Source organism: Cryptomeria japonica, chromosome 3, assembly GCF_030272615.1.
Source record: "Cryptomeria japonica chromosome 3, Sugi_1.0, whole genome shotgun sequence".
Taxonomy (NCBI): domain Eukaryota; kingdom Viridiplantae; phylum Streptophyta; class Pinopsida; order Cupressales; family Cupressaceae; genus Cryptomeria; species Cryptomeria japonica.
In genome coordinates, this window is record NC_081407.1 from 132512285 (window position 1) to 132584373 (window position 72089).

The window sequence follows — 72089 nt, forward strand, 5'->3', positions numbered from 1 at the left end:
CCGAAGCAAATAGGTCCAAGCAACCAGTAACAGAAGAAACCAATAACAAAACAAGCAATCAGTAACAAAAAATTGTCATGTAAATTAGTAGCGATAACTTGCCAGAAAATTATCCAAATGCTCCATGATTTAGGAATAAGAAAAATCTAACTCCACATGTTCCGGTGAGCCAATATGGGAAATACAAAAATAGATGTTGAAACTACCAAAATAGAAAGAAAAACAGAAAGAAGTATTTTTGGTTGATGCAAGATTGCCAAGAACTAGGGATGTTCCTGCACCAGTAATGATCTTTCCCACCAACTCACTACCAAACCTCTTCTCTTTTGTTTTAGGGTGTTTCTCAGTGTTTCAATCTTCCTCTTATCAGGGGTTAACTCCAACAAGGCTAGCTCAAGGGAATTCTTTTCTGGGGTCACAATAGGGATTTTATCCATGTTTTAACTGGACAAAAGGAGTTAGGCGCGTCCTGAGGTTTCTCAGAGGTCGAACTAGGGGTTTTTTATGGATTTTCTTGTAGCTTCCATCACTACTAGAGGTTGAAGCAATACAGCTCATGGTGGGGGTATGGTCCACTGCATATTTTTACATTATGTAAATTAAACCCTAGTGTAAAGGCAAGTTCACCCCATTTTGAATACAGGCACTAAGGGATGAAAACAAAAAGAATGACATATTGATTTTTACATGGTGTCTTATGTGGTTCAGAATGTGGAAATGGTAGCCATAGATAGTACGATAATGGCCTCTAAGGTAAAATATTTTATTACATGATAACTAACCATAGGGAAACGCTTGCGAAGGGTCGAATGATCATACCTGTTTTGAAATGCAACTGGTTTTTCACCTTTATTGAAGAATCTTTCCATGTAACCTATGTAATATCCCATGCTCTTCTTCTCAACTTTCTCTCCTTCATTCTGTAAGCTCGTCACCTCTGCAATGTACTCCGATGACACAGTAAAGGTAATTCTATACGAATCCAAGAACACTGAGAGGGGGGGTGAATCAGTATTCTGTCGGTTAGAGTATTTTTAGACTTATTATTAGATCCACTTATTAACCAATATGCATAAAAGAGAATAACAACAAGTAATAACAATGCAACCACAAGGAACAACACCATAACATAGATATTTATATGTGGAAAACCTCAAAAAGGAAAAACCATGGTGGGATTGGCGACCCACAATATCTATCCATTGGCCAAATGAATACATATTACAAGAGGGGCTTGCACATGCAGGAAGACACACTACCTAGAGCACAGTGCTCATAAAAAAGGAGCCTCACTGACTACAGATCCAAAATACTAAATTATAAACAAAAATTTAAACTCTAAAAGTGCATCTAGTATGCTAGATGAGTTCGGTTTAATCACTATCTATACCAGTTAACTCTATATCCTTCCTTACTAGTAACTTAGATCTCTTTCCAATCCTCTAGATAACCCAGACCGACTAGAGATCATTACATTCACATTTTGTTGATCAAGATCTAGCTCATTTAATATTGCATAACCTATCACATCTATCTATCCAAAATGACCTAACCGAACTTACTTATATACCCTTACATACACAAACATAAATGCCTTATGTCGGCTTACAATCATATTAAAAAGTAATTACATGTCCGCCTAGACAAAAATATAAATATTAATCTTTGTGACCATTGTCGCTATCCATTGCTGCTTCAACCTGGCGGATCAATCTCCTATGTCAGTCTCCAAATACCAGCTCCTAGTTTGTTAGTTTCCCTGAATGTCGGTTTCCTTTGCTTGTCGGTTTCCTTGAATGCCAAATGATAAAACTTTAATACTAGTGAGTACCGGTTAAGTATTCAACCCAAAATGATGTGTGTTGCCATCAATGACAACATCATGATCCCGGATGAGTGTCAATCGCCAACAATTTCCCCCTTTGGTATTGATGGCAATACTCATGTGAAAAATAGATCGTTGAAGTGTTTTTTCGGTTCTTGTCCTCAAACTCCCCAAAAATGATCTTAGAAGGCTGCTCCCCCTAAGTTATACATTACTTCTTATGTCCCTTAACATTTTTCACATCCAACCTCTCCCCCTTTGAAAACAATGCCAAAGTCGGGGCAAATAATAATGAATGAAAGAATGAAATCAAAACGTATTTACCGGATCTAGATGTACTTGAATATTTCTGGATAAGCACTCTACAAAAATCCTAAGTATCCCAGCCGGTTTTCAATGTTCCCAAAATTGATACAAACCCATTAAGAATGTATGCATGTAATTCTTCCTCTGTTAGGTTTTCCGGTGTTGTTTTATTCATTTGTTCTATATATTCCCACTTATTAAGTAACAAAGTGTTTAACCGGGGACTTACTAAGCCTCTCAATTCCCTAGCCTACCGAATTAACCAGTCCATATCCTTCTCCAAGGCTGATATCTCTGATTTTGTAAGCCAAATTTGACCACCAATAGCACTGGTCAATGACTGAGTGTCATCAAAATTGTTTGCAAGATGCTCCAACCAGACCTTACCCGCTTTTATTTTCACCTCCACATCTGTTGTTAATTTTGTTGTATTAGTGCAAGATCGGTAAATACTATTGCATTGATAAAGAGCTTCATCAATCCTTGTCAATTCTTTTGTTAGCTTAGCCTTATCTGATGTGATCATATTATCACACATGACCTTCCTAGTTGCATTGTATCTCTCCACCAACTGTCAGTTTGACACTTGTTGAAGAGTTTGGAACTCCTTTGCAATGTGTTCAGTTAAACCTTTAATCTTTCCAAAGGGGCTAGCTACCAGACTAGTGTATGTCAGAACTAGCTACTGCAAGACCGGTATAGCTTGCACTATAACATATTTCTCTTTTGATCCTTCCTTCAAAAGTCTCTATGTAGCTACCATCATCAATTCGGAGCTTCTCAACTGCTCAATGCTCATCTTCCCAAAATCTACTTGACCAGAAGCATTAAGTGCCAACAATGAATGACTATCCAAAATTTTATCGGTATCTTCAACCTATTGAATTACACCAGTGGCTTTGCCGCTTGGTGTGGTAGCCTGCTCTACTTTGACCTCTTTCATATGTACACTTATTGTCAGAGGTTCAATGTCCTCAACCTATTTATTAACTACCTCAACATCAATAACCTCTACATTTGGAATGATTTGTTCTAATGTGACCTGCTCAACCTATACAACTTCAATTGTCGGTAAACCTACCTCAACATTCTATACAATTGGTTCATCCAGAGGAATGTCCTTAGTTATTTTCTGTTCCAAAACCAGTGAGGCTTCACTTAATATACCCTTTCCCTTAGCATCAACTGGTATGTCTAGAATTTCAGACTTAGGAGGGACTTCTAGTGATGTAAATAAATCTGGTTTATCAATAAATAATTTCAACCATGCCTTATGGGTCTCCTTAACTATTTCATTTACTCTACCCACCATTAAGCTAACATGTCTGTGTCTACTCTGAAAAATTGTTTTATTTGCAAAATCAAGACACTGTTGCATCTCTTCTTCAGTAATAGCACCACAGGCAGTCCACAATTCCTGAACCTTAATATGCTTATCCTCCTCAATAGCAGACAATCTTCTAGCATCTAATTTATTATATAACTCTGCTAGAATTTGTTTTATATCTCTATAAGGGATTTCTTATATATATCTAGGCATAACAAAACTACTTCCTCAATCTCCTTTTGTTCCTTATCATCCATATGTACATAATAATGTTGTGTATTGCTCAAAATATTTTAATGTATGCCTGGAATGTGGTATCAACCTACAATAGGAGAAAAAAATTCAAACACACACATGAAACATTTCATTAGAGGTTAGGAATCCAAACAAAGCTAGTTAATGAATCTAAACTCTTTAAAATCATTCCATGTTCCTCTATCTCCAAGGATCTTCAAGATTCAAGGTGGCTCTTAGCTTGAAAGAGCACTTGATTCTTTAAGATGACAACCTAAAGAATGGGATTTAAATGATTCTAAGATCTAAATGGATGCAACTAAGACCCTAGTGATGATTTAGATATGAAACTCGATGATGATAGGATGCAAGATATTGATATGAAGCTTAAACTAGTATGAAAATGATACTAAGATGAAGCTAACATGATATGAGATTAACATGATATATCTAAGATTATAATGCTATCAAAATGATCTAAAATGCTATTCTACCAAAGAGAGATAATATGCTTAATGTTATGAGACTATAAGTTTGATGCACAAAAACTTGGATATATGAAAATGAGAGAATGAGAGCTCTATTTATAGAAAAAATAGGGCAATGGATGGTCAAGATTGGATAATCTTAACAAGGGATAGGATTGAAATTTATCAATCCATCTTCACAATTCTCACCAATGAAATGGTGACAATTGTCAACAAGAGGTTGCTTGAGAGGAGATGAAAGAAGCATTAAATGCTTGAGAAGACATGATGGTTACCTTAGGAGGTAAGGGTTAAGGTTATCACATGGATAAATATTTTACCCAAGGGATAAAATCTTGTGCAAGGGTTAAAGGGATAACCAAGGCTAAAGCCATGAATGCTTGATGAGACCCTTGGGTTAGATAGGGGTTGAGTTAGAGAGAAAGTCTCTAATCATGCAAGAAGGTTGAGTTAACCATTAATGGTTATGAAGACTTTGAAGGTTAACTTGTTGAAGACGTAAAGCCTTTAATGGTTATTGAAGACTTTGAGGGTTTGAGAAGTGACTTCCCTTTGCTTAGGGATGGGACAATATTTAGGAGATGGATTAGGCTAAATTAGAAGTGATTAGAAGAATCTAGAAGGGGGTTTAGAGAGGCAAGTGGGAGATGTAGGATTTTGCAAGTGGATGGAGGGGAATTTTATTTAAAATAAATTACTTTATTTCAAAAAAAATAGATGCAACTTGCATAAATACAAGTGGGGATTTTAAATTAAAAAATTAGATTTATTTATTTGCAATGAACATTTTAATTAAATGTAAATTTAATCAAAAAGGAGAAAGGGGAATTAATTAAATGAAGTGATTTATTAAATCAAAGGTTAGAAAAGGCTTAGGTGAACCTAATTAAATAAATTGAATAACTTATTTAATCAAACAAATGAATGCAGAGAAATTAATTAATAAAAGGGAATGAGGTTTAAAATGAATATTAAAATATTCATTTAGGAAAGTGGTCAAATTTATACGTCTACAATAGGTATCCTTGTTCTTCTTTCCTTAAGATATCAACATCAACCTATGTTGACATCTTCAGGGGGGGGCACCCGTACTGCTCCTTTGTACTATAATTCTCTCATGCATTGTACAGTAGGTCATTCTTGGAACCAGAGCGAAGCCTCTTAGAGCAAGATGTCATCACTTTTCTTGTATAGTGGGACATTCTTGGAACCAGAGGGAAACATCTTAGAGAAAGATGTCGTCACTTTTTGTATAGTGGGTCATTCTCGTAACTAAAGCACAGTCTCTTAGAGAGAGATGTCTTCCCTTCTTCTTTTCTTGCATAGTGGGACATTCTTGGAACCAGATGGAAACCTCTTAGTGAAAGATGTCGTCACTTATCTCTTGTACAGTGGGTCATTCTTGGAACCAGAGCACGGTCTCTAAGAGAGAGATGATGCCACTTTTCTTTTATGCAGGGTGATTATTCTTGGAACTAGAGCACGGTCTCTTAGAGCGAGATATCACACCTTTCTTGACACTTGTACTATACATTCTATACAGGTTGTAGCGTACTCAAGCATAGACTCCTATGAGGTGCTTTGAACCTCACTTGCACACATGCGCATGAGGTTGGGTGGAACTAACAGTGTTCTCACTCTCTCTCTTTATATGGATCACCTAGACAAGCTCTAGGGGCGAGATTTTCCATGTCCTTCTCTCCATGGATCACTTAGTTTTAGGGGTGAGACATCCATGGTTTATTTCTTCTTTGCCTTTCTTCTCATGGATCACAAAAGTGTGTATTCATGTTCTCTCTTTTCTTCCTCTCATGAACTAATAGTTTTACTATTGATAGTTCATGGATGATGTCATATTTTCTCTTTTATGTGATCGCTCGTGTTTATGTGATGGATTTGGTCTTTGTGTCATGATTAGTTATTGAGACATATGAGCTCTAGATCTCTTCGGCTAGTTAGTTTGTCATCTTGTGTCTTGTTCTTGTCATGTGTCTTTTTGTGCTTTGTCTTTGTTTTGTGTGCCTTGTGCCATTTTTTGTTTTGTGTTCTCTTGCATATGTTGGCATGAGTTGAGACCCTAAAATTGGGGGCTTTTTGCTCCTCAATATTAGTGGTCTTATACTCGTGGTTTTGCTCCACATCTCTCATTTTCATCTCTCTTTTCTTCTACTTTAATTGTAGTAGTGGCATAAGCCATACTCTTGCTAAATTGGGGGATAAATGTAGTGTCATAAAATTGTGACCCCTACAATTTTAACCAAATTTGGGGTCCTTGCCTCAATGACGACAACTCCTTCCCTAACCAAGACCTATTTCTACATTTCCAACCCTTCACCCTTCCTCCTTCATGTCCTGTGTCTGCTCTAGACCTTGTCTAAGCCCCAAAATAGGGCATGATAGTGGTGTGGCACTCCTCTCCCCCTAGGATAGGGGCATGGTGCCCCTTTCCTCACCCCTCAGGGTGACCCTATGTCAAGTCTTCCCAGTCTCCTATGCACAATTTTTCTTCAGAGTTTGCAATTCCTCTTTGTCAGCCTTCAATGGTTGAAAATTAATCCTTGGGGCATGTATAAAAAGGAATTCAATACCCTCATTCATGGAGGATGGATGGACAATGAAGACAGATAAAAATCATAATGAGAAGATACAATATTTCAAGGTCATCATCCAGCATTCAAGAATTCAAGCATTCAAGTCTTCTTCATTCATCAATTGGAGCAACATTCATTTGCAAGCATGTGTGTGTGTGTTAGGGTTTTATCATGTTACATGCCATTTCATATAACATTTGTGGTTACATTCAAGAAGCAAAGCGATCATCATCAATAAGTTGCAGATCTACAAGGTATACTTCTCCATTGTTTACATTCAAGCATTTGTAATTACTTTCTTTCTAGGTTGATTCCTCAACCAGGGTTTGACTAAGGAAAACCCCTATCCACAAGCCCCCTTTCTTCTCTAATATGTGTGTAGGTTGCAGGTGCACAACTATAATTGCAGGTTTGGGATTCATTTGCAAAGATGAAAGAACCATTTTCGTTTTGCGGATTTTGTTGCAGACCATGTACATTCTTGCCACGATCTCGATGAATTTTCTCCAAATTTGTAGGGCTGATTCATATCAGTCTAATTAGCTCAGATCCAAAGTTACAACATGATCCTGAATTGGTAGCTCCACATTTCATTCATTTTCTCTCTCTTTTCCACATAGTCAACAAGTCAACTTTCTCATTTACAAAAGAGGGCAAATCATACTTCAACCACTTGCAATCCACTCAGAATTCACATCCTTGTTTCCCTCAGATTTGGATCTAGCTGATTTAAGCCCCTCTTTTGAATGTAAAGTTCCTTCCAAGTGAAAATCATCCTAGTGGTTTCCTTTCACTCTCCTACTGGGGGAGTCACTAGGATCCAATTTTCCACTTTATAGGGCCCACTCCTTGAGTATATAGCCAAATTGTCTCGACCCCTCTATAGCCCATTTGGCTCATTCTTCTTCCTATTTTCTCCACCTCACTAGGGGTAAAACATGAGGGAGCATATACTCGCCTTCATTATTTTTTTGACTTCTTATCTGCACTGATGCCTCTTCATAATTCTTCTCACTGTAGTAGCTTCCTCTATTTTTTGAGCTAACAAAGATTTAATATTTGCAATACTCAAATTTTTTTATGATGAAATGCTATGGTTTTCATAGAGAATTGGGGGCATTGCTTGTTTTTGCTTGCTCAACCTTTGTAGCCTCTCAAGTATCCTTTTTTATTAGGTATTTACTATATTTAATGCACTACTTGTGTTTAATTAATTCATCTTTGTAGACTACTTTATTGCACCTAATTGCTTGAGGCAATCAGTTCACTAATGTGGGGACAAAATGTAGTGTCCTAAATTATGCCTAGTGTATTTAAGACACTTCTACATTGCACCTAGTGCACTTATGACAAGGCTCATGATCAAAATATCATTACTTTGACATCATTATGTCAAGAGAAAAAGTGCATCCAATTGCCCTAAGACCTCATTTAGGACCATTTTGGTGAGGATGGTAGCACATCGCGCAAATGTATGCATGTCACACTAACATACCATCATATTCCTAAATCTGGAATCGCATATCCCGCATCACACATTTTTGGACGTGTACCCCTTTTTTCTGAACTCATCTATAATGGCTCCTCACACCTATTCATTGAATAAAAAGCTCATTTTATTTTTCATTGCTCTCTCTCTCTCTCTCTAGATACTCTTGGAAAGAAAGCTCTCATACTTTGTCTCTCATTATGAATACTTGGAAACTATCTTCCAACAACAACACTATCTTAAGCTTCATCACTTTCCTATCTCAAGAGAGTGTTTTGGCTGGAACACTTTGTGTTCTCTTTTAGCTTTTATCTCTCATATCTTTAATATTGTATGTTTTTCATTATTGTATCTCTAAATGTATCTTTATCTAGTTGAATTTAGCTTATCACTTTTATCATTTATCTTGTATATATTGCAATAGGCGATTTTCTCCATTAAGAGATGCTTGTTTCTATTGCATCCATCATTTATCTTGCATCTCATGTAGTAGTGATTTTTCCTCCATTAAGTGGGGTTAGTTTCTATTACATCTATCTTTTTATCCAATCTATCTATTTGGTTGTCTATGGTGATAGGAACACCAAAATAGGGGTTTGACTAAGGCAAACCCCTATACAACCCCAAAAATTTCCACTCATCTCTATGTGCACAGGTGATGAATAGGTTATACATGGCCAAGAGTAAATTTTGGGGTGTTCTAGACACATGTGTGGGTCTCTATCCTTACAAATAATAGTGTAGTGTACAAATGTCCCCATGACATGCTATTGTCAAGTCCTATCGTATAATTTATTTTTGTTTCTACATTTCCATAATAGTTAGAACTTTATTAGTGTTTTATATGTACTCTAATATTCTATAATTTTGTAATTTAGTTTAGTGTTTATCCTATTGCTTTATTTTTATCCCCTAGCTCACCTTTAGTACCAATTTAAGTGAGGTAGAAATAGATAGTTTTTTCTCTAAGATTTGTCATCTTAGAGGTAAAAAATTCCCTCCTTGACACTTTGGTGAACTTGATATGAATGTCTCATGTCAGATCTTTTTCTTTTAAAATTTGATACATTTGACAAGTCATTTTCTAAAGATGATTTTGATATGTTAGATGAGGTCTTAGATGATTTCTTAGAAGCATCTCCTTCTAGCAAAGATGTAAAATATAGTTCATCTTCAAACTCCTTTTCATTGAAAAATGAAGAGTTCGTGAATGTCATTGTTGTCTCTATGGTTCCGTGAAAGCCTAAGAGACTATCCATTTATGTGACTATGGCTATCCGTTCTCCAAAGAAAGTCAAAGCCATTGGTGGGAAACCATTCAAGGGATATGCTCTTGATTTGTATACTAGGTTTATATAATCTAAATAGCCTTCGTACAATACAATTTCTCATACATATAATACAAGGAGAAATAAACAAAATCTTTATCAACCACAATCTTCTTTACCACCTTGTCAACCTAGTCTTCCTCAAGCACTTCCACCTATGGTGAAGTGCCCTAAGGACTATGATCTTGTTGAGCAACTATGAAATACAGTACCCTTATAATACACTATCTACCGCGATAGTTTAAGTGTGGTAGCGGCAGATCATTTGTTCTCTAAAATAGTTGTAATACAAATCCCTTATAATATAGGATCGCCTTCTAGGGAAACCAAAGCATACAAAATATCTACTGTTACATCTATGACCTATTGATAAAGGATCAATATTTACAATGATAAGTTATACATAAAATGTCATTTTATGAACTATCAAGCATTTTAGAAGCATTTCTGCAACACACATAATACTCTACAAGAAATAATTGATCATTTTGTATCCAACATTCTAAACACACTTAAACACTTATATATTTCTTAGGCATCTAAACACACCAATACATTTTTTAAGACTAGATCATAGGGAAAGGAGAAATTATTTTAGCTAGTGTGTGGTGATAATGATACTTATTTTGAAGAGGATATCTCAAAGGATAAAAAATTTAATTTGAATACCGTCTCCTCTCATAAAAAAATAAAAGGAAATGAATATGACTATGGGATAGAAGATGGTGCCATTGGGGATGATATGGAAGTAGAAAAATAAGAGAATGAAACTAAAGGTTAGGGGATAGGTATTGGAACTAAAAATGGCCATATCATTATAAAGTGGGATGGAAAAGTTAACATTGTGGAACCTAATTTTAATGCCTGTTTACCCAATATTTAAAAATCTACACAGTTTGTGCACAAGTAATTTATATAGTTAGTCTACGTGGCTTCTAACTCAAACTAGTTGGTGTACGTTTTTGTAACTATGAGATATACTACATCCTCATACAATTTGTTAACAAAATGGATTTTTATTGAGATTAATCACTCAAACATTAGGTTGGACAACATGCACATTCTTTTTGTGGCTAGAGTAGTGTAATTTAGGGATAAGATGAGACCATCCATTAAACATGTGATGCTAATTATAAAAGGATTAAATTTCAGGATTTGGCCAATTTAAAGTAAGTTGTGCTAAGTATGGAAGGTGATCTAAAAGTTTATGTGGTATATTTTTTAGGTCTTTCCCTATGACATTGTATTTACATGAACAAATTTTTATGTTGTGCATTATGCCTATCTTCAATACTATGATTTGTGATTTTTGAAGGAGAGTATGTCTATAATTGCTCTATTTGACTCCAAAGTTTTTGAGTTTAACTTTTTCAAACAAAGACTTTAAAGTGACAGAGTGGTCACTTTTCTAGTTGATCAATTAGGTTTCTATTTTGGTTTGATGTGCTAGAGGTTTGGGACTAGATAAAACTACAGTAGGTAACATATAGTTTGCTCTTTCTTTTGGAATAACATGTGGCCTTTTGGAACTAGCCTATTACTTTTTTGGTGGTGGTTTTCTTACGTGACCAACTTGTAATGTGATCATATTTTATTTGGTTAAAATATGAATGTATTTATAATTGTAACACATATATAGTTAATTTAGGCTCATTGCTATAATAGGAGTGTATGCATGGGTATCAACATTTATTAATGTGCAAGTTTGAGACTGATGCTATGTGATTTGCATACCAATCATTGTTTAGTTTCATTAGTAGATCATATAAGTGAGTGTTTTGAAGTTCGCTTAGATCAAAAGCAAGTCATGTGTTTAGTTTGAAGGTCTTCAATTCATATCTCTATATTCAAGTGTGATTGGTGCCTTACTTGTTAAGTTGGTACTTAGATCATGGAGTGGGAAATTGGTTTCTCCTATAGGTTGGTGCTTGCAAATGTAATTAGGTATTGGTGTCTCTAGTCGATTGGTGTATATGTTATATTGTAGGTAATCATTTATTTTATTAGGTTATATTTTGGCACTAGATCCAAGTAGTTATTTTCATGATAATGTTTTCCATTCTAAATTTCTAATACACATTTGAAATTAAAATATTTAAATTATTTAAAATAAATAAAAATTAATAATATTAAAAATCAGTAAAAATAAATATTATTTAATGATTACAAATTAAAATAATCTTTCTCATACACATGCCACCTTCATTAACTCATCTTTACTACATCCTTTTTCTATAAATATTTGTTTCAATAAAGAATCATTGCAAATGTTTTCTATTATTAGTATACCATTTTATCACTAAGCACAAGAAAGTCATATGTATGTAATCATATTATTAATTATAAATGATATTAAAAATTGAAAGCATGCCTTATTAATCATATATTTATTAAATACTTACCAATAAAATTCAATTAAAATCAATTATATAAAAATTCAATAAAAATAAATAATTTATAATGATTGCAAATTAAAAAAATCTTTGTCATACACATTTCAACTTGATTAGCTCATCTTTACTACATCCTTTGCTATAAATATTTGTTTCAATAAATAATCATTAGGGCTTCGGCCCTAGCTCACCCGATCGTGGATCGCAATTTAAGGTGTGGGTATGCTCTCCATGGTCTTTAGTTCGAGTCCCTGGTTGTGTTAACTTTGTGTGTGTTGCTACCTTGTGAGTGGGTCATACACACTAGGGTCATACACACTAGGGGATTAGTCTTGCTTCGGCGAGGACACCTCTAGATTCCACGATAGTGAATATAAAAAAAATAAAAAATAAATAATCATTACATATGTTTTCTATTATTAGTATACCATTTTATCACTAAGCACAATAAAGTCGTATGTATGTAATCATATTATTAAATATAAATGGATATTAGAAATTGAAAGCATGCCTTATTAATCATATAATTATTAAATACTTATCAATAATATTAAAAATTAGTAAAAAAAATGTTATTTAATGATTACAAATTAAATTAAGTTTTCTCATACACATTTCAACTTGATTAACTCATTTTACTACATCTTTTCTATAAATATTCATTTCAATAAAGAATCATTACATATGTTTTCTATTAATAGTCTACCATTTTATCACTAAGCACAAGAAAGCCATATCTATGTAATCATATTATTAATTATAAATAAATATTAAAAATTAGAAGCATGCCTTATCATATAATCATCAAATACTTATCTTACTTTCAATTTCAAGTTATAATGGAGATGTCATTATATAATAAAACAAACGTGACTGTCAAATTTGTTTCTTGTGCTCCATTTTTTTATTGAACCGGGCATCTTTTCTTATAGAAAATTCCCATACTTGTAGATGTGATAATATTTTATTTGGTTAAAATATCAATGTAATTATAAATGTAACACATATATAGTTAATTTAGGCTCATTGCTATGATAGAAGTGTATGCATGGGTATCAACATTTATTAATGTGCAAGTTTGAGACTGACACTATGTGAGTTGCATTCCAATCATTGTTTGGTTTCATTATTAGATCATATAAGGGAGTGTTTTGAAGGTTGCTCAGATAAAAAGCAAGTCGTGTGTTTAGTTTGAAGGTTTGCAATTCATATCTCTATATTCGAGTGCGATTGGTGCCTTACTTGTTAAGTTGGTACTTATATCATGCAGTAGGAAATTGGCTTCTCCTATAGGTTGGTGCTTGCAAATATAATTAGGTATTGGTGTCTCTAGTCAATTGGTGTATACGTTATATTGTAAGTAATCATTTATTTTATTAGGTTATATTTGGGCACTAGATCCAAGTAGTTATTTTCATGATAATTTTTTCCATTCTAAATTTCTAATACACATTTGAAATTAAAATATTTAAATTATTAAAAATCAATAAAAATTAATAATATTAAAATATAGTATAAATAAATATTATTTAATGATTACAAATTGAAATAATCTTTCTCATACACATGTCGGCTTCATTAACTCATCTTTACTACATCCGTTTTCTATAAACATTCATTTCAATAAAGAATCATTGCAAATGTTTTCTATTATTGGTATACCATTTTATCATTAAGCACAAGAAAGTCATATGTATGTAATCATATTATTAATTATAAATGGATATTAAAAATTGAAAGAATGCCTTATTAATCATATATTTATTAAATACTTACCAATAAAATTTAATTAAAATCAATTATATAAAAATTCAGTAAAAATAAATAATATTTAATGATTCCAAATTAAAAAATTCTTTCTCATACACATTTCAACTTGATCAACTTATCTTTACTGCATCCTTTTCTATAAATATTCATTTCAATAAATAATCATTGCATATGTTTTCTATTATTAGTATACCATTTTATCATTAAGCACAAGAAAGTCATATGTATGTAATCATATTATTAAATATCAATGGATATTAGAAATTGAAAGCATGCCTTATTAATCATATAATTATTAAATACTTATCAATAGAAATCAATAATATTAATAATTAGTAAAAATAAATATTATTTAATGATTACAAATTAAAATAATCTTTCCCATACACATTTCAACTTGATTAACTCATGTTTACTACATCTTTTCTATAAATATTTATTTCAATAAAAAATCATTACATATGTTTTCTATTATTAGTATACCATTTTATCATTAAGCACAAGAAAGTCATATCTATGTAATCATTTTATTAATTATAAATGGATATTAAAAATTAGAAGCATGCCTTATTAATCATATAATCATGAAATACTTAACAAATATAATGGAGATGCCGTTATACAATAAAACAAACGTGACTCTCAAACTTGTTTCTTGTGCCCCATTTTTTTATTGAGCCAGCCATCTTTTCTAATAGAAAATTCCCCTACTTTAAAAAACTATTGTTTTCTCACATTTGAAATTAAATTATTTTACTCTCAATCATTCCAGTCTATTAAAGTGAAAATTTTAAGTGTTATCTTAAAAATAAAGTTGGAGAGTGATTTTGTATAAAAGAGTGGCGACAAAGTTGTCGTACGCGGTCGTTTCAATCCCATTTCCTTGTTGATGCCTACTCAAGTTTGTCGCATACCTCTAATGAAATATCTAAACCACTCACTTTTTCTTTTGGGTTTATTCTTTGAATGGTGCAATGAATCTTATTCACATCAACATCTTTCTACTGCTTTTAGTGGAATCTGTACACACCATGACAACCACATAATAAAAACATTGACAACCACATAATAAAAACATTCTTATTGACAACCACATAATAACTTCAAGAAATAAAATAAATTTTATTTAGATTGGAACAAAAATACTCATCATCATTGACAGATTTTATTGTCAACATTCATTAAGGAATTTCGATATACAATTTTAAGTGAATATGAAAAAATGTAAAGCACGTTTAAAAAGTATGTACGTATTGTAGATAGAATTGCATAATATTTAATTTAAATTATAAATACATTTCAATAAAATAAATTATATTATCTAAAGAAATCCATGCATAAAAAATATTTATAGATTAAATTTGATTAAGTTACATTTCTAGAGAATTTGAATTTTGTTCAATGACACTATTATGAAATGCATCATTATCCTCACTAATTCAACTTTATTAATTAAACTAAAATACTTTAATTATTCAGAAAACAATAAATTAGTGAATCTAATGAACATTATTGATATGAGTTTCCCTAATTATAAACATTGGAAAGAACCTGAAGTAGACCTCTAAGTGTTTGGAACCTTTCATTAACTAGAGGCTACCTGAAGATACCTATGATTTTATCTTTTCTATTGTAGTACATAGTCTCAATCGGTCCTAGTTGAACACTATTTTAATGATGTTGAATTTCAACTTTTTTAATCTTTCTATGAAACATTGCATTCTATGCAATTTGTACAACACTCTTCTTATCACAATGCAATATGATAAGTCCATTTTTTATCTAGTGCAAATCCTCCAATGATCATCTAAACTACATTATTTTGCAAGTTATTTATGTTACATTTTTCTACTCTCCCTCTACTTCAAAAAGTGATAGTTTTCGAATTCCTATAACCCATTATAATCTATATAGTAAATCTATCTACAAACCTATAAATGTTGAAATGTAAGACTATAACTCAATGTCCCTATTTCATATTTAAGGCGCCTCTTACTTGTACTAATATATGTTCATTTAGGTTTTGAAATGGACTTATGTACCATGCTTGCTAACTGTATACATGATATCAAGTAGCAGTTATGTAAACCTAATTCCCAATCAAATAGCCATATAAAGTGGACTCTTGTATATTTGATATGTCTTAATTAGATAAATTAAGACCAAATTAATAAATGTTACATCTAATTTGCATCTCATGATTAAAAATTAATATGATATTAGAATATGTTTTTTACAACTAAATATTCCTACTTTATTTTACAATACTTCCATACCAAGAAATTACTGCATTTGTTCCAAATTTGATTGTATGGATTAGAACGATGGGAAAAAGGAGCTCATGGTGATGTAAATTACACTAGGCAGAGGAGGAGAAAGAGGAGGGCTAGGACTGCTTTGTTGTCCATTAGAACCATAATGGCCTAGGAAACTAAGTAGCTACTATTGTTATGAACACAATACCATGATTCATTTTAACTAATGATTAGGCAAAGTGCCTTTAGAGCAATATTTAATAACTTACTTTCATACTAATTTGGTGATCTAAATCTCAACTAGAACTATTTAATAATATTGAGAGAGATAAACTGCAATAAAATCCTAAGCACCTCTAATTGCATAGTATATTGCTACTTAGTGGAAATTACCTATGCAGCTCTTTAAACACTTTTGTTTTCAATTTTTTCTCATCTAATGCGTGATGTAGAATTTATAGAACCACCTCAACTTAGAGGCAATCTCAATTGTCTTTCTCTCGACAATTTGACTTGTTGTTGAGCATATTGATGACATTGTTACCTACAACTCATAGCCTAGTTATTATGACAAATATTTTTCTACATTGAACATGGTTTTGTTTGGTTGCCTAATTTTTTTTAGCTAGCAATATTCGTAGTGATACACTCTTCTTTCTTTCTTTATGGAACACCATATTGGCATGTTCAACATCACCCTTCTTATCACACTTTTCGGTAGTCTCTTTTTCTTTTCAATTCTTAGACTATACATTTCTTACCATTTTTTAGTTTTTTTCCTAATATTTTCTGCCCTATCCTTGCTATCCATGTTAACCTGTTTTGTTAAGTCAAGTTCTTCTTTAATCTCTCTTTGTTTTGTATTATCTCTTTTGGTTATTAGTGCTTAGTATATGCTAAACTATGTTAGTCTTTTATGCTTCCCATGGCATTATAGAATGCTCACTTTTATTGGTCAAATATTTTCAAGAATCTATTTCAGAGATCTCCCCATTTCCATTTATCATCTCCTAGATTCTTAACTCCATCTTATTTCCATTTGTTCATCTCCTGGATTCTTATCTCTCTCTCATGAGGTTAGTACTTATAAGGGATTGTATCACATATCTTAGAAAAACATTCACCTTCCACGTAATATCCTTTTTAATTAATTTATTATTTGATTTCTTCTATATTGACTACCAAGGGTTCCTAATGATGGTAGCAATATTATCAAGAAAAGTAGAGTCACAAATCTATGTTCTAAGCCTTGAGAATTTTTTGGGAGTTGTATTTATACCTTAGTGAAAACAACAATAGAATGATGAGAGATTAAGTGCAATGCAGTATAATACTAGATTCCTACCATACAATACAGTTAATAATCAATTTATATAATCGAAACACTATCTCCATATATTATATTCACATATTCTGACAGAACATAGTTTGAGTTTACAACTAATCCTTTTATATCTTATTTGCATAAGTCTCCCCTTCTTCTTCTATAGTTGTTCCTTCATCTATCTAACATCTATCTATATATATGCTATTTGAGATGTTACAATATATACATATTTCTATTAGACCTAATTTTCCTTATGCTCTGCATCTTTTAATTACAATCGATTTTGCCATCCTCTACAAATCTATTCCATCTTTTGTTGTTACCCTTGCCAAGAACTACTACATGACATTACAAATAGAATATTATATCAAATTTTAGATATACCCATTATGAACCACTAGCACGATAGACCAGCACTAGCCATGATATTGACTATAGCTAGACCATGGGCTATAGGTAGAACAACTAAATATATGTGACACATAAACAAGTACTAGCAACATCATGAAGTACAATTATAAACTTGGAACTACATTGACATAGCACTACAGTTCTAGAAAAGAACTAGCAACAATATGGACTACATGCTACATGCATACACATATAGTAGCAACGACATGAACTATGGGAACGCACAACTACAGGTAGAACCACAATTACAGGTAGAGTATTGGCAACAACATGAACTACGAATAGAACCAAAATTATAATCTTAGAACAACTACAATGGCATAGCATTACAGGTATAGATAAGTTAGCAACAATATGGATTAGGGATAAAATCATTACAACAACATGGACTTTAAATAGAACAACTATGACACTACATGCATACACATATACTAGCAACGCCATGGACTATAATGAGATGGGCTAGAGATAGAGCAACAATCAGAGGTAGAACAATTACAACGCCATGGCCATGGAGATATAGACAAGTACTAGCAATGACATGGACTATGGGAACCACAACTACAGGTAGAACCACAATTACAGGTAGGATTACCACAATGACATGCCTCTACAGATACAGACACTTTGCACTCTAACTCCTCGAGGCGCCTAGAAATCTCCGCGAGGGGCCTGGCGATGTTTCCCAAGTCTGCAGACAAGTTTTCAAGGGGCCTAGCAATTCTGCCGATGCCTGAAGAAATGTTGCCGACGCCCGTTGAAATGTTGTTGAGGGCCGTTGAAATGCTGCCGAGGCTCGTTTTAATGCTGTCGAGGAAATTATAAATGCTTTTGAGGCCCGATGAAACGCTCCTATATTTCCTTTCCATGACGAGAAGGGCGATGATGAGAACAATAAGTATGGCCGCCACCAGAACAACGATCACAATATCGATTCCAGACTTAGAGTCGTGATCATCATCATCATAGTGATTGTATGGATCAGGATCATCAAGAAAAGGAGGCGGTGGTGGTGTAAATTGTGTTACACTAGATAAAGGCGGCAGAGATTTTATTAGATCAGACGGAGGCGGTGGAAATTGTATTATAGCAGGTGGAAGATAAGGAGGAGGAAGATGATTAAGAGAAAGAGGAAGAGGACTAGGACTGATATGTTGTCCATTACAGCCATGATGGTCTACAACCCTAAAAATAGCTACCACCATAAACCACACAATACCATGATTCATCCTTACTAAGAAAGAGTGCCTTTAGAGCAAATAATTGAGAGCCTACTTTGGTGCTCTTTAGATTCTTATGCTTTTGCATGTTTCCTGGTATAATGCGTGATGTAGAATTTATAGACCCAGGCCGAGTTACAGACAGTCTCACTTATCTTTCTCTGCAAGCTTAAAGTTGTTGCTGAGCTTATTGACGATGTTGTTCCCTAGCTCATAGCCTCTGTTAGTATGACGAAAGTGAAGTGACCCAACTGGACTAAATGTTGATCATTAATACTTGCAATGAAAGATACTTCAGTGTGAAATGAAGAGATTGAAGTGATCCATTTACATTAATTGTTAAAATGACCAACACCATTATGGACACAATTTCATATAGATGAAAGGTATAGGAAAGGTTATATCTCCTATATCTATGTGAAAGCGGTAAAATGAAGTGGTCCACCCAAGTTAAATATTGAAATCATGCACATTGTCATTATAAAAGCTATCATAAAAAAAAAAAAGCTATATATGAAAATCATTTCAACTTAAAATGATTGAAATGAAGTGGTCTATTTAGACTACAAGTTAAAATAATCAATATTATTGTTCCGTATAGATCAAAGACCTTTCAACAAACAGTCAAATAGAAAAAGAAATAAAAAATGATATATGTAACATTACCTTGTAAATGGCAATACACATATTTATTGATAACAAAAACTTTAACCAATAAAAAAAACATAACTATTCATCACTTTTGGTATTGCATGAAAGTGTAAAACAAGCACTTTATTTTTTATTTCTTTTTGTAATGCTTATTTCACCCAATCCCATATCTCTAACCTAACCTAACCTACTAGTTAGTGGAATGGTGGTAGTTGGTCATCTTATCAAATATGTCAATTAGTCAAGGACATATCTATGTCAAATATGTAAACTGAAGGGGTTCCACCCACACTAAATGTTGAAGCAATACACATCGTCTTCAAATATGTAAAATGAAGGGGGTATAATGCGTGATGTAGAATTTATAGACCCAGGTCGAGTTACAGATAGTCTCACTTATCTTTCTCTACAAACTTTAAGTTGTTGCTGAGCTCATTGACGATGTTGTTCCCTAGCTCATAGCCTCTGTTAGTATGACGAAAGCGAAGTGACCCAACTGGACTAAATGTTGATCATTGGGAGAAAATTCGATGCAGATGAGAGAGATGGTCATTATTATTGGAAGAATACACGCAATGAAAGATACTTCAAGTGTGTAATGAAGAGATTGAAGTGATCCATTTATATTAATTGTTAAAATGACCAACACCATTATGGGGACAATTTCATATAGATGAAAGGTATATGAAAGGTATATATATATATGAGATATACCTTTCATATACAACTTCATTTATTTATATGTGTGTGAAAGGGGTAAAATGAAGTGGTCCACCTAAGTTGAATGTTGAAATCATGTACATTGACATTAAAAAAAACTATCATTAAAAAAAAAGTTATATAGATGAAAATCATTTCAACTTAAAATGATTGAAATGAAGTGGTCCATTTAGACTACAAATTAAAATAATCAATATTATTGTTCCATATAGATCAAAGACCCTTCAACAAACAGTAAAATAGAAAAAGAAAAAGAAAAAAATGATATATGTATGTAACATTGCCTTGTAAATGGCAATATACATATTTATTCATAAAAAAAACTTTAACCAATAAAAATAACATAACTATTCATCACTTTTGGTATTGCATGAAAGTGTAAAGCAATTACTTGATTTTTATTTCTTTTTGTAATGCTTATTTCACCTAATGCCATATCTCTAACCTAACCTAACCTACTAGTTAGTGGAATGGTGGTAGTTGGTCATCTTATCAAATGTGTCAATTAGTCAAGGACATATCTATGTCAAATATGTAAAATGACGGGGTCCACCCACATTAAATGTTGAAGCAATACACATTGTCTTTAAAGAAAATCATAAAGATGAAAGATGCGTCTAGTCAAGACATGATTGAAATAAAATGATCCACCTACACAACATGTTAAAATAATATTATTGAGAACAAAAATTGATATAGATAAAAGACTTTTCAACAATAATCAAATATAAATTTTTTAACATATTACACTACTTAATAAATAATAATATACACATTTATTCATTAAAAAATTAACATAAAAATAAAATATAACTATTTTTCACTTTTATTATTAGATTAGCATTCTATAACTATTTGTCTTTTGATGAATAGTTTTATTAGTCTTATAGCTCTAATGAGACCACAAAGCTGCCCGAATTTTTAGTTAGAGTAGTGGAATGTGGAAATTGCTCGTCTTCCAGAAACATGTCACTTGATGCTTTCTACGTTGTCTTTAATGACCCTTAGGGGAGATTCTAAGCAAACTAATAACATCATATAGGATTATGTTTGCAAACTAATAACATCATATAGGATTATGTTTGCAAACTAATAACATCATATAGGATTATGTTTGTCTACGGTCATTCCTTTTCTAAATTACATAGGAAGCTACCGTGATTGGGGATAAAGTTTAGTGAACAGTTTTTTTTGTTTTTTTTCTGAATTTTTTATGAGAACAAATATCTATGTATAAATGTCATAGTAGTCATGCATTATGTGCAGCAAAAAATTCACAACTCTTTTCAATTAAAGTTCCAAAATTCTAGTTAGTGGGCAGCTATTGATACATGTGAAATTTATTAATGAGCTTTTTGTTATCATTTATTAGTGTGATTTATTAGTAATTGAGGCATTGGTTGAGCAAGGAGTGAACAATAATACAAAAGTAGAGCTGTTTTCTCTAATGCATTCCCTCCTACACAAGTAATTATGCATGGTTTCCTTTCTTGCATTATTTTATAACAGCCCTCTTTAACTCAAGCCTTGAAAGAAAAAATCAAATTCAATGTCAAACTCAAGACACAGATGTATCAAGTTCAGTCCCAGTGGAAAGCAACTACTAAAATTCACAATCATTCCTTACTTACTCAAAGCTACAAATATCATTACCAAAATCCTTGTACTTGATTCTCTTAAAGAAAGATGACAAATTAACCATTTACCTCTCTCCTCTAGTCAATATCACCTTTATGATCTGCACTAACCATAAAAAAGCTAACCCTTGTGTACAAAACTCCAATTTTTGTTATAGTACTTAAAGTAATCCGAGGAAATCAGTCAGGATCAAAACAAATTCTCAGTACATTATGATGCACACTACCCAAGTAGGGTTTGTTTAAAGCTTTCCACTTTCTTTTTCTGCACGTTTCCTAAGCAATGGAGATGATATTTGGACTGTCTTGTTACGATTTTACACACATTGGTGAAATCATAATAGATAGTTTTCCAGTTGAACATGGTTTCCCACTAACTTCGTAACATGGTTTAATAGCATTTCTATTTTCCTTTGAATTGCTTAATAGAAGCACATCAATGAAGAATGACTTGACAGCTGACAGACTTTTTCCCACTCTACGCTCGTGATTATAACTCTCAAGCAGGATTCTATTGTATCCATTTAATTTTTACTTTTGGTTTATTATATTAAAATCAAAATATTATTGAATAAATAGTAGATGTGAATATTCTTAAAAATATAAATAGTAAATACAAGTAATGTATATATATAAATAAATATTTAAAACATAAAAAAATTAATAAGATATTTAGTTTAAAATTTGATGGAGATATTATTATATTTTATCATAAAATTATAGGCAAAGGTTGTTCGTAACTTTTATTAAAAAAAAAATTAATTATGAGGGGAAAGGAGCCATAGTGGATATAGCTAAGTTTGCGCATCTTAAGCTCCTAAACGGTTCATCTGATTTCAATGATTTTTTTGTTGTTTTCTTCATATGCGACTTAACTGCTTAAAGCTATTGTTTTTCTGTTCTAGGTGGTAACGTTGCACGTTGTGGAATTCGTTATATGTACAAAGATCAAAAAGTACAAATTTCAAAGTGTGGTCCAATACATAATCACCTTTGTGGCAATAGTAGATAACTCAAAATAGCCAGTAGTAGTGCACAAATGCCCCAATAGTTAAGCACAAATGACCCTGTAGTGGTGCACAAATGTCCCAGTAATGGGCCAATTATGGTAAAAAAATCTACAAAATTATCCACTATTGGTATATGTGATATTTATTAATGGACCTTCCATTACCATTTTTTTTGGCTCCTACTATGTCTACTAACTAGGGTTGAGGTTGACAAAAAGATGACGGTTATTGGTCCTATGTACACTACTGGCTCCTTTCCCCTAGAGAGGACATTTTTTCATATTAAAGTTCTTTTTTAAAAAAATATTGTTTTAAAAATATTTAATATAAATTATTTTCTAATTATAAAAATTTGGTGACTTCAAAATTTATTTTATAAAGCATAATGTGAAGTGCTAACCTCTTGATTTATTTTATAAATTAGGTTCCATTAATAAATAAAATTCCCTTATTAAAATGTGTATTTATTAATTACATTGCTTCCATGAAAAGAAAAATTACATTAAGTTTTACAAATAACTAAAAAAAATTAAAATAATTATAATTTTCATCAAATATTATATTATGTATTCTCCTCCCAAGTTTAATTTTTCTCTTGTGGATTCGACCCATTTATTTTCATACCTACAAATTCAACCCTTAAAGATTCAAATTATTATTATTTTAAATAAGGCTCAATGTGACTCCTACAAGCTAATCATTGTCTATTTCTTGGATCCAACTATTAAATTATGTGTTAAGTATATTATAAAAGGCATTGCCTCTCCCTCATTTAAGACTATTTATTGAGATCTACAGTTCCTTCATCCATCTATCATCCAAACTTATAGAGGGGTAGTTATCTAGTTGAGTTACTCTCAAAATTACTCTAGCATCTATCATAATGTCATGCTATATTTGCATGTTTTGATTGCATTACAATTTTGACAACAAGGTTTCAAAAACCCTAGTTTCACACTAGATCTTTGTATCATCCTTTTGTATCTGTCTATTTTTATCTCTCCCTTCACCTATTTATATCTATTTCTCTCCCTCTTCCTCTTCTCCTTTATCTTCGTCTTTACTTTTATCTACTCTAAACTAACCACACTAACAGTAGGAGATTAACTTTACTTTTTATCTCTTCCTCTACTTATCTCTATCTCTTTATCTATTTCTCTCACTTCCTTTCTACCTCTTTCTTCAACTCTCATTTTATCTACTCTAGACTAACTAGGCTAATGGTAGGAACATGATGCTTTGTGTCCCTTTTTTTATATAGGGTAAAATATGAAAAAACCATCCAAAAAAAAAAGAAATCATATTTTCCACAATGATTATTTAACGATATAGCACCATAGCAGTCAAACACTAAAGTTAAAATTGAAACTTTTAATTAAAAATAAATTTCATAAAGGGTAGAATAATCAAGGGATAATTATTTTGGTGCAGTCACCGGTAAGGAGGAACCTCAAAGAGATCAGTCCAAACTGGTCAGCAAGAGTAAACACAATGGAAACACAAGGATATCATGGAGGCAATGCATAACAACTTGAATTATAACATGAAATCTAAATCGAATCAACTAGCACACAAGCCTGCTAGAACATGTAGAATAGGTCACAACCGAGACCTTAAATCCTTAGATCTATCTTCTATGCTTAGTCTAACTACCTCATTATACATTCAAATGTGCAATTACAATGATATATACGATCCAAGAGTATCCGGTCGTCCCAAAAAGAGATCAAAACCTGAAGAACAAAACCTAACACATAAAACCAACAAGGTCAACCTACGCCAAAGAAATCCTCTAAAAAATCCAAAGGATGAAGTGTAGATCATGGGAAAAGGTCAGCCACATTCCAAGGAACATCATAATCCATGCCCAAGCCTCTGCAAGCTTTGGAAGGGGTTCTGATAGATCACCAAAATAGGTCCAGGTAACCGGTAGCAAAGAACTGTCAACCGGTAACGAGAAACTGACATGGAAGCCAGTAGCGATATCTTGCCAGAAAATGATCCGAATGCGATGCGGTCTGGAAAAAAGATAGGTTGACCAGTCTTCATTTAGAATCCAACTCCACAAGGTCTGGTGAGCCAAAACTAGTACACACAAAAAAAAATGTTGAAACTGCAAACAAAAAGCAAAACAAAAAGGAAAATGTTTTTGGTTGATGCAAGATTGCCATGAACTGGGGATGCTCCTGCATCACATGTTCCAATATTCATTATGATTGAGCACACATGATAGCCCTCAATTAAATATATTATGGAAATTATTACTTGAAGATTATTATTTTTTAGATAATTTTAAATCGTGAATAAATGTTCATTTGTATGTGTAAATATATTATTCAAGGTGAACAAAATAAATATCATTATAGTTTTGAAGGTGAGAAAAAAAAATATTAGCATACAACTTAGTCCAATTCAAGACTCCTTAAAAGAAAAATGCATTCTATCTAAAATAGTTATAAGTCCAAATATTTACAATAACCATATTTTTGCAAAATGATAATAAAATCAAGTAGATTATAAGTACACCTCCTCATGATGATACTTTGGTGGCTAAAATACCATAAATACATGTCCTTCTCAACTAAAATTGCTCTAACAATAGATATTTCCATATTTTCTCTCATACCTAGTTGACATTTTTAAATTATTCAAGATGGATGCACAAACATTAAATCCCTTCAAGGGTTGAAAACAAGTTAACTTCATAATTTAGATCAAATTATTGAACATTTCATACACAATTTTTAAATTCAAATTTACGTAATGATACCAAAATTATTTTTGGATACATACATACATACATACATACACACATACACATGCACATACATATCCATGTATGTGTACATGAATATTCATAATTGTATTGACATACATATAATTCTACACAAAATATATATATATATATATATATAAAAACCATAAAATATATTTGGCTACTATAAAAGAGGGGATTCACCACCCTCAACCCAATGGGGTCTCAAGGAGAAAATGGCCTTTCACTAGCTCAATCAACTTACCAAAAGTGCTTTAAAAGAAATAATCAGGAATACATATATAATCAACTAAATTTTATTCTAGGTCTAATAAAGTAAATAAATTAAGTTTTTCTTAATGATATACAAATATAGTAAAATTAAAATCACTGAATGGCGGGAACAAAAGGCCCAAAAACCAAATAAAAAAGGTTCACTTTCAACCTCGAATGTCCGACACGGTGATAGGAAAAATTCATTAGATTTGATGAGATAAAAAATGAGAGGATTCTTTGTTGTCGTGAACACTCATTGAAATGTGAGAGAAATTATGTAGATCTTCATTCTTTGAGACTAGAGTAGAAAAGAGAGTGAGAAAGTTTTCAAAAGATCTAAGAATGGGGAAAAGAGAGGGTTTTGCTGTGTAGAATGAGCGGGAGGAGGCATTATAAGGAAATTTAGCCGTTGTGACATGCATCAAGGATAAAATGTGCGAGATGTTCCAATTTGAATCTATAAAATCATTAGGATTTTAGCAAGTCGTGTAAACATCGATGCATCACACTATCGTCCAACCACAATCTTTCAAAATTCAAACCATAGATTGCTAACACTTTGTCTTTGCCAGCTCTGGATATAGAAATTATGAAATATTAATCATAATTTTTTTGTTATAAATGTAGGGCTTGGAACGTTTAAGTGTGAAATTGGCACATGGTCATTTTGTCCCATTTTTAGGAAGTTGATTGTGTAGACAAATTAGCTACATTAATGTAGTTGAAAGAAATAAAACATTAATCATCAAGAAACAAATTTATTACTCAAAGAAGGATATTGTAGAAGATGTTGAGGTCGATCAAGTAGATTTGGATGATGCCCCCAATGCTTGAGTTCAGAAAAAAATTACAATAGTCATTATGAAATATAGAGTCTACAAATTCCAAAACATGTCTATTATCCAAAAATGGAAGAAAATACCTTGATGAGAAGAACTTTTTTAAAATTCTCTTTGAGTCTATAGAAAAATTTGATGGAGAGGTGCGCATATGCTCCCCATGCTTTTGACTCTAGCTAAGAGGGTGAAAATAGAAAGGTAGGGGGAGTCAAAATCAAATTCACCATGAAAAAGGGGCAAGAAATTGACTATATACTCCATAAGTGGGCCCCTTGTAGGTTAGTTTTCACTAATCATTATGGGGACATTTGTTGAGATAATTGAAGAGCTTGAACAAGGATGCCTCATAGATGAGAGTTCAGTTACTGTTTGTAGGATTTCTTAGACCTCTATAGTGGAAAGTGAGGAGCCACTTGAGGAGGTGTGAAAAATAATTTCAATGTTATCTTCATTTTCTAGTGATATTTTAGTGTAGAAGAAATCACAGTGTATAAGCATCTATTGGGTATGTTGACATTCGACTATGCATTAGAATCCTCCTTCCATAATATCATTTGGGAAGAATGATGGTGTCCTTCGGATGCATTGACATTGGTCAGACATTCTAGCTTCCAAAAGGTGCACAAACATCTAAGGACATAGAAAGAAATTTTTTGTTTAAGTAGATGTTAGTCAAAAAAAAAATACTTAGAATTTGATGGGAGAGTAGATAGAATATAATATTTTGCGTGACATATTTTTATTTTGTAGGATTTTCTTGAGGTTCAAGACCACATAAGACGAGTTGTGCTATCTCTGCTCTAAAGTTGTGGGGATTGAAAGGAAAGCAAAGAAGCAGAAACAACCTTCCTAATGCAAACCCCCAAGGAGAGTGAATGCAATTTTTTTGCAAACCCTTGAATAGCGTTATAGATTAAAGAAAAAACGCACAAATAAATTTCAGATTTTGCATAAACACATGACACATAAGCTTTAACATGAGAAAACCCTTTTAGGAAAAAACTCACCAGACCAAAGCACAAATCAATTATATTACAGTGAAAAGATTTTACAAACAATATGTAGAGTCTATGCTCTTGCAAGTGTCTTCAACTGTGATATCTAATTCTATAATATTTCTGGCAGCATAATGACGTCTTTCAAAAATATTTTACTTTTCTTCTCTTCTACAACACATTATATTTATAGAGTTTGCAATGAAAAAGGAAACTACTTCTCAAAAGCATTCACATTCAATTTATCTACAACATATTTCTAGAAACTTTCTTTTTGCACAACTCTTTTATAAATAATATTTTAAACAAATATTATTAATCGTTTCTGGCAAAAAATAAGAACTTTCTATTTTACTCCAAGTATATACTTGTGGAAGATTTGGTACCGCTAAAAATCTTTCCAAAAATGTGCACAAGAAAAGAAAAGAAAACTACACAGCCACTCGTCACAAGAGAGGAGGTTTGAAGAGCTCCAAAAATTTCTTCTCAAAGTTGCCTCCTTGTGACAAGTGTCACAATTCCGCTTCCTCCTCAATGCTTGTTGCTTGCACTTTGGAAATATTATATTAAAAAAATTAATTAATTAATTTCAGCACAAAGGACCAATTTAATAATTAATTAAAAACCACTTGGGACTCCTACGGTTGAGGCACCCTAATCCCAACAATCTCCCACTTGATTAAGACCTTATAGGGGTCATTGTATCATACCTTAGGCCCCAAGGCCCATCGAACTAGCACACCACTGGAACTTCTCAGTGCCCACTAGCATTGTCAATGCATCAAAAATATTCACCAAAGTGTCTACCTTTTCCAATTTCACCTTTCCATCTTCCACCATATCATAAACAAAATGAAATTGCATATCAATGTGCTTTGTCCTGGCATGGAAAGTAGAATTCTTTGCCAAGAAAATGGCACTTTGGTTGTCACAATAGATAGTGATCTGTGCCACATCAAAACCAATATCCCAACACAGTCTCTTAAGCTAAATGGCTTGTTTGCAAGAATGAGTAGCTTCTATGTACTCAACTTTTGTTGTAGATAAAGCAACCATAGCTTGTCACTTTCTCATCCAACTTATTGCACCACCAAACATCATGAACACGTATACACTGGTGGATTTTCTACTATCAATGTCACTAGCCCAATCAGAGTTAACATATCCATGAATACTCAAAAAATGCCAAGGTCCAGGAGGATTACCATGAAAACACAGAGAATACTTGGATGTACCTTGCAAATATATGAACACTCTCTTCACTGCATCCCAATGCACCTGTCCAAGATTAGCCATAAATTGACTAAGGACTCCTACTGCTTGTGAAATGTTTGGCCTCATACAGATTTTAGCATACATCAGGCTACCAATAACACTTGCATAGGGAACTATGCTCATGTTCTCCATATTAGTAGGAGACTTTGGACAATCTTCCATAGAAAGATTCATATCTTGTAGAACAAGAACAACTAACTATTTGCAATTTATCATGCTGAATTTCTCCAACACAAAGTTCACATACTTTCTCTATCTGATCCAAAGCTTTTTGTGAGCTCTATTTCTTCTGATATGCATTCCCAAAATATACCTTGCTCCACCCAGATCTTTCATCTCAAACTGCACTGACAACTGAGACTTCAAATTTCAAATCATTCTCTTCCTATTCCCAATGAACAACATATCGTCCATGTATAGGATAATAATGAGAATATGACCATTCTCAACTTTATAATAAGAACAATGGTTAGATTTAGATTTTAGAAATCAAAGTGACTACACATAGGTGTTGAATTTCTGGTACCACATCCTAAGAGATTGCTTAAGACCATAAAGATATTTATTTAACTTGCGTACCAGAGTCTCTTTACCTTTTCCCATGAAGTACTCTAGTTGTGACATGTAAATATCCTCCTCCAAGTCACCGTGAAGGGAATTTTTCTTCACATCCATCTACTTGACTTCCAAATCATGAGCTGTTGTGAGAGATAATAATAGCTGAATGGATGTCATCTTAGCTATGGGAGATAATATCTCCCCATAATCAATCCCTCCACTTGGGAATATCCTTTCATGACCAACCGTGCCTTCTACATTTTAACACTATCACTGAGACCAATTTTATTCTTGAACATCCATTTACAACCAATAGGTTTACCTCCCTCGGGAAAAGGTACCAGATGCCATGTCACATTCTTCTTTAATGCAACCATCTCTTCATTCATTGCTTCCATCTAGGAATCTTCATCATGCATACCCATTGCCTCTCTGATAGTCCTAGGCTCATTAGTGTTAGCAATCAAAGAAAAGATACAACTAGAATCTAACAATGAATAACCAAACCTTTACTGGTGAATATCTATATATTTTAGGTCATTGCCTATCATGTGTAGACCTCCTCACAGACTAAGGTTGAGGATCTTGTTCCTCTTCTAAACTCTTTGAGTTGTTAGAGCTCTCCTTGTTATCAGGTCCCATAGGAATATGTAGTTCAACTCTCTCGGGAGTGGGTGGAATCTGATCTACCTCCAAGTTCTTTTGTTTCTCTTCCTTCTCTACCTGCAAATCTATTGTAGAAGGTTTTAGCACTCTAAAGATTACACTCCTACTATAGAGCACCTTCTCTACAATTGGATCCCAAAGCTTGCACCCCTTCATACTGATACCATAAATGATGAAGATACACTTAAATGCCCTATTCTCCAATTTAGATCTCTTTTCATTTGGTAAATTAGCATATGCATCATAGCCCAAGACTTTTAGATGTCTCATCGAGGTCTTTTTACTAGACCATGCTTCCATATGGGTCTTTTCAACAAGCACCAAAGTAGGAGATCTATTTATTAGGTAACATGGAGTGGCTACCACATCATCTCAAAACTTTTGTTCAAGGCCAACATCACTCATTATACTCGTAGCCCTCTCCATCAGTGTTATGTTAATCATCTCTACAACTCCATTTCATTGTGGTGTATATGGAGTTGTTTTATATCTTTCAATCTCATGGTCCTTACAAAACCTATCAAACTTAGTAGAACAAAACTCACCACCATTATCCATCCTCAAACACTTGATTCTCTTACCATTTTAATTTTCAACCAAGGACTTAAATTCCTTAAATTGACTGAAAACTTCAGATTTATGCTTGAGTAAATAAACAAATGCCCTTCTAGCATAGTCATTTATGAAAGAAACAAAGTAAACTTATCTATTTCAAGAAGGCACATTAACTAGACCAAATATATCAAAATGAACATAGTCCAAAATCCTAGAAGACTTATGAGAACTAGAATAAAAAGAAACACCATGTTGTTTTCCATATATGCAATGTTCGTAAAAGTCAAATTCAAGATTACAATCATCAAGGCCTTCAACAAGGATCTTATTTTTCAAGGCTCTTTGGCTCTTTTCACCTATGTGGCCAAGTCTTTGGTGCCACAATATTATCTTCTTGGCTATAAACTTTATCTCCAAAGCAATAGCACCCTTAGGTACCCAGAAAGCACAACCATCAGATGTTGATACAACAACTTTCTTCTATGTACTTGATTTGATGGTGAGGATGAAGAATCCAAATCCCTTTTCTTAGAGTTTACAAAAGTGCTATTACAATAAACGATGCATGCATCCAGCTTATATAGAGCACTTAATTGAACACCCTTAGAAAGCACCATAGAACCTCTTGTCATCTTGCATCCAGCCTAAGAGAAAACAATATGCACTCCTACATTGCTTAGCTTACTAACTAAAAGGAGGTTTCATGCAAAACTAGGAATGTGTAGTACACCATCAATCTCCTTTAGTCTACCATCAGGGAATCGGATATTGACTCATCCATGACCAACAATTTTCAACTCAGAATCATCACCCAAGTACACCTTCCTGCCATCATATTCTTCATACTTTGACAACCAACCCCTATGAGAGGTCATATGGAAAGAAGCACCCAAGTCAATCAACAATACATCTTTTGATGTGTGGGTTCCCAAGGAAACGACAAAAGCATCTGCATCATCTTGAGAGGATCAGTCGAAATTAAAATTAGAGGCTTTCTTTTTTTTCTTTTTCTTTTCCTCTTCATAATCTTTTCGGAAATGACTAGATTTGTCGCAGATCTATCATTTAGCCATTGACTTTTTACTAGGAGGCTTTGATCTCCCTAAAGATTTTGACTTTCCTTTCTTGTCCTTCTTCTTTCCTTTCTCCATTGATCTACCATGAGCAACAAGGGCCTCTTTGGCCATCTCAGAAGACTTCCTGCACATTTCTTTAGACAATAGTGAAGCAACCACATCTTCCATCTTGAAAGTGGTTGTTGTGATTCCAACAGCCATAAACAAGTGGTCCGAAGAATAAAGCAAAGAACACAATAGGAAAATGCAATGTTATTGATCATCAATTTTTACACCAACAAAGTTTAGTTGGGCAACCAGGATGTTGATTGCATTCAAGTGATCTACAACAGATTCTCCTTCATCCATTCCTAGAGAATACAACTTATTTCTCATAAAAAGTTTATTTACCAAGGAATTCCATTGATAAATGTCATCAATATTTTTCCAAAGTGCAGTTGCAGTCTCCTACTCATGAACATTTAGGAGAATAGAGTCAACCAAATAAAGTCTTATCAAACCCTTTTCTTTTTGATTTGTTGCATCGCAAGCATCTTGGGCTATAGTCTGGGGTTTTTGATTAGATATCACAACCCAAAGTTCTTTGTCAATGAGCATGTCCTCCATTTTGACTTTCCACAACTCAAAATTGTCACCATTGAATTTGTCCATTTCAATTCTTCCAGATGTATTTGCCATCTTAAATTTGTAACTAGGTTAAGAAATTTCTACTTGTAAAAACTCCCACTTAAAAGGATATGCACAAAAAACCCTACAACCCACGAAGGATAACAAAGTTGGCCAGGCTCTAATACCAATTGAAAGGAAAGAAGAGGAGTGGGAACAACCTTCCTAATGCAAACACACAAGGAGAGTGAATGCAATTTGTTTTGTAAACCCTTGAATACTATTACAGATTAAAGAAAAACACACACAAATAAACTTCATATTTTGCATAAACACATGACATAGAAGATTTAACATCTGAAAACCCTTTCAAGAAAAAACCCACCACACCAAAGCACAGATCAATTGTATTTAGTAAAAACATTTTACAAACAATATGTAAAGTCTATGCCCCTGCAGGTGTCTTCAACTATGATATTTAATTCAAGAATAATTTTGGCAGCATAATGACATCTTTCAAAAATATTCCACTCTTAAATTCTCTTCTACAACACATTGTATATATACAGTTTACAATGCAAAAGGAAAATACATCTCAAAAGTGTCCACATTCAACGTATCTACAATGTATTTCTAGAAACTTACTTTATGCACAACTCTTTCATAAATAATATTTAATACAAATATATTATTAATTATCACAATATGATGACATGCATGCTTCTACAAGTGTGATCTTTGAGAGCATCACATGCACGAGACCAAATAGGTATCCATGATAGTTTACTAAGAATGTGTCACAAGCCCACACTTACTATTGCATTATTGCACATTTCATGAATTACTATTTTAGTGGCAGATAATAGATAGACTAAGGAGTTGCAATATGTGTTGGAAGCCATACAAAGATATGCCCACATCGAGCATTGATAGACTTTAGTTCCCAATGATACAATGCGATAGGCTCTTGTTAAATTTCCATCACCATATCATAGTACCATACTCCTAGCACCACATTTCTTACAAGTTCAGATAGGTGTAGAGGGTGCCACTAGTGGCAGTGATTTATATATGCTTGCATTAAAGCATTGAAAGGATGGGGGACTAATTCCATCCTATAATTGATGAGGTTGCACATAAAAACTCTAACAATGATAATGACGATGGAGAACTACCATTAGAATTCAATAATGTAGAGTTCACACTAGATTTTGCATGTTGGTGAGAGAAAATATGGCCTTGTTTGATTTTCCTATATGATTCCTTAAAGGGGACATTAGTTTGTAGGACACATAGGTAGAGGAGAGTATAGACAAGGTCAAAGAGTAGGAACTTGTAGAGGTTAAGATGAGACCGAGGAGGTGGAAGATGATATCCTTTCTAGTGAGAGCTCCGATGATCATAGTTGTACTGTTGAGTGCCTAAATAGTGATTCCTCGCTCAATTGCAACGATAGGGTTGAGCGTAGCTTCCAACAATGGAGGTGCACCATAAGGTTTGCACTAACATCTTGAAGATCAAAGTATGATTTTAAATTATGATATTTATAGGATAGATTTTTTTTTTGCAGTTCATATATATGTGTGTGTGTGTGTGTGTTTATGATCTTTATGATATAAGTGTTGATATGTTACCTTCTCTTTTTGTTTTCAAAGTTTACACAAGACCAACTTGATTATTTTTATTGATTAATTATAGAGATGGTCCTAGATGTGTTGACATAGGGCCCTATACTTGACACCTATAGGTTAGATTAGACAGTTGAGTTACACATTCTATTTTTGAGTGCATAATGTGGCTAAAGAAATATTACAATGAGTCCTAGGTTAAGTTTGTTGGCAGCAACAATTCAAGAAAACTGAGAGGGGGGGGTGAATCAATTTTCACCAATTTTAATCAAATTGACCATAAATTTAGATATGATCAAGAACAACAATGACAAAGACAAACACCACATCAACAACACACATAATGCATAGATTTTGTATGTGAAAAACCAGGTTAAGGGGAAAACCATGGTGGGAACCTACCCATAATAAGATGATACTCTGCAGTAGTATGTGTAAATATTACAATGAGGAATGCACATGCATTCAGGCTTGTTGCCTTACAAAGATCAGACAACAATCTTGATTACATGAACTAAAAGAAAAGCATCTCCACATGCTTGATCATGGTTTTGGTTAAGCACACTATCTGCACAACAATAATTTTTAGTTCTTCTCCACTACCGAAAGATTAATTCGCTTATTTGCACATAATATAATATCACAAGTCATAAATCCAACCCCAAACACTCACAGATAGCCAACTTACATGATTACAACACTAATTTATACAAATCATCAACCTTAACCATAAGGTTGGCTCAACACATAAGACCTAATTACAAAATTACACCACATGATACATAAATCAATAACCATACCAATACAATGCTGCCAAGGAAATAGCATCAACACAAATCAAATCCTTGAACATGAAACACTAGCAAATAATTTGCCAAAATCATCTGCAACATGCTGAACCACTGGATATGTCACATAACAAGAGGAATACCAGTGGACCAATAAAATATTCAATAATGCATGCCACAATCAATGAGGATGACCAAAACGTATAGGACATGATCAGAGAACATCAACAAGCAACCTTAATTCCACCATAATCACCGCAACAACTCAGATAATAAGGATCATCATTATTTCATCACCAAAGCTTAAGAATACCAACTAACAAACTAAAAGATACGCTTGTGAAGTTCAAAATAATGAACCATCCAAATTAAGGACACACATAAATTTCCCAAACACTCTCTATAATTTGCACCACATAAGTAATCAATTCCAAAGCAATACAATCCAGAAATCACAACTCTACAATACAAAACTAATAGAAAAACCAATCATCATACCAGATCTCATAACTCGACCAAATCACCTTTTAGAACATTGAAACCCATACTGAATCAACTAGAGATAAGTATCTCAAGACCCATTAATCCACATCAGCACATCTAGGTAAGTGCACCAAGATGGTGAATAGAAAGTGGCCACATGCAAAAGAAAATGAAATTTTTCATAAACCATGCGGGTTCTGAAATTCAAAAATGTGCTAGGCTTGGTAACACCAAGCCTAGCCAAAAACAATTAAAAATACAAAAAGTTCATCAAAACTTGTACGGGTTTTGAGGAACATTATGTTTTATAATAAAAAATCAAAATTTCCTCAAAACCCTTAACATTATATTTTTTGGTAGCCTATGGATTTTGGCCATTTTCAATGCCAAAACTCATGCAATAGTAGCAAAAGGAAGCCAAAAAACCACAAAACCCGCACGGGTTTGGAATCATTTTGGATTTTTCCAACATTAAGAGCAATTTACAACAATGGCACCTCATCAAACAGGTAAGATTTGATTGGCTTGATTATTTTTGTTTGCATTTTAATTGAAGTAGGGTTTTTTAATTGATTTAAGTTTTGTTTTTATTAATTTGATGTCAGATTCTTCAAGAAATCTCCAAAAATGGAATAGACAACAAAGACCTCCTCATGCACAAGCAACACAAGCAAACCCTATAAACATTGCACATGAGCAACAAGAAAACCCTCAAGACATTGATCCATAACCACAAAATCCTCAAAATGCTACTCCTTAACAACCACCGCCACCCCGAAACTCTCCATGTCCTCCATTAGATCATGTAGATGCCACACAAGAGGATCTCATCAATCGCCTTACACAAAATAGTGCCCAAATTTCTATATTGGTGAATAGGTTGAGGTCCTCTAGTCTTGAGCACCACTCAACCCTCGCCACAATGCTAGAAACAATGGCCAATAGTGCAGATGTTGAACATTTTATGTAGATGGGTTGTCATATGATCAAGTTAAAAAAAGGGGCATACTTAAAGCTAACATATGTTCTCTTTTCACCCATCCTATTACTAGTAACAGCTTAGAACTAAATACGACTTGATTTTCTATACATTGGTGTGTTCATGCTAGGCTGAAAGAAGCTTTTTGGGATAGGTTGTATATGGTCTTTGACCAAGCACCTTGTAATAATTGGGAGGTGCCTCTATATTTTTTGAGAATGTTTTATTGTGAGTTTATCCTCGACGAGAAGCTAAAATACTTTGACATCCGACAATTTTAGGGTAGAGGGAGAGGCTCTGCGCAGGATAGACCTCGAGCCCATAGGGTGGTACAACCACATCATAGGAGGCATACAACTCCTAAACACATGGTTCATGTCAGTATCCCTATATCCTTGAAGGAGTCTATGGAGTTACAGACACTTCAAGAAGCTACATCATTGATTGATGTCATTGTTCAACATGGCACACAGTTGGTCAGAGCATAGCATGTACCAGCACCAGCGGCACCTCCATCATCAATGGCACCTCGTTTATCATCACCACCTCATGCATAATTTGGCATGGGCCAACCCATTGAGCATACGTGTGCCACCTGCCAGGGTGTATGTTCTATTGTAGACACTGATGCAAATGAAGATGGTTTGACATCTCATTCATGTAAATGTTGTAGGAGTAGATGCCATGCTTCCACTACAGAGGATGTGGGCCTCATCGATGACCTGATTAGTATGTTGTTCCCTCACTATTAGACACAAGTGTGTTTAATTCTGTTTATGACATGTTATCAAATAAGTGACTAAATCTTATAAAAAGAAGTGAATTTTTATTTTTAGAATAATTTAAAGTGACATAAATAAAATCCATTGCATTGTGCAATAGGTGGTGAGAGTACACCACATACTTTTTAGTCGACTCCATGGTTGCGAGTAGTTTCGTCACTAGAGATAAAGATTTGTAAATTTGTTGAAAATATAATAATGGATTGGTTTCAAAATATCTTTTGTTAATATATATATATATATATCATAACTTGGTGTTTTATAGGGCTTATCATGGGCTGAAATGTCCCAAATTGATGATATCATGTTTTCAGCCATTGACTTTGGCCAAGATATCTATGTAGTACCATTTAGATATATATTTTTGACTTAAGTGATATATTAAATACATGCTCTTTTCCCTTATGTTAATTTTTTTTGTTAGTTTACCCCACCTGCCTCGAGGACATCTCGTGTGAGAAAGCCATCCTCTAGCACTCTGAGGCAGAAAAAGATATCCTCCCGGAAACCCAAACAATAGAAGGTAATTCAATACAATTTAAATTCATTTGTTGAAATGTATTAAGATTAAACATGTATATGTAGATATTGATAAATGCACTTAATTTATTTGTTCTATATATATAGAAACATATGGGGTTTACGAAATTAATGAATGCACTTGATATCGATGAGGTTCAGTAGAAGGAAGAGGTGATATCTTCATATTCACTTTGGATTGCATTCTTTCTTTTTTGAAATAACTAAATAATTTAATATCTATATCATATTGTAGTGTCGTAAATTGTACGCACTTGCTAGGGTGGTACAATTTCACACCTAGTTTAGCACCCGCCTTGGCGCATTTTGTATTTTGCATTGCATTTCCCCTTTAGCACTTAATTAATTAAATTAATTGGGTCTAAGGTTCTATTTTATCATCTCCTATATCATAAAATTGGGCCCTTTTCATTAAAGTGTGCCCTTTTCACTTTATTCTTCCAATACATCATTTAATCAAAAACCCTGATTAGGTCCTATTTTGAACTTGGGGGCCTGATTTCGGGGGTCAAAACATCTCGAAATCGCCTGTAACTTCGGGATTCTCTCTAAAATCATCATATCTGACGGCCCTAAAAATTTGGTGAAAAGTTGCCGGGACCATGGCGCCCAGTGCACATGGTCCCGAACATTTTTCCCAAAATTTTGGGAGCACGATCCAATCATAAAATAAAGCTTAACCCCAAGAAATTGGCGGGATATTCAATCTCTAGGTCTGCCAAAATATGAATTTGTGACCTAGGGTTTCATACATAAAAGCTCTCTTTCCTCATTTGAAGGGATCGGATTTTTGGTTTTCAGGAACTTCATATGGAGCGAAAGAGCAGATCTTTGAAGACTTCAACAACATTCAACATCCTTCTATCAAGCATTTATCAATTTCATTCATCTATTTAGGGCTTGGAAGACATTGAAGAACAATAGGAGATTACCGACTGAAGATTGGCTTGTACTCCTCCCTTGAGGGTTGGGTATGATTTCATGTTGTTTTCATGTCTTTGCATAAGCTTCAATATATCCTTTATTCATGCTTTAGATCACTTTGCATCTTGATTTAGAGCATTTACATTATCATTTACAAGCAATTAGGGTTTACTTTCTAGGTTGCTCTAGTTTGCTTACTTGCATTTAAGGACCTTGCACACACACTAGGTCTGCACACACAATACATTTTACAATACAACTTGGCTATTCGTGGAGGTGGAAATCACCGAAGCGGGGGTTTGACTAAGGGAAAACCCTATATAGCCGCCCAAACACCTTTTCAGATATAAGTGCAGGTTTCGGAATTCGGACGACTCCGCAAGTTACAGATCCGGAAGAAGCAGACGGAGACCGAACAACACACCAAATTTTAGAGCAAAAGACCAGGACAGGGGCGTGGAGCACCCTAGTCCTGCCAAGACAGGGGCGCTGGGCACCCTGGTCCTCCTGACAGACAGCATTTTCAGCATTTTTGACAGCTTTTCCAAAGTGCAAAACAGCAGTTTCCGGAGCAGTTTTAGGGGCAAAATCAGGACAGTGGCGCCCGCGCCCCCGTCCCGAACATTTTCAGTCAGATTTTAACTCCAGGTATGCATTTTCATTCTTGTCTTGTCCTTGTGTTTACAACTTTTCATTATTTAAGTTCAATTCTGCAATCTTGTCATTAGTTCATACTTGCACTTTGGGGTTAGGGATTGAACTTGCATCATTTCATCTTTCAATTACAACAAAGGAATAGAAATCCTAATAGGTAGCCCGTGGCTCTCTCTTCCACAAGAAGAAGTAGCCAATTGTGTGATACCTCTAGGCTCTTTCGTATTCCACACGTGTGTGGTTGAAAGTGAGATTAGGGCATGCTTGCTTAGTGTCACTTTTTCTCCCACACATTTTGGTGAACCCAACGTGAACTCTAATCTTCTCTAATTCTGATTTATGTTTTCAAATTTGAGTGTTTATGCTATTTACAAGTTTTAATTTCTTGCAAGATTCAAAATTTAGAGGAAATTTTTGCTAAAACCCTAATTTTGTTGAACTTGTGGATAGCTTAATTTGGATCAATAATTTCAAATCTGATTTAGGAACTCATTTGAATCATAAATTTCATTTTCTGAATCTACATTCTAAGTGCTTGCATTGCTTGAAATTAAACATTTTCTTCTATTTTTGCATGTGTTATCATTTGAAAGAGGAAAATTATTGTCATGATGCATTCATTTCATAGATGTGATAATGGGTTAGCTTCCCTTGTTTCAATTTTTCCATCTCCTAAAGAACTTTCCCCTATCTATAACAACATTTTAGTGCCTAAAAGAGTTGCTACCAATCCCTTTGAGACTCTCCCATGCTCTAAGGATGAAGTCTTTAAGAGTGGTCTTGACAATTCTCCTAAAATGTGCCCTTCCTATTTAGCTATCCTAGAGGAAGAGAATGATATCATAAACACCTTTCTTAATGTTACTTCACCTTCCCTACATGATGCCTCTCTAAGTGAAAAGGTATTGATGGATATTGACTTATTTTCTCCTAAATTTGGTCCTTCCAATGGGGGCATGTTAATGCAACAAGAGGTTATGAACACTTCTTTCAAAGATCTCCTTCCTAAGCATGAATCTTTGGAGAAATATGTTCATGTTCCTCCTAAAAAACACTCCCTTCATGAGGATCCTTTTGTGCAAGAAGATGACATTATCCCTACATTTCCTAGTGATGGCATTTCCTTTTCCAACAAAATTCCCACTAGAGATGATGAATTAATGATAAATGCTTACCCTTCTCCTAAAGTTTGTCTTACCCATAAGCATCCCTTAGAGAAAGAAGATGAAATAATAAGCAATTTCCTTAATTCTCTCTCCCCTAAAGACCATATTGAACATATTTTGAGGAAAGAGGATGAGTTTAACACATCTATTGAGTTTAACACATCTATTGATGCTCTCCCTCCTAAGGATGAGGAATTAATAAACAATGTTATCTCCTCTCCCGAAATTGACAATACTTCAAACATTCCTTTCAACAACTTCACTATTTGGGATGAACCATTAGAAGAAGGTGTAGATTATTCTCTCCCTTGATAATTTCTCACCTTCCTTGAATCTCAATTATTCTCCCTCTAAAAATAAAGCATCTCCTTCTCCTCAACTTGGTTCTACTCATAAGGAAACCCTAGTTCAAAGCAAGATGGTTAACATGTCTTTCAAAGATCTCCCTCTCAAAAGTGAGACTTTAGAGAGTAATGTTGATCTTTCTCCTAGAGAGTTTATTCCCCATGTAGATCATTTGATGATAAAGGATGATATGACCTTTCCTAGTATTACTCCTCCTACTAGAACATCAGTGCCTACCCCTTGTCTCTCTCCTAAAATTGATTTAATTCATGATAAGATTTTAGTGCAAGAGAAGACTATCAAAAATTCTTCCAACACTTTTGTTCATTCCTCTGAACCATCCTCAATCAATTTGATACGTGTGAATGAAACACCTAACAAACCTCTCTTCACTGTCCAAGCTGCTTGTTCTTCTCAAAATTCTCAACCTTTAAATAAGCCTATCTTAGTGGTTCAAGGTGGTTATGCTAATGATTCTTTTTGCACTCCTAAGAAACCTATTATTATTGTGCAAGGAGGTTATTCTTCTAAGAGCCCTTATGAGTATGCTAAGCAACTGACTAGAGAGAGTTATCATGCGGTTGCCCATACCTATAACACAAGAAACAATAGGCAACCTAATCCTCCTCCAGTTATCCCAACTTCACTTCCTCCTTCCCAACCTATTCTTCCGCAAGCTCCTCGTATTTCACAAGTTCTTGGTAAGGAATATGATATCATAGAACAACTTAAAGCTACCCCTGCCAAGATATCCCTTTGGGATTTGATTCAAACTTCTTCTGCTCATCATGGAATGTTACTAGATGCCTTGAAAGATTTGAATGTTCCTCCACCGAATACATCTAGTAATATAGCATCTTTGGTTAACTCTGTGATGAATCCTAAAGCTCAAATTGTGTTTACCCAAGATGAGTTGCCTACTAGTGAAAATCACCATCAATATGATCCCTTGATGATTGTGGTTATCATAAATGACACTGCTATAAGATGAACATTAGTAGATAATGGCTCTAGCCTTAATGTGTGTAGCATTAATCTATTGCATAAGATGAATGTGGATACGTCCCTTATTGAGCCTGACTCTCATCCCATTCGAGGCTTTGATAATGTGGCTAAGTCTTCATTAGGTATTATCACCTTACCCATCACAGTGGGACCTGTTACTTTGCCTACTCCTATCCATGTTATGCTGGGAAATTTAACATATAACTTGTTATTAGGGAGACCTTGGATTCACAGTATGCAAGCTGTCCCCTCTACATTGCATAGACAAGTTAAATTTATTTATAACAATAAGACATATACCTTAATAGGTGACACTAATCTTCAAGCTTGTTTGCAAACATCTAAGCCTTCCTCTTCTAGTAATGACTCTTTGAACAAGATACCTATGGATGAATCATCACCCTCTAATAATCAAAATTCTTTGGATGAGTCTGAAGCTCCTAAAGAATATCCTTCTCGACTTGAGTCTACACATGAAAAGGCTTTTGATCCTGAGAAGGTTCTCATAGAAGATGATTGGGGATCCCTTGATTTTAATCCCACCTTTGTAGGTGAATATAGGGTTCCTCCTAGAGATCTTAAAGGTAAAAAGAAGGAAGAAACTAGAGATCAATCAGTCTTACTTGAACCTATGAGCAATAATTTTGTGGCCGCTTCTCAAACTTCTTCTCCTCACACTTCTAATTCTGAAGAATTTGATTCTTTGTCTTATGAAAAACCACCTTCTCTTCCTGAAATGGCTGATCGTTATGGTCGTGGTTTTCGCATTTTTGCTAAGCATGGGTATCATGGAAATGGTTGTGGTGCTCATGAACAAGGGATAAAAGTTCCTCTAGAGACTAATTTTCACAATTATGCCTTTGGACTCGGCTATAATCCCTACAAACGTACCAAAGCATCTAAAAGACCATCTCTCAATGTGAATGCTATATTTAGTAGTGATGATGATCTCACTTCAACTAAATCATCTTCTACTTCTATCAACTCTCATTCCCCTCATAAGGAAATCTTGGCAATGAACAAATCTCTTTATGAATCCCCTCAAATTTCTAAATCCACTTATGAATCTTTATCTCCTATTCATCATAAAGTCCTTTCCTCTAGGGATAAGGCTCTAATAAATTACACTCATCCCTCTTCTAAGATTTCTTGTGAACTTTCTTCTTCAATTTTTATCACTTTATACATGTTTTTGATCTCACTTATAGTTGAGCATTTAGCATGTCATATTCAAATACCTCATTCAATCTATCATGTCTTTAAATAACATTAATGGCTGTTATGTTGCTCATCATTATGTGACATTGGTAGCTCATATACTGGGGGCTCATTGTCATTCATGATGGTACAATTTCAAGTGCAATCATATTTTTTGAAGCAACATAATAGCCTAATTTTCTTGTTCCTATGGGGACAAGAATGATTTCATACATCTCTTCTTTCTCTTATGTCCAAATCTCTCCCTAGAAGATTGTGTAAGTCCTTCTCATTGAGGCAATGATCTTTCCTTATTTTTATCTAAGGATCCACTTTTTCCTATTCCGTGGATGGTGTGAACTTTATTATTTGTATGCATTTTTTGTTGTTGGTTCAAGGATTCTCTCTTACAAGAGGTGTAAGTCCTTGACTACAACCTCTTTTGCACTTGGTAAAATACATCTATAATGAATTCACTCTCCCAATTGGGTTAAAAAGAGCGTCATCCTTCATTAAGAATCACTTTCACCTCGCAAAAGAAGGAAGTATTGCATTCTTATTCTCTTCTTTGTCTTATTCTAGAAGATGTTATATTTGTCTAAGAAAATTCTTCTCGGGGATAGGTGTCTTTTGTACAAAGATCTCTTCTCCTCTAAGGATCTCCTTTACACATACTACAAGATATCCATTTTTCAACTATCTTATCCTTGCTTAAAGAGTGCAAAACTCTCTTGCTTGGATCTATGACATTGTTGCATTTTTGGGGTATCTTGTTTTGTGATGAAGGTAGGTATCCTTGTTCTACTTTTCTTATGACATAAAACTTACACTTTTTGAGCAATGGGTCATTCTCGAAACCAGAGCACAGACTCTTAGAGCGAGATGTCTCCATTTTTCTTTTATGCAAGGTGATTATTCTCGGAACCAGAGCACAGACTTTTAGAGTGAGATGTCACGCTTTTGTACTATACATATACAGGTTGTAGCATACTCGGGCATAGACTCCTATGAGATGCTTCTAACCTCCCTTACACACACATGCACGAGGTGGAGTGGAACTAGCGGCATAAGGCTAGACTTTCTCACTCTTCTCCCTTACATGGATCACCTAGATAGACTCTGGGGGCTAGTTTTCCATGTCCTTTTTCCCATGGATCACCTAGACAAGGTCTAGGGGTGAGAAGTCCATGTTTTCTCTCTCACTATTCTTCTCATGGATCACCAATGTGTGTATTCATGCTTTTTTTTTCCTTTCTTTTCTTCTCTTTGCATTTTGCTTCCATTTACATCCTTCATCTTGTGTTAGAGAACTCTCAAATCCTCACACTCGTTGTTGTGTTGGAATTGAGATTTAGTCCTCTTTCTTACCAAATGATTCTCCATTAGTTTTTGATCTCATATCAAATCTTCTTGTGAGCATTTGTCATCAATTTTCTTTAACAATTCAAAGTGGTAAACATGATACCCTGTTTCAACTCACTAAAATTAGCAAGCCGAAATAGGGGGGGGCATATAGCTACCCTCGAATTTTCATCACCTTCCTTAGTAAGCATTAGGTGATTTTGTGATCTAACGTGTGTTTTGTAGGGTGCGGTTCCTAACTGTGTACTGCAGATACCACTGGGGGCTTCGTTCGACAGACTTATGGATATATCCTTTTTCAAATAATGTTTACTTTTATGTACTTTAGCTTGAGCTACCCTCGAATTTTCATCACCTTCCTTAGTAAGCATTAGGTGATTTTGTGATCTAACGTGTGTTTTGTAGGGTGCGGTTCCTAACTGTGTACTGCAGATACCGCTGGGGGCTTCGTTCGACAGACTTATGGATATATCCTTTTTCAAATAATGTTTACTTTTCTGTACTTTAGCTTGCATATGCACATAGTGTTCATATGACCGCTAAAGTGGGGGCTAAATGTAGCGTCGTAAATTGTACGCACTTGCTAGGGTGGTACAATTTCACACCTAGTTTAGCACCCGCCTTGGCGCATTTTGTATTTTGCATTGCATTTCCCCTTTAGCACTTAATTAATTAAATTAATTAGGTCTAAGGTTCTATTTTATCATCTCCTATATCATAAAATTGGGCCCTTTTCACTTTATTCTTCCAATACATCATTTAATCAAAAACCCTGATTAGGTCCTATTTTGAACTTGGGGGCTTGATTTCGGGGGTCAAAACATCTCGAAATCGCCTGTAACTTCGGGATTCTCTCTAAAATCATCATATCTGACGGCCCTGAAAATTTGGTGAAAAGTTGCCGGGACCGTGGCGCCCGGTGCACATGGTCCTGGACATTTTTCCCAAAATTTTGGGAGCACGATCCAATCATAAAATAAAGCTTAACCCCAAGAAATTGGTGGGATATTCAATCTCTAGGTCTGCCAAAATACGAATTTGCAACCTAGGGTTTCATACATAAAAGCTCTCTTTCCTCATTTGAAGGGATCGGATTTTTGGTTTTCAGGAACTTCATATGGAGCGAAAGAGCAGATCTTTGAAGACTTCAACAACATTCAACATCCTTCTATCAAGCATTTATCAATTTCATTCATCTATTTAGGGCTTGGAAGACATTGAAGAACAATAGGAGATTACCGACTGAAGATTGGCTTGTACTCCTCCCTTGAGGGTTGGGTATGATTTCATGTTGTTTTCATGTCTTTGCATAAGCTTCAATATATCCTTTATTCATGCTTTAGATCACTTTGCATCTTGATTTAGAGCATTTACATTATCATTTACAAGCAATTAGGGTTTACTTTCTAGGTTTCTCTAGTTTGCTTACTTGCATTTAAGGACCTTGCACACACACTAGGTCTGCACACACAATACATTTTACAATACAACTTGGCTATTTGTGGAGGTGGAAATCACCGAAGTGGGGATTTGACTAAGGCAAAACCCTATATAGCCGCCCAAACACCTTTTCAGATATAAGTGTAGGTTTCGGAATTCGGACGACGCCGCAAGTTACAGATCCGGAAGAAGCAGACGGAGACCGAACAACACACCAAATTTCAGAGCAAAAGACCAGGACAGGGGCGTGGGGTGCCCTGGTCCTACCAGGACAGGGGCACTAGGTGCCTTGGTCCTTGGGACAGGGGCGGTGGGCGCCCTGGTCCTCCTGACAGACAGCATTTTCAGCATTTTTGACAGCTTTTCCAGAGTGCAAAACAGCAGTTTCCAGAGCAGTTTCAGCGGCAGAATCAGGACAGTGGTGCCCGCGCCCCTGTCCCAAACATTTTCAGTCAGATTTTAACTCCGGGTACGCATTTGCATTCTTGTCTTGTCCTTGTGTTTACAGCTTTTCATTATTTAAGTTCAATTCTGCAATCTTGTCATTAGTTCATACTTGCACTTTGGGGTTAGGGATTGAACTTGCATCATTTCATCTTTCAATTACAACAAAGGAATAGAAATCCTAATAGGTAGCCCATGGCTCTCTCTTCCACAAGAAGAAGTAGCCAATTGTGTGATACCTCTAGGCTCTTTCGTATTCCACAAGTGTGTGGTTGAAAGTGAGATTAGGGCATGCTTGCTTAGTGTCACTTTTTCTCCCACACACATATGTTATCATTTTTCATACAAGAAATGGTAATAGTTGTATCATATTTGACTAGGCCTCCTAAGGTTATAGGAGAACTATATGAGGATTTGGTGTGCATTTGTTCTACATATGTTAAACATATTTGTTCTATCTAGTTTGTCAACAACTTTGGGTTATTAACTTGTATAGTTGTCTTTAACCAATTACAACCCCCTTCCAAACTTCCTACTAATGTTCTACCATTCAATTTCATTAGAATTCTTACACGTATAATATGGGATCCAACACGACAAAGGGAAAATGTATGTCTATCTTAGATCAACTCCTTTTTACTAAGTGCACAATGGAATTAAATCCCTCTTGTTAACTCCTTTTGGATCACTTACCATGGATATAGGAAATTATCGTAACTGATTCATCTATGACTCTGCCTCCTATGACCATAGCACATCCATCTGAGGCTCAAGTATGCTTTCGGTTTTTAGTCTATTCATTTTTAGTTATTATATGTTATTTGACATATATGTTATTAACTTGTATTAATGTTGTTTTACCAGTTACAGTCCCCTTCAGGACTTCCCACGGATCCTTAGCCTCACCCAATTGCAAAAGACAAAGATGAGGTAATCAACATTTCAACTTCAAACAATTTAGAGTTTAATATTTAGTTATTTTGATGTTATATTGAGAAAATATATCTGATTCGACATTTGAATTGTCCTTGTGTAACCACCTGTAGAGCCACGTACTGCTTCTGAGAGGCTCAATTTTGATGATCCACCATAGTCATAGATATCAATAGAGACATATAATTGTAGTTCTGGTCATTGAAGGACCAATTTTTTTATTTATTCGACATTTATATATGTATATATCGACTTTGACAGACATGGCACATGCCACATTTTTTGTAACTATTATTGATTTGGCATTTATACCATTTTTTGACATGTACACAATTATTGTTCATTTTGATATTTATGAAACTTGATATTGGATCCATTTTGTTCATTGTTATATACAAAACTTGATATTCTTGAAACTTAGTTATTTGCTATTGAAATGTGATCAAACTTGTTCATTATGTATATGTCTTGAAATGTGATCCAACTTGTTCATTACATGCAACTCATATGATGTATACTTTTAAACTTGGTTTCTCATATTGTGTATACCCACATACCCAAGTATCGACAACGGTAATGCTCATATTGTGTATTTTGATTGAGTGAATTCACTTTGAGTCCTTTCAAGGATTGATGAAAGTAAGTTGCATGAGTTTGAACATTTCAATATGCAATGAAGTAATCTTTAGCTCTTTCATAATTTGCCTCACCTTTGAGTCTGTCTTGGATTTCAAAGTTTTACTTCATGACTTCACCTTTGGAGAGAACTTCAAGTGTGAGAGTTTAGGAGTGAACTTTGGCTTCAAGCAACTAGGAGCAAAATGCATATTTCAGGTATCAAAAGAGTTGAGCAAAGTTTCTTGCTTCATTAATCGATGTTTATGAAGTTGATAACTTTAAGAGATGCAAGCTTAAAATGAAATTATTTACTTCATGTTTGACCTAAGAGGAGAAAAATCATTCACTTCAAGGGTTGCTAAGGAGGAACGAAATTGTTGCTTCATGAATTGGGGAAATGATGTGAAGTTATGTTTCATACATTTGGTAATAGGAGTGAAGGCATATACTTCATGAGTTGAGTGTGAGGATAAAAGTTTCAACTTCATTTCCAAACACATTAGAGAGAACTTCATCTTCACTTTTGAGCACAATGAGTGAACTTTATGTTGGAGAGGAGATGAGTGAACTTCATGTTCAAGAGGAGATGAGTGAACTTCAACTTCAAGAGGAGATGAGAGAACTTCATGTTCAAGAGGAGATAAGAGAACTTCAACTTCAAGAGGAGATGAGAAAACTTCACCTTCGAGGGGAGATGAGAAAACTTCAACTTTAAGAGGAGATGAGTGAACTTCATGTTCAAGAGCAGATGAGTGAAATTATTGTTGGAAGAGAGATGAGCGAAGTTCATGATTTAGTAAGGTAAAGTGATCTTGAGGGTGAAGTTGAATCAAGTCCATGTGCTAAAGGAAAGGAGCAAAGTGCTTACTTCTTGAATTGAATAGAATAAGAGAGGTTTTAACTTCATGTTCAAAGAAGAATGAGAGAACTTCAACTTTGAGATGATAAGAGCAAACTTCAACTTTGAGGTGATATGAGCAAACTTTGAGTTCAAACAATTAAAACTAAAATGACAACTTCATGAGTTGAAAGTTTAAAGTAAAAATTGCTACTTCATGTATCATGATTTAAAGTGATGTTATTACTTCATGCGTTTGAGATAAGGAGTGAACTTCATGCGTGAAGAGATTGGAGTGAAGTTATTATTTCATAAACTTATGCTTCAGAGAAAAGTTTTCATGTATTGAACAAGTAGAGCAAAGTTTTATTACTTCATGAGTTGAGAGAAAACAAGATAACCTGGGGAGTTGATATTATGGAGAAAATTTCATCATTCAAAGAATCAATTAAGACAAGATTTGAGCACCCAAAGCAGATTTAAAATTTATCTATGAGTTGCCTTAGGTAAGGTTTTCAATTAAATTTTATTCCATAACAAGTCGGCCTTTGGGTAAGCGAAACACCTATTCATCCAAATTGCCTATAAAAGAAGAGTTCAAGAAATCATTTTAACATAAAATCAAACCAATTATCTCTTCTTTCATCAAAAACCATCAAAAAATGTCAGTGAGAGGTGGAAAAATAGTGCATCTTTCATTCTTCTCATCGTGGGAATGAACCATCAACATGAGCGCATTCAAGTGGTTGGGTTTATGCTAGGTGTTCCCTTGTCTCTCTCTCCAAGACATCCAATCATTTTGAGCCACCTCGTAGCGAGGCTTTCCCTTGAGCACTCAAAGTAGAAAAAATGGTCAAAATTTGACGTCGTGTACATCAGGGACCATGGCACTTATAGCTGAGCCATTCAAACCTATAGGGTTGTGTTGTCACCACCTAAAAAATACTCTCTCACTTTTAGACAACTCGATTATGTTTTCTTGTGGTGAGATTTTTTTCTGTCGCATAAAAAACCATAAAAAACTATGAGTGAGAGGTGGCGAAATAGTGCATCTTTCATTCTGCTTGTCATGGGAACAAACCATCAGGGAAAGCACATCTGGTTGGCTGGGTTTATGCTAGGTGTTCCCTTGTATCGCCCCCCAAGATGTCTGATCATTCCGAGCCACCTCGTAGTGACGCTTTCCCTTGATCATTCAAAGTGGAAAAATGATAAAACTTTGACATTGTGTAACTCAAAGACTATGGCACTTATGGATGATCCATTCAAACTTACGGGGTCATGTTTTGATTTCCTAAAAAATCCTCTCTCAGTTTCAGATAACTGGATTCTATTTTTTTGTGGTGATATTTTTTTTGTTGCATCAAAAACCATCAAAAACCGTCAATGAGAGGTGGCAAAAAAGTGCATCTTTCATTCTGCTCATCATGGGAATGAAAAATCTATACAAGCATGTCCAGGTGGCTGTGTTTACACTAGGTATTCCCTTGTTTTTCTCTCCAAGACATCTGATCATTCCAAGCCACCTCGTAGCGAGGCTTTCCCTTGAGCGCTCAAAGTGGAAAAAATAATCAAACTTTGACGTCACATAAATCAGAGACTATGGCACTTATGGACAAGCTGTTGAAACCTACATGGTCATGTTGTTTCTTCCTAAAAAATCCTCTCTCGGTTTCAAACAACTCAATTCCATTTTCTTGTAGTGATATTTTTTTGGTTGCATAAAAAACTGTCAGTGAGAAGTGGCAAAATAGTGCATCTTTCATTCTACTTGTCATAGAAACAAACCATCAATGCAAGTACATCTAGGTGGCTGGTTTTATACTAGGTGTGCCCTTGTCTCGATCTCTAAGACATCCATTCGTTCTGAGCCACCTCGTAGTGATGCTTTCCCTTGATCGCTCAAAGTGGAAAAAATGGTCAAACTTTGACATCATGTAACTTAGAGACTATGGAACTTATTGACAATTTGTTTGAACCTATGGGGTCATGTCATTGCTTCCTAAAAAAATTCCCTCATATTTTGACAACTCAGGCTCATTTTCTTGTGGTGAGATTTTTTCTATTGCATCAAAAACTGTCAAAAAACATTAAAAAACTATTAGTGAAAGGTGGCAAAATAGTGGATCTTTCATTCTACTCATCATGGTAATGAAATATCAGTGTGAGCACATCCAATTGGTTGGATTTATGCTAGGTGTGTCCTTTTCTTGCTCCCCAAGACATTCGATCATTCTAAGCCACCTCGTAGAAACGCTTTCACTTGAGCGTTCAAAGTGGAAAAAGGGTCAAACTTTTACATCGCGTAACTCAGAGACCATGGCACTTATTGATGTGGAGACTTGTGCCTTATTCTAATCACACTCAATTGACCTTAAGAGAATCAAACTCCATCCAATACTAGGTTTCTCACTCTTTCACACCTTGTCTTAATGCACTCTCAAGGCATCACCCAACCACTCAAATGGGGTTTTTGAACTTCAACGACTTAACCAAGCATAACTCAGGTGTTTAAGACAACTATGAAACCCTGACACAAGGTTCCACATGCCCAAGTTAATTGGTTCACTTCCCAATACACAAAACTACACTTAGGAGGCTTATTCCTACTAGCCCTCCAAATAGGATAATCCAACAATAACTCAAAAGTTTCTGAAAACACTTGGAAAAAAATTGCATATTCAGATACCCATTTGAAAGCTATTTAACATATGTCAGAATCAGATTTGCACAAAAAATATAGGGAACCATGTATGTTTTATTGCAAAATGATTGTTTTTACATATGCCAACATCCAACCAACATCAACATCCACCAACAACCTTCACCAACCTCTCCCACATGTGAGAATGAGGTTTCTAAACTCATTTAGGCTCCCAAAACCAAAAACAACCTCCCTAACTACCATTTGAACCAACTAGCCATTGGAGTTCAAATTGAATTTGTTGAACTTGACAAATTTGGACATTTTGACCTTATGACATAAAGAAAAGTGTAGAAAATGATAAGTTTCTTATTGAATATCCTTCAATACATCAAAAATCCTTGAAATGTAGCTATAATCAAATAGTACAAATTTATAATCAAATGGTACAAATTTATTACAAATGTCTTTATAATCAAATGGTACAAATTTGGGCTCTCAAAATTTGCAAATCAGCTCCATGGGCACTTTTATATATTAAATTTGGCATCTAATATAAATGATCAAGCTCATTACTGTTTATATATACAAAATTTTGCATCTAAATATACAAATTACAACTCGTCGTTGTTTTTTTATACAAAATTTAGCATCTAGATATGCACATTACAACTCATTGTTATTTTTTTATACAAAATTTAGCATCTAGATATGCACATTACAACTCATTGTTATTTTTTTATACAAAATATAGCATCTAGATATGCACATTACAACTCATTGATGTTTTTGTCAGATAGTTCAGATAACCGGAAGACAACTGAGAGAGGGGGGGGGGTGAATCAGTTGTCATAGATTACAGGAACATTTTGAAATTAAAACTTTAATATTGGAACCCAAAACATTAACATCAAAATAAAAGTGAATCTAATTAAGCATAAAAAATAATCACAGAATAAAATCCATCCACATAACACCAAGATTTATATGTGGAAAACCCGGTAAAGGGAAAAACCATGGTGGGAAGTCTACCCACAGTCAGATAATACTTTTGTCATAAGTATGTGAATTAAAATGAAGGGGCCTGCACTTGCAAGAAAGCCAACAACCTAGAGTGCACTGCTCATTACAAAAGGAGCCTCACTGACTACATACAAATCCATACTACAATCCGGAGTAGTGTTGAACTGCAAAAGATAGCATCTCCTATGCCTGAGTATAGTTCCAGTTAAGCTCAATACTGAAGGACTAAATCCTCTTAAATAAACGCAATTCGATCTCCAATGATCGACCAACTCCTCTATCTGAATGATATTACATTATTTGCACATTATATTCCTTGACCATGACTTCTTACATTAACCATGAAGATCTACAATGAGATCTTACATCTATTTATACAAACCCTCGACCATAAACAATCAGCTCAGACATCGGATAATAAACCTATTACATAATTACAAACCATGTCGACTTTAGACCAAACACATAATATCAACAAATAAGACATCCTAGAAATACATCAATAGGTCCTATCCCCACATTACATTAAAGTCGATTCATAACCTAGATCAACCAGGACCAAGTATAGGTCCATACGATTCAATAATGATCTCCAATTGCCAGGTCTCAAACACGATCACCAACAACATCGTGAAACTCCATCAGAAGTTACACCAACACCACTTATGCAATTTATCAAAAATCTCTATCAAAATGTTGGTGTAAATAATTATTCATCATGGATATTATTACACTTACTTAAGTTTACTTAGGATAATGCATTTCATAATAGTTTGGATATGAGACTCTTGGGTGTTTGTGCCACATTGGGATAGTGTGTGTAGGAGAAATTCCACCTCTTATGGTGTTGATCTTGTTATTACACTATCATATCCACTTATTGTGGAGTGATAATTCCACCTTCGGTGGGTGATCCACCTCATGTGGAATATTATATTATTTCTCCTACCTACCCACACCTATTTCCTACCTACCCTTGTTTCTTATTGAGCCACATGTCATGTTTGTGTGCTCATACATCCATATGGCATTGCCTATATAAGAAGGCCTCTATTCATTGTATATAATTATTGAATCATTTTCTATTGATGAGAATACAGTTTATTCTTGTCCTATATTGTGTCTCTGTTTTGTACATTTCATTGACCCCTTGATCTTGGCAAAATCTAACATGGTATCAAAGCCATTGGGGCTTCATTGATTCGTCTTGAAGAGGCATTATTGCAACGTCAAGAGGCAGATCTGAGGAGCATCATCATTTGGAGGCATCCTAGACCAGATCCGACCCCACCATTGCGTCCAAAAGGCCATTTCCATGAATTTTGGTTATAAAGTTGGCCTATTTTGGTGAGAAATTTTTTTTCTCCATTTTTGCCATATTCGTACGGATTTTCGAAATATAATTATTTTTTTCTGAAATTTTTTTTTTCATTTCTGAAATATTTTTTTCAAAAATTAAAAATCAAAAAAAAAAAAAAAAAAAAATTGGAAAAAAAATCAAAAAAAAAAAAGGGATTTTTTGGGGGGTCCGCAGACCCCCCCCCCAATGACCCGCAGGTTGCAAGTCTGTCCGTGTGCAGAGACTGTACCTGACAGCGCAGTCACCTCCTGCCACCCACAGTGTACCCTGCGCCGCGTCCGTACGCAGCTATCAGCGCCTCCTTCGCCCGTCGGTCCCTGCTCTGCTACCCGCAGCTCCCTGAGCGCCGATCCTCCTCTTCGGCGCCTCCCTGCTCCTCCTATCTCTGGCACCCGCTGCGGCCTCCGGTGCCGCCACCCACGAAAACCCTCGCCGGTACCTCCGTGGCCCACCTACAGGTGCCAGCACATCCGCCATGCGGACACAGACCGGAGGACCGCGCCCGCCACGTGGCAGGTAGCCATTGGCCTGCGGTACAAATTGTACTACACAGTCAGATCTTCTATACAGTGACATGCAACATTCCGTACGCACAGTTATCTACCATGTAGACCCGTCCAGTCAGAAAATCCGTATAATACGGACTGTACAGTCACCCGTCCGTACAGTACGGACACTCAGTCAGCAGAGGGCGAAGTTTTTGCGACGGTCATACGGCCGTAAAATTTAACCCAATGAATTGTTGACATCAGCACCACATCAGCAGGGTTTGAAAATTTTTGGACCCCCTCTCATTTGCATTTTTGATTTTGCAGTTCAACTTCAAATAGCCATAACTTGCTCATTTTTGCTCCTTTTTTGGTGCAATTTTTTTTGAAATGGGCTATAATTTCATGCTCTCCACAGTGGTGAATTTTTTTTTGATTTTGATGCACGAATTTTTCAGAAAATGCAGTTTTTGGTGACTGTACCTGAGTAATCCTAGTTTTTGCAACTTCAGAGGCTTCGTTTGGGGTCATACGACCTCCTTTTTAGGTGCCTTTTTTTTTTAAAGTGCGTATTTTTTCATCTACTTTCACATGATTCTATCAGATTGATGCCATTATAAGTAGAAATTGTACTTTCAGATTTAGGCCATTTTTGGCTCTCTTGGTACTTGTATATTTGCTTGAATCTCAGTTAGATTCATTGCACTATTGATTTAAGTCTCTTGTATCTCATTTGAGAAGTTGTAAAATTTGCATCATAAGTCCACTTTGCTTTGTTTTGCAAGTGGCTCATTGTAATCGCACTAAGTATAAAGTGCCAAAATCATCACTTTTGGGGGGCTACTTTGATTGATTGAATTTGGGGGGTGTCTCTTGTGATTTTGTGTTCTTGTGTTCCTTCCTTTTTGCTGCTATGGGTTCTTCTAAGTTTCCTCTCTTAACTCCACATAATTATGCTACTTGGAAAATTGATGCATGGAGTAAACTTATGGAAAAAGGACTCACTCATTACATTGATGGAACTATTGTTGCTCCAGCTGACTAAGGTTGATCAAGTTGGTCACTTGGATTGGCTCACTAAAAATATCATGGCAATTGGTACCTTAAGAAAGTATGTATCAAAGGATCTCATTTTTCATATTGAGAAGTGTACTCTAATCAAGGATGCTTGGCAAAAGTTTCAAGACTTGTATGGTCAAGTTGATGAGATTAGGGGATATCAAATTGATAGTGATCTCACCATGTTGGATCCCAAGAACTTTTATACTATACAAGATTATGTCACTAAGACAAATAAGTTGAGGGCACAGCTCAAAGATTGTGGCATTGATAAGAAGGATACTCAATTGATATTCAACTTGATAGGCAAGCTTCCACAAGAATATGCAGCATTTGTTTCTAGTTTCCAAACCCATAGGATGACAATGGGTTCAAGCTACAAAATGCCTACATTTGATGCTTTCAATGAAATGTTGATGATGGAACAAACTAAGTTGATAAGCATGGGCATTCTTAAGGCATCTAAGTCTCAAGCATTAGTGGCAAATCAAGGAAACAAAGGAAATCAAGGAAACAAAGGAAATCAAGGAAAGGACAACTCAAACAAGAAGAAATGGCAATCAAAGCCTAAAGACAAAGCACCATCTTCTCCACAACAAGGAGATTCATCCTCTTCCAAGAGAGATAATTCACCAAAGAGGGAGAAACCTACTTGTGCTTATTGTAAAAAGATTGGTCATGAGGAGCATCATTGCCATTCTAAGAAGATTGATGAGCTCACACATATCATCAAAAAGCATAACATTGATTTGCCTAAAGTCTACCAGAAGGATGATTCATCAACTTCCACTTCCTCACATTCAAAAGGAAAAGGGCAAGCATTCATGGCTTCTACAAGTGGGAAGACTCACTCTTTTGGAACAAGAAAAGGAAAAGCTCTATGTGCTACTATCAGTCATGATTCAGAGAGATGGCTTCTAGATTCAGGGGCTTCTCATCATATGGCATCTTCGTAGTCTATGTTCTCTACATTTGAGCCTTGCACCATGCCACAGATTTTGATGGGCAATCATACATACATGGATGTGATTGGGAAAGGATCTATTGACATTGGGGATAACTCCTTCAATGATGTGTTGTGTGTACCCCACTTGACAAACAATGTCCTTTCTATCTATCAAATCACACATAGCACAACTAAGAGAGTTGTGGAGTTCACACCTGACTCAGTTTTCATTAGAGACATGGAGACTAGAGCTATTATTGCAACTGGGGTGGTTGATCATGCATCTCGGTTATACTCCTTTTCAGATTTTGTTGATGATGATGATTTCACATTTGATGATTCTACACATGATGATCACACTTAGTGTGATGGTTTAGATTTTGAAGAGAACTTTGGACACTTGAACATGGGGATTCTCACATGTGACCCCGTTCTTGAGTCTTGTATTTCATCTCCTCGTATTGATATCACATCACCTATTGCACCTGATGATGTAGATAGTGGGATAGTTTTGCCTTCGTGTGATTCAGTGTAGTAGGATATTCATTGTCTTCCAGCTTCAGATTCATGGGATGATTACTTGACAGATATTACAGGTTTGTTTGTGGAATCCTACATTGCAGATTTGGGAGACATCATTGATGACATTCATCTTCTCTTTGATGAAGGTGATCCTTCTTCGATTGTTGCAAGGGCACACTCTGACCCTCTCGTTCATTCTCTACATGATTATTCTTTTGAGGTTGATATGATTATGGATACTTATGTATAGCAGTTGGAGGAGGTCTCTTTATTCTTTGAGGAGACACATGAGTCTTTGGACATTGTTCTACATCCATCTCCACTAGATCTTGGAGTGCCTTTTTCAGTAGTGTGGCACAATTTACCACCTTTGGAGGGGGTATCTTTCAGCATCGACATGGGGACACTTGAGCAGTTTTCAGAGATTCCTTTCATCATACATCTTCCCTTCATGATTGGGGAGACTTCATGGATACACCTTTGGTTTTGTTTCTTCCTAAGGGGAGGAATGTTGTTCGACGTTCGTGGAGTAGTTTCTTCATACATCAAGCTTCTTTCATTTATGCAGATTCTCCATTGAGGGGGGTTCACAGTTTGACTTCTCTTCTTCTCTCATATGGGGGGGACTTTTTTCTCACATGGGGTTTTGTTCCTCACATACTTCTTTGAGAGTTTTTGTATATCTTTCATCTCTCTTTTGGGGGAGGGTTTTTTCCCATTGGGTTTTTCTCTCTTTCCCCACTTTGTGAGAGATTTCATTGCATTGGTTTGCATGCATTTGCATTTGTTCATGGGTACCTAACATGGCCTCGTAGCTAGGACCCATCTTGCATTGCTTAGTTGCATTGTAGACTTAAGTGCATTCCCCTAAGTTGCACTTAAGGGGGGTGTTGGTGTAAATAATTATTCATCATGGATATTATTACACTTACTTAAGTTTACTTAGGATAATGCATTTCATAGTAGTTTGGATATGAGACTCTTGGGTGTTTGTGCCACATTGGGATAGTGTGTGTAGGAGAAATTCCACCTCTTATGGTGTTGATCTTGTTATTACACTATCATATCCACTTATTGTGGAGTGATAATTCCACCTTCGGTGGGTGATCCACCTCATGTGGAATATTATATTATTTCTCCTACCTACCCACACCTATTTCCTACCTACCCTTTTTTCTTATTGAGCCACATGTCATGTTTGTGTGCTCATACATCCATATGTCCTTGCCTATATAAGCAGGCCTCTATTCATTGTATATAATTATTGAATCATTTTCTATTGATGAGAATACAGTTTATTCTTGTCCTATATTGTGTCTCTATTTTGTACATTTCATTGACCCCTTGATCTTGGCAAAATCTAACAAAAAACTCTATTGGTGAAACCCTTGTCGGAACCAGAAACCAATCTTCTAACCAAGTAGGATAGCATCCGACCTCTAGACCAAAACCAACTGACAAAATATGAGTATAATTATTATGAACAAACCAATTCCATCATCAGATTATACCGGAGTTTACTGGATCAGGCTAGATCTAGGTTAAACAAAAGACCACTCAACCTACCGAGACCAGAAGGGTGTCAGTAAAGCATCCAAATAGCTAGTGTTGAAATCAATGACAAAACATCAATGCACCACATAATCAATTCCACCAAATGGCCAACAATCTCCCCCTTTGGTATTGATTTCAACACTAGATGTAAAAAACATCTAAGTACCAAGAAATTGCAAACAAGTCTCACCTTGTGGAAGTGTAAAGTTATGATTCCAATAGCTAACAAGATGAGAGGAGGGCTTGAATCATACAAACTTAATCTTCCATAAAATCAACAGATTCAACCTTGGTAACTTATACTTCAGCAATATAACCAAAAATTGCTAAACATGCTAGCTCATAAACACATAATCATCATAACACATATAACACCATATTTAACATGGAAACCCAAATAGGGAAAAACCACTATGGGATTTCAAAGCCACTAAGAAATATACTCTTCTAGAGTATGCTCGGTTAAAAGAAAATCCTGTTAAAGATTAAAAACACATTGCTAGATGTGACCTGGTTAAGGGATTTCCCTCAAATCTGTTAGGATCTTCACTTTGTTAGAAGTGACCTTGTCAAAGGATTTCAAACACTCTTTAGAATGTTACCTTGCTAGAGGGTTTACAAATAAGACTGTTAAGTCCACTCAGTTAAGAGATTTTCTATCACTTACAAAATAACAGTAATAAAAATATATCTACAACTTCACATCTAAAATGCTAAAAAAGATTCTTATTTGCTCAAAAAAATCTTTTCATAGGACTTATCTTGTCCCTCTACTAGGCTCCTTACTCTGTTATACAAAATAGGTCTTCAAGCTTTTGTGCTCAGTAATCACTATGTAGCATCCCTGTACTTACACTTGCCCACATAAATTTTTCATCAATAATTTCTTATTTATAGACAATCGCTAACCGCTTAAACTCCTTGATCACATTTCCCATGATCAATCATAGCCATTTGATCTTCAATCTTGACTAGGTTCAATGTATCCTTCGATCTGAAAGCATTTTACCTCACCTAGGGACTAGCATTCCTTTCTTGGAACTTGCACAAGGTTATTGCGGTTCAATCTGCATTGTAGATCTTCCTCCTAATTTTCCATTGCCATAGATCCTTAACAAACTTCATGCGTGGCATACCAATCATTTATACATCTCCAACTCATCAACATCCTTCATTAAATAATGCTTTTATTCATCCAATGTGATCTGTCATAACTCAGTTGCAACTTGGTAAATACTAAACTTTACTCGGTAGACATTCTGCCTTCATTAACCGATATCAATAACCTTAGAGTTTACAGACAAGGTTCCTTAGGGTTTACCGACTAGGTTCTTTGCTCGATGACATAGTATAGTATTAACCTTACAATCAACAGCATTTGTAGGATATAAAACCAATCTAAACATCATGATCTCATCATTGTCTAACTTGGTAGTAGTTTCCCATTGAATAACTTATTTCTCCCCTTATTCATCACATTCTTTCTGTGTCTTTTACCAACATCTTAATTCTCTTCAAATCAATCTTCTCAAGATATGGCAACATAATACTGAATCAGAAAATCAATTTCTTGACATCAATGACAAAATAATGTTATAAAGATAGTTATCATCCTTTTTTAGTTATATCAAATAATCTTCAACAACCTTCTCAATGTCCTTAATGAATATCAACAATCTCCTTTCTACTGAAATGCCAACAGGAAGACAACCAACAAACTCCCACTTACAGCTCTGAATATCACTCCCTCTTTCACTTTATTTTTCATATCTCTCCCCTAATGATTTTTCTTAATATCACTCCCCCTGTCTTTTTCTTTTCCTTTTTCACATTAGTATCACTCCCCCTTTGACATCAATGCCAGAAATCAGACAGAAATATCAAAGCAAAAACATAAGTCTCTGAATCGCAAGGCTGACTACTCCCCCTGAGCAGTAGCATCCTACATCAGTGTTGGAATGAATAGTATTTCTAATAATGCATGTCGGACTGATACCAAACCATATCAACCAAGTCTCTACCAAGGGGGCAGAAACTCCCAATCTGTCTCTTAGGTACTCAAATGATTCCTTGGACAAAGGTTTAGTGAAAATATCTACAATCTTGTCTTTAGTGTTCATATAAATCAGTCCAACTTCATTTCCTTCCACCTTCTCCTTCAAAAAGTTATACTTGATAGATATGTGGTTTGTTTTAGAATGAAATACCAGATTCTTTCATATATGAATAGCAATAGAGTTATCATAGTGAATAACTACCGGTGCATCACAATCAACCTTTATATCCTTCAACATTTGCTTCATCCATAAAACTTGTGTACAGTTAGTAGCAGCAACAATATACTCAGCTTTAGTAGTAGATAAAGAAGTACATGACTATTTATTTCCTATCCATGAAACCAATGTCTTTCCAAGAAAGAAAGCTCCACTGGAAGTACTTTTCCGGTCATCAACATCTCTAGCCCATTCAACATTTGTATATACACATAAAGTAAAGTTATCATCCTTAGGGTACCACAAGCTATATTTTGATGTACCTTGCAAGTATCTAAAAATCTTTTTCACCACCATCTCCTGATTTTCTATAGGATCACTCTAAAATATTCAAACAATACAAACAACATTCATAATGTCAGGCCTAGTTTGAGTCAAATAAAGAAGACCTCCAATCATAGATTTGCATCTTGTAGGATTTATCGGTGCAAAAACATCTTTTCTTGTCAATTTCTCTCTTGTAACCATAGGTGTACTTACTGGTTTAGAATCTCCCATAGAAAATTTCTTCAACAATTCCTTAGCATATTTAGTTTGATAGATGAAAATACCTTTGTCAGTCTGAGTAATCTGCAAACCTAAGAAAAATTTCCTCTCACCAATCATAGACATCTCAAATTTTTTTTCCATATTCTTCAAAAATTCTATGCATAACTTATCTTCAACTCCAAAAATAATGTCATCAAAAAATACTTCAACAATCAGTATATCATCATCAGTGATTTTATAATATAAATTACTATCAACACTGCCTTTAGTAAAACCAAGCTTCAAAAGATATTTATCCAACCTTGCATACCAAGCTCTAGGTGCTTGTTTCAGTCCATATAAAGCTTTCCTTAACTTGCAAACTATATATGTATCATTTGATAGTGAAAAACCATTAGTTTGCTCAATATAAACTTCCTCATCAAGATCCCCATTCAGAAATGCACATTTAACATCCATCTAATAAACCTTGTAGTTTTTATAAGAAGCATAGGCAAGAAATAATCTTAAAGCTTCAATCCTAGATACAGGTTCAAAAAGTCTCTCCATAATCAATTCCTTCCTTATGAGAATATCCTTTACAAACTAATCTAGCCTTATTCCTTATAACTTGACTATCCTCATTCAATTTGTTCCTAAAAACTCATTTAGTTCCAATAACATTTTTATTTTTAGGCCAGGGAACCAAGGTCCATGTGTTATTTTTCTCAATCTGATCTAATTCTTTTTCCATAGCTTTCACCTAATGTTCATCTTTACATGCCTCAATTAATGATACTAGTTCAACTTGTGAAATTAAACATACCTTATTAGTTTCTAGTCTTCTTCGTGTCATCACTTCATTGCTCTTATCCCCAATGATTTGATCTTTAGAATGATTCAATCTCACATACCTAGGAGTCTTCTAACTCTCTGTTCCTCTTCTCTATTCTTTAGTTACTATAGAATTCTCTGATGTTTTTGGAGTAATTGGTTCAACTCTTTGTTCTAGTAAAGGTGTTGTTAGTTCCTTCTCATAAACTCTTATTTGACTTCTGTTCATCTCATCTACTTTGACATTTGCACTCTCCACAATTCTCTGTAATATCTTGTTATAACATTTGTATGATTTTCTTTCATTAGAATAACCAAGAAATATGCCTTTATCACATCTAGGATCAAATTTCACAATAATATTATCTATCTTGATATAACATTTACTACCAAAAATTCTGAAATACTTAACTGTAGGTGTATTGCCAAACCATAATTCACAAGGTGTCTTACTGGTTTCTCCTTTGATATGTACTATGTTGAATGTATTAACCGATGTACTCACTTCTTCTCTATAGTAGATATGAGGTAGACTAGCTTCCATCATCATTGTTCTAGCAACATCCAAAATAGTTTTGTTATTCCTTTCCACAACTGCATTCTGTTGAGGTGTCTGGGGAGCAAAAAATTGTCTTCTTATACCATGCTTGTCACAAAAGTTATTAGACTCACTGGATGTGAATTCTCCAAAATGATCTGATCTCAAACATTTAATCTTGAATCCTGTCTCAGTTTCCACTTTAGCCTTAAATATTTTAAACTTTTCAAATGGATCATATTTTTCTCTCAGAAAAGTAACCCACATCATTCTAGAACAATCATCAATGATTGGCATGAAATATCTATCACCTTGAAAACTTTTAACTTTGAGAGGGCCACACAAATCAATATGAATAAGATCAAGAACATCATTTGATTTATCTTGTATACTCCTAAATGAGGTTCTAACCTGTTTACCTATTTGACATTCTTTACATACTGGATTATAGGGCTTCATAATCTTAGGTATATCCCTAGCAGCCTTAGTTGAACTAATCTTCACAATGCAATCAAAATTCACATGAAATAGCCTTTTATGTCATAGCAAACTCTCATCAATTTGTGTAATCAAATATTTCTTCTCATCGGACTTTAAGTGAATTATATTACCTTTTGTCTATCTACTAGTTGCAATCTCCCAGCCAATGATTTTGCATTTCCCATCCTTGAACTGTAATTGAAATCTCTTATCTACCAAGTGTCCTACACTCAAAAGATTATGCTTCAAACTTTCAACATAATAAACATTGTTAGTATTGTTCTTACCATCCAATGATATAGTTCCTTTTCCTTTGATCATACATGCTTTCTCATCTCCAAATCTAACTAGACCACCATCAAATTCTTGCAAAGACAAAAACTTCCCTTTATCTCTAGTCATATGATGTGGACAGCCACTATCAATTACCCATTCATCCTTGTCTTCAATTTTAGCAGAAAGTGCCTTCTCTTTAGGTACATTCTCTTCCAGTGTCGGATCATCTTCCTTGATAGCCAAGAATACCCATTACTTCCCATTAGCGGATCCACTAGAAGAGTCTTTTGTCAGTTCATCATCTAAATTAGTAATGCCTTCCTCATCCACTATGTAGAAAGATTTGTCTCTATTTTTCTTGTATTTATACTTGTTCTGATATCCAGGGTTAGGCTTAAATAATCTTTTAACTCTTTCTTCAAATCTTGAATTCCTTTCAGGACATCTAGATGCAAAATGACCAATCTTATTACATGCAAAACATTTAAAACGTGTTTTTCCTTCATACTTACTTCCTATTGGTCCTTTAGGAACTCTTGTAGAAAATAGTGCTTCAAGTTACTCAAATTCATCATCTTCTCTCTTCATATCTTCTAATTCCTTTTCATATAAAGCTTTCCAGTCTTGCTTACTGGTTGTCGATGTAGATGCATGAAAAGTAGGTTCAGTCTTCATAGCTCCAGAAGGTCCAAATTCCTCAAGATCAAAAGAAGATAGTTTCCCAGCCAAAGTATCCTTGCTGACAGATGTATTAGCCATGGTTCTCAATTCACTAACAACAATAGCCTTCATTTTGTAAGCTGGTGGTAATGCTCTCAGGACTTTAGAAACAATTTTATCTTCTCTCAAAGTTGCACCACAAAATTGAATTCCCATAACAATCTCATTTGCTCTTTGCATGAATGCAATAATCCTTTCATCTTCTTCCATCTTCAGGCTTTCATATCTCACTCGGTAACTATCAATTTTAGCAATCTTCACTGTAGGGTCACCTTCATTAAGATTCTCTAACTTATCCCATATAGCCTTTCCAGATGATTTTTTCATTAATCACATTATTTGTTGATCAAAAAGTGCATGCAAGAGGGCTTCTCTAGCTCTACAATCATTCTCAAGCTCCTTGTCCAAGTTTATCGGAGGAGGATTGCCAGATCCCGGGTTATAGGGTGTAATGCCACTTTTGTGTGATCTCGTAAAACTCCTTGCCAAGACATCTAAGATGAGTCTCCATCTGAATCTTCCATACTATGTAATTTGTTCCATCAAGCCTCGGAATATCCATTCAAAAGATATCTCCAGAAGAACTAGATGAACTTGAACTGTTAGTCGCCACAGGATCTTCCTCAACCAATTAAGCTTTCTGTAGAGAGGACCAAATATTTGATACCAATACTTAGATAATTCAGATAACCGAAAGACAACTAAGAGGGGGGGTGAATCAGTTGTCATAAATTACAAGAACATTCAGCAATTAAAACTTTAATACTAGAACCCAAAACATTAATACCAGAATAACAGTTAATCCAATTAAGCATAAACAATAATCACATAACAAAAGCCATCCACATAACACCAAGATTTGTACGTGGAAAACCTAGTAAAGGGAAAAACCACTGTGGGACCCAAAACATTAATACCAGAATAACAATTAATCCAATTAAGCATAAAAAATAATCACAGAATAAAATCCATCCACATAACACCAAGATTTGTATGTGGAAAACTTGGTAAAGGGAAAAACCATGGTGGGAATCCTTCCCATAGTCACATAATACTTCTACAATAAGTATGTGAATTACAATGAAGGGGCCTACACTTGCAGAAAGGCCAACAACCTAGAGCGCATTGCTCATCACAAAAGGAACCTCACTGACTACATACAAATCCAGACTACAATCCAGAGAAGTGTTGAACTGCAAAAGATAGCATCTCCTATGCCTAAGTACAGTTCTGGTTAAGCTCAATACCGGAGGACTAAATCCTCTTAAATAAACCCAATTTGAACTCCAATGATCGACCAACTCCTTTTCCTGAATGATATTACATTATTTGTACATTACATTCTTTGACCATGACCTCTTACATTAACCATGATGATTTACAATGAGATCTTACATCTATTTATACAAACCCTCGACCATAAACAATCAGGTCGGCCACCAGATAATAAACCGATTACATAATTACAAACCATGTCGACTTTAGACCAAACAAATAATATCAATACATAAGACATCCTGGAAATATATCAATAGGTCTTATCCATATGTTACATTAAAGTCGATCCATAACCTAGATCAACTAGGACCAAGTATAGGTGCATAAGCTTCAGCAATGATCTCCAACTGCTAAGTCTTGAACATGATCACCAACAACATCCTGAAAATCCATTAGAAGCTGCACCAACACCACTTATGCAATTCATAAAAGATCTCCATAAAAATCTATGCCGGTGAAACCCTTGCCGGAACCAGAAACCAATCTTCTAAGAAAGAAGGATAGCATCTGATCTCTAGACCAAAACCAACTAACCAAATATGAGTATAAGTATTGTGAACATGCCAATTTCATCATCAAATTATACCAGAGCCTACCGGATCATGTCGGATCCAAGCTAACCAAGAAACCACTCAACCTACTAGGACTAGGAGGGTGCAAGTCAAGCATCCAAACAACTAGTGTTGACATCAATGACAAAACATCAATGCAACACAATCAATTCCACCAAATGGCCAATAGTTTTTATATACAAAATTTGGCATCTACGTATCCACATTACAGCTCACATGCATATTACAACTCCTATGCATGTAGAGCACATCCAAAAAAATGAAGTTACAATGTTTCACTAAAGATATATACAAAATTTTCAAAATTATCTACCATATTGTAGAATTATTCTTCTAGATGGCCCAAAATCAATGAAGGGAACCTTCTCAATTAGCTCTAACCCTTAGTGTCTCAAGTATTGCTTCATGGTTAGATTCACAAACTTTCCACAAATCCTTGTTAAGATGTCTACCATGATATTTAATTAAATAAATATTTGTTGCAACAAGAAGGTTTGAGTAATTAAGAATATGTCTATGTGTCTCAAAGTCCTTAGACAACTAGGTATTATAATTTTTGATATGGTACCTACATTTTATAGAAGGATAAGTTAATGCCAAAATCAATACAATGACTAACAAATAAATGAGTTTAAGAGGTCTCAACACAATGCAACACAACAATGGTGCATTCTAAGCCATTGCACTGTCACAACAAAGGATCCTATTGGGTACTCAATACCCTCTCCATCAACCACTTTAGAATTAAATTTCTTTTTGGCCTCAATACAATGACACAAAAAGTAATATGTTCCTTCTTCATTGTTCTCATCCGCAATAATTGCATATACATGATGTGCATTTAATAGAAGGATATAAGTTAATACCAAAATAAACATAAGTTAATACTAATAAATTGAGCTTAAAATTGATTTTACCCAAGTAACAAATTGTAACCCTTTACCCGGTTCAACTATGTCTGATACATGGTCGAAATCCGTTGATGCTTCAATCTGGTTCATTTGTAGTGCTCTAGGAAGTTTATATGTATCTAGGGTTTGCAAAGGTCTACAATACTATTGGTCAACCCACTCTTTTAATTCACATTCATCCCACACAAAATGCATACACGAAGAGAAAAAGCATACAATATGTCAAGTATAAATAACTAGTGATTCTTCATTTGAACTTCTAAATGAATGCATGTCACTTGATCCTATAAGTGTACAGAAATCTAGATAGTTTTCAATGTTAGATTCACATATTAACCAAAAATATCTAGAAACCATAGAATTACTACATTACCTGGTCCCATCGTAGAGTTACACCATTTCAAAATTGTTTCTCCATCTATTAACATTGCACCACCTTCATACTTCAATTCCTCTCTGGTAAGAGCTCTTTTCACACATGCTCCCGTACCATCATGCTCTCCCTTTCCATGCCCTACCTCAGTGAAATTCCAAAAATGTTGCACACCACTCGTCACATGCATCCTAGTCAACTAGTAGAACATCCTTGCATTCTTGAATTGTGCGGTACGATTGTCCGACCATATTAAGTGTTGGTTGTATCTTATATATCTTTCCCTTAAACTATCATAGAAGATTGTAAAGCATCCTTGCACAAACTCTGAGGAATGAGTACGATAATCACTAATATAAAAGTGATATTATCTTATAACCTTTATGTCCTAGTCCTCAGTGCTATCATGTGCGTGCATGAATGCTATGCATACAAAAATTGTAACTTGTGTAGAGTGGTGATACATAGATGTACTTCATTTTGTAGCTTCAGTGTACAATTCTCAGCAAAATGAATGACAAAGACAATAGTTCTGAGGGGTAAAGTGTCCTTACACAACTTGAATTACTCATCTAACCACCTATCTCTATGTGTGTGACCTATGTACTCATACACTAGTTTCTCTTGAAACATCTTCATAAAATCAGCTATGCATATATCCCTTTTCTCTAACTCACACCTCTTTAACTATTTTCCATCTTTAACACCATATGTAACTGATTTGTATTTTCCAATAGAAACTAGTTCCTTATCAATTTCATGTTTTCTATCCAGATGTAGGCGTCTATAAACCACAACATGTAGGACAAAAACCTCTCAAACACACCATCTTATAGTAAATGCACCTATCATCTCATCTACATAGTATACTTGAAATAAATTCTCTCGATGACCTAGGAGGTGCTTGTAGACCACATTCCTACAAAACATTGTTAGTGTGCAAAGTAAAACATATATAGCGGTAAACATCATAATGCATGGAAAATTCAACATGGACCCTACAACATGTAGTACATGCATGATTAATCTTAACATAAAATGGTTTTGTCATCTCAAAAAATCTTTGATTAATTTTAATCTTAGGGAAGATTTGAAGAAACCTTTCATAAAATTGTGTTTGAGTTATATCTAAATAGTGTTTTGGATGTGGCTCACAATTTCTAATTCCAATTCATCTTCTAACAACATCTCTTTGCTTGGGCTAAACCCTTGTGTTCTCATGCCAATATTTGTCAGTTAACATTCTTAGTGCATCAACAAAAACCTTGTCCTTGTGTGGGAGTATACCCAAGAATGCCCAAAGAGAATTATTGTTAGGATCCTCGATTTTCTCTTGCCTCTCTAAGGCATAGTGTAATGTGGTTCTACTTATCCTTAATGACTTGCTTGTTTTGCTTATTAAATGAGTTTTTTCATTTCCTTTCCCATTATGGTTGATGTGAGGACACGATGAGTAACATTAGCATCTTTAGTGCATGATTTCAAACCAATGGCTTGGTATGCATCAAAAATATTTCTCACAATGGTTCTTTCACTATTATTTTTGGATGATCTTAACACCAAAATTTTCATTGTCTCTCTAAATTTTAAATTTTTAATAATTTCAACAACTAATTGGAATCTTCCACTTTGATTTAATTTTTCAAAATAGTTATTCCAAATTCTTCTAACCATTCTTCTACAAGTTCTTTCAGAAATTTTATCATGCGTTTGCTTCACAATATTTTCATCAATGTCTATTAGGAACTTTGGTTTTCTATGAATTATTCTAAGAGTTGTTAAGATTGGTGCATGCCCTTCATTTTAATTAGGTGCATTATGTGCATTGATCACATCAAATTCAAATGGTATATATTCTTCAATTTCATTAACATGTGCATTCACCGAATCATTTTCAAATAGTGTATATTCATTTCATTCATTAGGTGCATTCATCATATGCATTTGAATTGGTGTATGTTGATTTGTGCAATTTGATATTATTGGAGGCATAATAAATAGGAGCAATATTACTTTCTATGATATCTTCATCAACTTCATGGTTAGTGATCTTGTTAATAATTCTTTGTTTTTAGACCTTTGTTAAAGTTTTCCAATCAATATAATGGTAATACAACATATGACTTAATCTACAATTGAAAACTAAATTCCTTCCCTTTCGTAAATATTTAGGCAATGATTATCAATATTTTATTTGGTCAACTATATGTTTGTAAAAATATTTTCTATGTTGGGGAGCGAAATGGCGACATTGGATGGCAGCAGGATCGACACTAGCGATAGGAGTAGGGTTACTGATGTGCATTATTCTGGCACACAGTCTTCAAAGGTTGGATCTTGGAGAGATGAAGTGGAAATTGCATTCCCCATTGAGATAGGTAGATTGCAGGCTTTTCAAAAACTGATTAATGCTGGGAAAACATATATGGTCTAGGGCAACAAATATTCTAGACCACGGTAAAACTTTGGAAACCCTTACTCAAATGGCAACCAATGCCCTATTGACCTGCATAAATGGAAGGAGAATGGTTTCATAAGGCTAAGCATCCCGCATTCGAGGCTCCCCAAAAATGGTATCCACTGCCTGAACCTAGTATTTCCGGTGTGGCACCCGAGATAGGCAATCCTCACTCTGACTCTTTTTTGGTTCCCCCGATTGATCATAGTAATCCCCAAAAGTGGAATGGGCGCTTCAGGCAATACAACTCAAGGGCAGACCAAGCTAGGTTCTGGAGATCTGATTTCCACCCTAACAATTAGAACCCTTGGTCGAGCCACAAAAGACACCTTGACTTTCGAAGTGCAGCCTCCCTCCCTTAGAGACCCCACTTTCATAAACCGGTAAGAAAAACCTCAAGACCCACCATCTTTTTGGATAAGAATAAAATTAATTCTGCTAGGTTAAATTTTCTTGAGTCTTGCCTTTTCATCAAGTGGGGTGGTGGAAAGCGGGTTAAGGATAACTTTGAATCCTGGTGTAGAGTGTAGTGGGGTAAGGATATTAACATTAATATCCTCCCGAATGATTTCTATATGATTGAATTTATGAGCAATAAGGATAAATGGAAAGCACAAAATAGAGGTGCATACATCTTAGATGGCATTGAAGTTCAGACCATTGATTGGCAGCTCAATTTCAACCCCCAAACGTATGTACTATCGGATAGCAAGGTATGTATAAGACTGTATAATTGTCCCTCGGATTATTGGCACATTGATGTCATCAAGGATATATGCAAAGACCTTGGCACCTTTGTATCGACAGATAATATCTTGAAGGATAAATTATGGGGAAGCTTCCTCAGAATTTGTATTTGCATGGATCAAATCACCAAGATTCCCAACGAAGTCATAATTATTAGGGCAGGGAAGATCTAGATCCAAAAAATTGATAGAGAAGATCAAGTGCATATTTGTCCTGAATGCTTTTCCTTAGATCATACCGGTATTAGTTATGATGTTTTAGCTATGATTCAACAAAGTGATTCCTGTATGCAATCTCCTATTGAGGTAAATCTGCAGCCGGAACCTTCTATTTCCTTTTACATCGAGGAAGCTATTTCCAACAACACTGTTGACAATGAGAATGTCCCACTTGTTGGGTCTCAAATCAACAGATTGGATAGGTTCTAAGGAAATACCAACCCTTATGATCAAACCCTCCAATTGACTTGGCCAACTTATAGAGTGAACCTATTTGGCTACTTACTCTCTCAGTTCAGGCTCTGCAAGACCTAGGTGAGTATACCTATCCACTAGTAGCTTTTGATGACTAGTGCCATTTATAGCAGATTGAGTATCTTGATCTAACTTCCTCCTGTCTTAGAATGGCATAAGTTCCTAGGATGGAGATATAGCAAATGAGTTCAAGATTGTTATTGTGGAAGATATTAGCTCTTTGTGCTTGAAATTTATATGTATATACTAATGCTAACTTATTCTCTATTTCCTACTCAGCTACTCCTATTGCTTTAAAGTAAAATGTGAATTGATATAGTAATGAGTTGTATTTTATAGATGACCAGTGCCTCCTTTTCTATTTGGGATATAGAGTCTTTATGTTTCTTCAGGACTTATTGTGTAAACTTATGAGACAGTTTTTAAACCCACCCCTTTTGGTAAGTCTATTTGTTATTGATTCTTATGAACTCTATTTTGATGTTTATATTGTAAATCGCTTGAATGAGTTTAACCATAACTTTAAGAGACCATTCAAGGAAGAATTACAAGGAACAATTACAATTCACAAGTAAATCTTTCTTATCCAAATCTACAATATAAAACACAAAACTTCACTGGAAGAGCACAAATAACCTTATCTCCTTTAGATAATATCACAAGCTACTGCCTCCAGAAAATGCAGTAATCCACAACACATACACAAAGAAAAAACAACTGATTATATTATATATTCACCAAAGTGGTACAATAGTAAGCCTCTGGATATAATCTATCTATGATCCCTTTAATATTACCAAACTTCCCTCATTTATATGAGAGCATACAACTTCACCAAGAGGTGTGACTATTCAGTACATAACTACTAACTAGTGTTTTTGTTAACAAATTGAAAGATAAACAAATTTAACATCCCCACATGTTCTATGTATTTGTCATCTTTGTACATAACAATGTCTTTGTTCATTATCCTCATGTCGGTTTCTATCAAGAAATAATTAGAGAGAATGTGATTTACATAAGGTGACAAATCTTTGTCTCGATCCAATCCTACCACTACTTGATCCTTATCATTAGCAAACACTTGTTTCCAATACCCCAGAAAAACTAGTTTACCATCATTGTAAAAAGAGGGCACCCTAGGGGTATTCCCATTGTCCAATCTTTGAAGCTCTTTTATCAATCAATCTGCAAACTCATCATGTTACTTTAGGTAAGTCTTGGCTTCAACCCTCTCACTGGGAGTCATTAAAATGTCATCACTCATCATCTCCTGCAACTGTGATCTAAGCCTTTCATGCTCCCTCAAATCTTTGGTTGTCCTAATGTATGTCTTCCAATAGTTCTTTGTGACTAGCATCACACTTCTGAATCTATGCTTAA